The following is a 72,089-nucleotide window of genomic DNA, read 5'->3' as shown; positions in this document are numbered from 1 at the left end:
ATCTATTTCCACAGTTTAAAGCTCATATTGCCTTGATGTAGGCCTGGGTATTGTCTCTTACCATGTCAGGCTCATTCTAAGCTTTTTGTAGCTTCTACAAGGTCTGACAATTAAGTTCAGGAACTTATCCTAGAAAAAGTGCTACATACTTCATTGCTGAATATCATTATGGTCACCTTTGAAGCACTTCCCTTAGGAAGCTATGTGCCAGTGTCAGTGCCTAGTACACCTTTCAAAACAATTTTGGAATTCTTTTTCTGGAATAGCCATCAGAACTGTGGTCATATTATCTTCGATGTCTTTAATGTCATCAAAATTTCTTCCTTTCAATATTTTCTTTATCTTTGGGTAAAAAAAGAAGTCATTGGGGGCAAATCAGGTGAGTAGAGAGGGTGCTGCAATGGGGTTGGTTATTTGTCTACTGTTTGAAAACTCCCACAGACAGTGCTATGTGAGCTGGTGCAGTGTTGGGATGCAATAGTGATGAGTCATTAGCCAAAATTTTCAGTTAAGATTTTTCTTTTTCTTTATCAGTTTATGTGGTCTGCTATATTTCTTAGAGTCAGCTGATGATTTTGACATGCAATTTGATGAATTTTGCAGTGTTTTCATCAGTTCTGCTTATTATTGCACCCTGACCTCTCTTCATCAGTAATACTTTCTCTCCCCTCAGAAAAACATTGAATTCATTTGTACACTGCCATTTTCTTCATGGCATTATCCCCATACATTTAGAATAACATGTTCTTGATTTCACTTCCATTCTTGCCAAATTTAACAAGAAATTTACAAAAATGTGTTGGTTCCTCTAATTCAAGCTCCGACATTCTCATAATGGTACACACAAACACACAACAATCATGAACAACACAACACCACATGTCAACAGGAGCACAACTGTGGAACACGTATACCCAAGTTATGAAACCTTATTTAGTTGTACAGTGCTGCCAATGTAAGCGCACATGATGGCAAGTTTACAGACTTATTGTCAGATCTTGTGTCTTTATCATAGTTTCTATTCAGTATGGTTGGAAAGTATGTGGTCTGCCTGTTCTGTAAAAGGACCTTTTGCATTCTTGAAGATCAGTATAGAGTTACCAGTCATTACATAAAACTTACATAAAATTAACATTGTTGAGAGCAATGCAAATAGCATTAACACATCAAAAATAAAAGAGCTATTTTGCCTACATATGTATTTGAAAAGAAAAAATAAGATTTAGTCTTATATGGAGAAGATGAAATTGTATAGAAAACAATCCATTTTGCTTTATACAACATCCTACTTTGCCCATAAAAATTTCATACTTACACATTGGAAATGCTAATAATCTGTTTCCTTACTTGTTAGTCATAATATATCCATTTGTTGCAACAAATTTTCACAGAAAAAGTGCCTGGAGAAATCGATCAATGTATTATCCTCTACATAGATAAAATTTATAAACACTTGTCCCCCTATTTAAGTTTTATTGAGAGAATGTCTTATAAGAGACATTTATATTTTACATAGAATGATCTCTAGCTTTTAATATCATAAGAGGCAATAAAATGAAGTTCAAAAACTCAGCTCCGGGACCAGAATGTATGAATTCTAATTACAGGTTTATAACTTACCACCTATGTGACCTTGGGTAATTTACTTGATCTTTCTGAGCTACAGTCTTACATGTAAAATTGGAATAATAATAATAATAGCACAAGTCTATGATTCCTAACTCCAAAATCTGAAATTTGAGATGTTACAAAGTCTGAAAGTTATTTTGAGTGATGACATGATGCCATAAGTGGAAAATTCCATACTTGACCTCATGTCATGGGTGGCATTCTAAGCACAATTGAAATTTGGTTTTGTGCACAAAATCGCTAAAAATCTTGTGTATAATTAGCTTCAGGCAATTTGTGTAAAGTATGATACACATAAAACATAAATTAATTTTGTGTTTAAACTTAGTCTCATCCTCAAGATATCTCATGCCTTTGAAAATATTCCAAAATTTAAGGGGAAAAAAATCCAAAATTGCAAACACTTCTGATCCAAGCATTTTGAACAAATGATACTCAACCTATATTTATTGTTTTTAATTAAATGTTTCACGTATGTAAAGAAGGAAAAATGTTTCCTCTCTACTCTCCTGTGTTCTCTGACTAAGACCTTATAAATTAGGCTGACAAAAGAGAGATTAGCAAGGTGAGGCGTGGTGGGCTCATGCCTGTAATCCTAACACTCTGGGAGGCTGAGGCAGGTGGATTGTTTGAGCTCAGGAGTTCAAGATCCACCTGCGCAAGACTGAGACCCCCATCTCTAAAGAGTAGGTGGGGGTTGCGACAGGTACCTATAGTCTCAGCTACTTAGGAGGCTAAAGCAAGTGATCCCTTGAGCCCAGAAGTTTGAGGTTGCTGTGAGCTATGATGCTATGGCACTCTACCCAGGGCAACAAAATGAAATTCTGTCTTAAAAAAAAAAAAAGACAGATTAATGAGAGAAAAACAAATAGAAGTTTGTAACAGGAGCAGCACACATACACATGGAAGATACTCGGTAATGATTAATTCAAAGGGTTGACTAGAAATTAGTAGGAAAGTGACCAAAGGAGGAGCTTCAGGCTTTTATGGGTGGCCAACTGTGGGAAGGTAAATTTCTGGGGGAAAATAATGGAAGATAAAGGACATCTTACTAAAGCTTTGATAGGTTCGTCTTGGAGCCATCTCATATCCAGTGATAAGGCCCTTCCTGATAGGGGTATGGGAAGTTGAGGGGGAATTTATGTTCTATTTTCAAGCAGATATGGGTTGGCAGAGAGCTCATTGTGTATCTGCCTTTTTTAAATTGCCTTTCATTCAAAATAGTCCTTATGCTAGAGCAGCATATATTGTGGTGTCATACTTTGAACACCTTCATGTACATAAAGTGCTTAGAATAGTGTTGGCTTATTATCAACATTTAATAAATGTTTGCTATAACTATTATTATATGTTTTTTAAAGCCATTGTGAATGGCAAGTCTGACTATGAATGAGAAGGGACACTAAGAAAAGGGATTCAAGAGAGCTGGGAGGGAAACTGACCTGCTGAACCAAGAATTTTGGTGGGCCCATCACAATGTGAGTATGAAGTAACCTAGGTGATCAATAACTAGTAGAAAGAGGCAACTGATGAGGAATAGAAAAGGGCAATACAGCCTGAAGGCTTAGAGGGGCCAAGGAAAGACTTGCAGCCAATTCCAAATGGAGAGTATCTGTACCCCTACAGGCCTTGTTGATAGGGACCCACTTCTCACTCTCTTTGGAAATGCTCTAAACTCTATCTTTGTTCTTCTTAGATACAATTTCTCTTTGTTACACTGAAACTTGTGAAGGTTACTTTTGCTCTCTATCCACACTGCCCTGATGCTTCAGTTTTATTTCCAGTTTCCATTCATTTTTACTTTCAATTACAATCCTGCCTCAGTTGAACTTTCTAGCTCAGCCAGTAGTAGAACAGGTCAACTGAGACCCCTGATCTTCATAATGACCTCTAACTATCTTTAATATGAAATGACACAGTTGAAGAAATGGTATATAACTCAAAGATCTGTCCTATTAACCAAGACTAGAACTATACCCTGAGAGTAAGTATGTGTAATACATTAGCAAGATGTAAAGATATCTTTGGATCTTCAAACTGGGCACTGGATAATTTGTTCTTTTTTCTTCACCTACTCCACCTGAACTGATTGAAGGTTTGTTTTTGTTTTCTATCCTGAATTATTTTGCCCAATTTTTTATCCAAGGACAGTTTTGACCTAATTTGCAGAGTGGTACAGAAGAGTCATGTAGGCTGGAAATTGATATTGACAATCTGCCCAGATGATTACCGTAAATCCAAAAGAGCAACTAATTTTCAATTTCTCAAGCTTCCAAATACTAGGTGACTGAGCCTTATAAAAAAATTAAATTAACAAAAATAAATAAATAAATACAAAATAAAACAAAGAGAAAACAAATACAGAAAAAGTCTTAATTAGTAGCCAAATAGAGAAACCTGGAGTGCCTAAAAATATGCATCATTTGATGAGAAAGCTTCCCTGTTGTTAAACTCATTGGCTCTGTGTAAAGGGAGTAAACTACAAAAGATTGAAATATAGCAAAAAAAAAAAAAAAAGAAAGAAAGAAATATTGCATGAATGATGACCATAGGGAATGGGGTTTGTGAAATAATCATGGCAAGAGATATCTTTCATATAGACGCAAACATATTAAATATGCTAACAAGATATTTTAGAATTTTCAGGGCAAAAATAATCTGAGATTACCATTAAAAAAAAAAAAACTCTTTACTTGGAGGAAATTGTAGTCTTTTAAAGGAATGCTGCAGAATCTAGGCCTCTAAAATTTAACTCACTATTCAGTCCCTTCTTCTTAGGTAAACAGTTTGAGTTGTGTAAGTGGGCAGTACTTAACTCCTTGTCAGGTAGGCAAACTTCCTAGGTCTACACGTACAACATTTTTTATTTTTTGGCAACCTGGTCTATTAAATTTTCATATTCAAATATGCAGCATTTACTTCTGATCCCTAAAAGAAAACTCACCAAATTCCTGGTTGGATTATTCTCTTTCTCTTTGGCTAGGGACAGGGATTTGAATAACAGCTGAGAAAGAAAACAGAAGTTAGGCAATGCTTTCATAAATGAAATGAAATTCCTTATCAGTTTCTACAATTTAAAGGTTCCATCTGTAATTCTAAAAACTTTTTCCCTTTCTCCTTGCTTAGCTTTAGGCATGAATAAAAGTGTTGGGTAGGGGAAAATGTTTGCTTTTCTTCCTCTTAATGGGTAAGAGATAACTAAAGGCTGAATTTACAAAATGCTTTGCTGGTCCTGCATTGTATGCATAAGCATGAGATGAATATCATGGCTCAGATCTTGACTGAGTAATATCTGCAAAGTCACTTTGCTGTATGTAAGAAAAATCTACATTGTTTAAGTTGACAATCTTCTCAAATGATATTCACAAGAATTTAGCATTAAAAAGATCAGTTTAGAATTTGAATCGCTTATGTTGAGTTTTCAATTCAAGGTTCTACAATCCAAAACAGGTTGGAAAAGAAAAAAACAAAAAAGAAGGAACACAATTGAAGCGAACCCTGTGAGGTCCTCACTCTGTGGGACTTCCAAACATCCCACCATGCTCTGGGGGTGGAACTTCTAAAAGAAAATGTTAACGTTATTGTTATCCAGGCTGAAATCACACACAAGCAGACACACACACTAAACTAAGCAAAATTACAATGTTGCTGTCCAATGGCCTAGTCAGAGACACAGAGGAAAGCACTGCAGATGAAATGAATGATTTATTAAGGAATGGCTGGTGCTTGCTCAGGCACAGCAGCAATCAGCTGTCTTAACTCACTTTCTCATATACCCAAACTCATCAGATAAAAATAATCCAAGAACAAGAAAGACAAAAGGTAAAGATTCCTTATCAGCATTAATACAGCAAAGTATGTACACACCTTTCTAAACCAAGAATATCTTGTTTGGAGATAAACAAAAATGGAGATGAACCACAAAGGGCTGGGTTGTCTATTCTGTTTGCCTACTTCCCTGTATGACTAACTGAAGGTTATTGTGTAAACAGGGGTAGGGATCCTATTGCCCCAGGCAAATGATCTGTCTCCAGCTATGATTTAGTGAGGGTCTCCAGCACATTCTTTCCTTTAAGGTGTGACTGCAGCCCAAGTACTAGAAATGTTTCTTCTCAGAGCCTCATGCCACAAGGAGAACAAATGAGACTGATTCACCTTACAAGGATGCAGTCAACTGTGCCCCTTCATTCCAATACAAATGGAGAAACTAGCTAGCTTCTCAAACATTCACTCTTATCACCAACTTTGATTTTCTTCCTCTCTTACTTCCTTCCATACACACATTAGAAATGAAACCTTCAGGCAGAGTTATGCATAAAATGTTTTGATAACTTTTTCTTAGTGTCCTGTTTTTTATTTGTTCTTCAAGATTGATGCTTCTCTTTCTATAGATATTCTTCCATCCTGGAAATTTGCTTTGAGAAAGTCTTGATTTTAAGTTTATTGTTCATTTTTCTGACAATAATCATATCACTTTAAGGTTTACAGTTATCATCACTATTGAAACTAATACAGGGTTCCTCCACTCAGGGCTGGACAGGAACCCCCATTCTCTAGGCCCAGGTGAGCTCAGAAATCAGACCCCCATCTCTAGGCATAGATAGGCTGCCCTTTCCAGGCCACACCCTCTGGGCTCTAGCAAGGTCATGAAAAAAGCAGCCTGAAAGGTTTGGGGTGGTTCCACCTTGAGTAGGAAGCACACACCCTAATTCCTTCCCTGAGGCAAACACTATAAACACCTAATACTACATATACCCCTAGACAAAGGACCCATTTTGGAGACTTCCAACTTGGGTTTTCCCCTTTGCCAGAAGCTCTGGTGCTTTTTGCTCCTTCTGTTTTCCTTTCTGCATAATAAGTCCTGTCTTACCCTGTGGTCCATGGGTTCATTCTTTGAATCTCTGAGACCAAGGACTTATTGAAGAAAGAAATTCCAGTAACAAAAACACAAGAAAGGGACCTAAAGGGATTTCCAGATTAGGTTTGTCTCCTTATAAGGCTTTATAGAGGGTTATTGCTATTAGCCTCAACTTTGGAATCTAAATCCAGCAAAATCAATCAATACCAAAGGATCTGGTAATACATAAGAATCTTCACAACTATTTGTGGGTGTGAGGGCCTGCTATTCAACTTACTGCTTTTCTCCAATCTGAAAAGAGGTTCCTAGTTCCAATAATAGACAATTCGAATCTCAAGTGTTTGACAGTAGGAAAAAAGATCTGAACTTTTTCTAAGAATGCTTCATATCTTTTGTCAGCCAGTAAATTAAATACAACTATAGCATGTTGCCTGATTCAGCTTCAGTCCCACTTAGTAATCAGGATATTGTCAACATATCATAGTATAATTCCCTTGCCTAAGCTATATCCCTAAAATATTTAGAGAGAATTTTTCTGAAGATTGTTGGGAAGTTTATTAACTCCTACATGGAAAGATGCACACCTTAATCTTATTTCTACAACTGACCACCACACCTGTGGGAAGGAGGAATGACCCCAGGTCAGATAGTCCAGGCACAATAGTATAGCTGGTATTTCTCTCTTTGCTAAGTCCTTGGTTTCAAGGTTCAAGAATGATTTCATGGACCATGGACATCGGACAGAGTTTATTGATAGATAGATAAACAAAAGAGAGGGAAAAGACTCTCTGGCAGAAGAGGAGAAAACCCAAGTGGAAAGCTCATGTTGGCCTCCTGTCTAGGGGTTTATATACTTCTTATCCTGCAGGTAAGGAGGGATTTTGGAATGTACGTTGGGAACATTCCATAATTGGCCAGGGGCCTGGGGCAGAAAATAGTTTTAAAACTGGCAGAGGAATACTGTCCTTGCAATGCCTAGTTGAGGCACGAGGGGTATGTCCCCTACCCCAGGAGGAGCTGCCCAGATGAGATAACAATCAGGCTGCTTATTTCATCACCTTTCTTGACCCCCAAGAAAGTGACCAGGAAAGGGCCCATTTGTGCCTAGAAGTGGGTTCTGTAATGAGACTGATTTCTTAGCTCACCTAGGCCTAAAATATGGAGGAAGGGGTGCTGACCAGTTCTGAATAGGGGAGCCTCATATCAATAGGATTTGGAAAGTGACTTAGAGCTGATTATGGTATGGTTAACTGTCCGTCCAAGTTGTTCCATGGTGACATCTGAACCACAAGGAAGTCCCACCTAGATAGTATGAAACAGAGCTTCACATTATTATTAAATATTATCAAAGCTTTGTTTTAGTCATGACAAGAGGGAACTGTTCTTCATGTACAGCAAACATACCTTGCTCTATAAACCTATATCTTGCTCTTGCCTTGTAAACCCATCTTTTTTTTTTTTTATCAATAAATTTTGCTTCACTCTTACCTTTTTTTTTTTTGGTGGAACTGATCACAGAGTACCCTGAGAATACAGACAGCTGCCTGGACCCCAAAACATCCTTGATCTGGAGAATCTGAGCTAATTCCATCCCTTGAAACTGGCCTTTATAATTTCACATAACTCCTTTTCCCAGGATAGTCTCTGGGACTAGAGGGAAGATGTTTGTAGTTTTGGCAGCAAGGAGCTGGCAATGGATTTATTTAAAAATTCTTGAGGTATCTGGCAAACTTTGCTATTTATATTTGTTTTGACTCTGGAAAAAAGCAAAAACAATCAGCAACATTTTGATAGGAGTAGAAAGACAGAGAAATGGAGCTCAGAGCAGAGACAGAGAAATGGGGCCCAGAGAAGAAGAATCAGGAGAGAGGGCTTCCTTAGCAGGAAGTTTCATAACCACCCCAGAGTGGCTACATGACCTGTGAAACCATTAGTCAATAGCTATCACTGGGTGTGACATATCAGAAAGAAAGAACCCTGAGGGGACTGGATAAAGAAAGCACATTGGAGTGAACAGGGAGTCAATAACAATGGGCCACAAGCCTGGAATGAACAGGGAGTCAATAACAATAGGCCACAAGCCTGCTGGTGCTAATAGGGAGCTAATAAACATAAGCCATTTTAGTTTGAAAGAGCCAACCAGTATGTGCCACCAATAGCCCCTAGACAGAAAGCCGAAGTGGCAACTCATTTGGGACCCCTCCCCTCTGCTTTGGAGATGTTCCTCTTTCCTTTATTCTCAAAAAATTCTCTTAGGTTTGCTTACTTGCAATTTGTAAATTACATGCTGGGAAAATTCCAGTATCAGTTTTTAAATAAAAAGTCATGAAAATGTTTCACTTCTTTTTATGATTTTTTCTAAAAGAAGTAAATCTTGGAGCATAGCTGATTATAAACTGTTAAACATATGTTTTCAGAAATGACTTAGACATTTTATGATTACTTAATGCTTAATTTAAGGTTTCAAATTACTGAAAAGAATATTGAAAGTACAACATACAGACACAAAGTTAAAAGCAGATCTTACACATTTATAAGAGTTTTCATTTGTCAGTTTTCAAACAGTTTCTCTCCCCCCCTTTACATTAGTGATTTCTTGATTCCTGGTTTTATTGCCCTAAACAATTTTTGTAAGGTGAGCCTACATTTTCACTTCTAAAGACATGAAACCCAGAAGAAAATTTACATCCTAATGCACAGAAATTAGAGTTCAAAAAAAAAAAAAATAAGGTCTTTTATGTAAACTTTGAGCCATTGTCCTTTTTAACCTAAAGTTTTTAATGTTTTAGGTCCAGAGAGGAAGGTGCCCTTACAAATGGAGATTTTATTCTTACAGTTGTAAAATTTCTTATACAAAGAGTTTTATTTATTTATTATTTATTTTTTTATTAAATCATACCTCTGTACATTAGTATGATCATGGGGCACCATACACTTGGTTCATAGACCATTTGACACATTTTCATCACACTAGTTAACACAGCTTTCGTGGCATTTTCTTAGTTATTTTGCTAAGACCTTTACATTCCACATTTACTAGGATTCACATATAACCTTGTAAGATGCACCGCAGGTGTAATCCATTAATTCCCCTCCCTCCACTACCCTCCTCCCTCCCTTCCCTCCCTTTCCCTCTTCTCCCTATTCTTAGGTTGTAACTGGGTTATAGCTTTCATGTGAAGGTCCTACATTAGTTTCATAATAAGGGTGAGTACATTGGGTACTTTTTCTTCCATTCTTGAGACACTTTACTAAGAAGAATATGTTCCAGATCCATCCATGTAAACATGAAAGAGGTAAAGTCTCCATCTTTTTTTAAGGCTGCATAATATTCCATGGTGTACATATACCACAATTAATTTATCCATTCGTGGATCGATGGGCACTTGGGCTTTTTCCATGACTTAGCAATTATGAATAGGGCTGCAATAAATATTCTGATACAAATATCTTTGTTACGATGTGATTTTTTGCCTTCTGGGTATATGCCCAGTACAGGGATTACAGGATTGAATGACAGAACTATTTTTATTTATTTATTTATTTATTTTATTAAATCATAGCTGTGTACATTGATATGATCATGGGGCATCATTCACTAGCTTCACAGACAGTTTACCAAGATTCACATATACCCTTGTAAGATGCACCACTGGTGTAATCCCACCAGTCCCCTACCCTCTACCAACCTCCCCCCTTTCCTTTCCCCCTTCCCCCTATTCTTAGGTTGTAACTGGGTTATAGCTTTCAGGTGAAAACCCTAAATTAGTTTCATAGTAGGGCTAAGTACATTGGGTACTTTTTCTTCCATTCTTGAGATACTTTACTAAGAAGAATATGTTCCAGTTCCATCCATGTAAACATGAAAGAGGTAAAGTCTCCATCTTTCTTTAAGGCTGCATAATATTCTATAGTGTACATATACCAAAATGTATTAATCCATTCGTGGATCGATGGGCACTTGGTCTTCTTCCACGACTTAGAAATTATGAATTGGGCTGCAATAAACATTCTGGTACAAATATCTTTGTTATGATGTGATTTTTGGTCTTCTGGGTATATGCCCAATAGAGGGATTACACGATTGAATGGCAGATCTATTTTTAGATCTCTAAGTGTTCTCCATATCTCTTTCCAAAAGGAATGTATTAATTTACATTCCCACCAGCAGTGCAAAAGTGTTCCCTTTTCTACACATCTGCGCCAACATCTCTGGTCTTAGGATTTTGTGATATAGGCTAGTCTGACTGGAGTTAGATGGTATCTCAAAGTAGTTTTGATTTGCATTTCTCTGATGATTAAAGATGATGAGCATTTTTTCGTATGTCTGAAGGCCGTGCGCCTGTCTTCTTCAGAGAAGTTTCTTTTCAAATCACTTCCCAGCCTGCGATGGAATCCCTTTTTCTATTCTTGCTAATGCGTTTGAATTTTCTGTGGATTCTGGTTATTAAACCTTTGTCGGAGACATAACCTGCAAATATCTTCTCCCATTCTGAGGGCTGTTTGCTTGCTTTACTTACTGTGTTCTTGGCTGTGCAGAAGATTTTTAGTTTGATCAAGTCCCAGTAGTGTATTTTTGAAGCTGCTCCAATTTCCCGGGGTATCCTCCTCATAAAATACTCGCCCAGCCCAATTTCTTCAAGGGTTTTCCATGCACTCTCCTCTAGTATTTTTATAGTTTCATGTCTTAATTTAAATCTTTGATCCAGTGAGAGTCTATTTTAGTTAACAGTGAAAGGTGTGGGTCCAGTTTCAGTCTTGTACAGGTTGCCAGCCAGTTCACCCAGCACCATTTGTTAAATAGGGAATCTTTTCCCCACTGAATGTTTTTAATTGGCTTGTCAAAGATTAAATAACGGTAAGTAGCTGGATTCATCTCTTGGTTCTCTATTCTATTCCAGACATCTACTTCTCTGTTTTTGTGCCAATGCCATGCTGTTTTGATCACTATTGATTTGTAGTATAGTCTGAGGTCTGGTAGCGTAATTCCTCCTGCTTTGTTTTTATTTCTGAGTAATGTCTTGGCTATTCGAGGTTTTTTTCTGATTCCATATAAAACGAAGTATTGTTTTTTCAAGATCTTTAAAGTATGACAGTGGAGCTTTAATAGGGATTGCATTGAAATTATATATTGCTTTGGGTAGTATAGACATTTTAACTATGTTGATTCTTCCAGGCCATGAGCGTGGTATGTATTTCCATTTGTTAATATTTTCAGCTATTTCTTTTTTAGAGTTTCATAGTTCTCTTTATAGAGATCTTTCATGTCCTTTGTTAGATAAACTCCCACGTATTTCATCTTCTTTGGCACTACTGTGAATGGGATAGAGTCCTTAATTGTTTTTTCAACTTGACTATTGTTGGTATATATAAAGGCTACCGATTTATGAATGTTGATTTTGTAACCTGAGACACTGCTGTTCTCCTTGATAACTTCTAAGAGTTTTGTATATATTTTGATAATACTAGAGTCTAGTATTTTCCAGATATACAATCATATCATCTGCGAAGAATGAAAGTTTGATCTCTTCTGACCCTATGTGGATACCCTTGATCACCTTTTCTTCCCTAATTGCGGTGGCTAAAACTTCCATTACAATGTTAAAGAGCAATGGAGACAATGGGCAGCCTTGTCTGGCTCCTGATCTGAGTGGAAATGATTCCAATTTAACTCCATTCAATATGATATTGGCTGTGGGTTTGCTGTAGATGACCTCTATCAGTTTAAGAAATGTCCCTTCTATACCAATTTTATGAAGTGTTCTGATCATGAAGGGATGTTGGATGTGATCAAAAGCTTTTTCTGCATCGATTGAGAGAATTATATGGTCTTTGTTTTTTAATTTGTTTATGTGCTGAATTACATTTATAGATTTACGTATATTGAACCAGCCTTGAGACATTGGGATAAAACTGACTTGGTCATGACGTATGATTTGTTTGATATGTTGCTGGATTCTGTTTGTTAGAATCTTGTTGAATATTTTTGCATCTATATTCATTAGTGATATTGGTCTATAATTTTCTTTTCTTGTTGGGTCTTTTCGTGGTTTGGGGATCAGGGTGATGTTTGCTTCATAGAGCTTGTTGGGGAGTCTTCCTTCTTTTCTACCTTTTCGAACAGGTTGAGTAATATAGGTACTAATTCCTCTTTAAAGGTTTGGTAGAATTCTAACGTAAAACCATCTGGTCCCCGGCTTTTCTTTTTGGGTAGATTTTGTATGGTTGATGTTATTTCCAAACTTGATATGGGCCTGTTCAACATTTCCACTTGATTTTGGTTAAGTCTTGGAAGGTGACGTGCTTCCAGGTAACGGTGAATTTCCTTCAGATTTTCGTATTTCTGAGAGTAAAGTTTCTTGTAATATTCATTAAGGATTTTTTGGATTTCTGACAAGTCTGTTGTTATTTCATCTTTGTTATTTCTGATTGATGAGATTAGAGATTTTACTCTTTTTTTCCTGATTAGGTTGGCCAAAGGTTTATCTATTTTGTTGACCTTTTCAAAAAACCAGCTTTTTGATTTATTGATCTGTTGTAGTATTCTTTTGTTTTCAATTTCATTTAGTTCTGCTCTGATTTTGGTTATTTCTTTTCTTCTACTGGATTTGGGGTTGGAGTGTTCTTCCATTTCCAGTCTCTTGAGATGTCCCATTATGTTGCTTACTTCCTCTCTTTCCGTTCTTTTGAGGAAGGCTTGCAGTGCTATAAATTTCCCTCTTAGAACTGCCTTTGCAGTGTCCCAGAGGTTCTGAGAGTTCGTGTCTTCATTGTCGTTTTTTTCCAAAAAATTGGCGATTTCTTTCTTAATCTCATCTCTGACCCAGCTATCATTCAGCATAAGGTTATTTAACTTCCATGTTTTTGTATGAGAATGCAGATTCTTGTTGTTACTCATCTCAAGTTTTATTCAATGATGGTCCAAGGAGATGCATGGAATAATTTCTATTCCTTTAAATTTACTGACGTTAGACTTGTGACCAAGATGTCATCGATTTTGGAGTAAGTTACGTGGCCTGATAGAAGTATGTGTATTCAGTTTTGTTGGGATGAAATTTTCTGTAGATGTCTGTTAAATCTAAATGCTGGATGGTTAAATTTAAATCTAGAATTTCTTTACTCAGCTTTTTGTTGGAGGATCGATCCATCACTGACAAAGGTGTGTTAAAATCTCCAACTATTACAGAGTTGGAGGAAATCAAGTTGCTCATGTCTGTTTGAGTTTCTCTTATAAATTGAGGTGCATTCTGGTTGGGTGCATAGATATTAATAATTGAAATCTCATCATATTGAGTCTTACCCTTAACAAATATGAAGTGACAGTTATTGTCCTTCCTTACTTTTGTTGGTATAAAGCCTTTTGTATCCACAAATAAAATTGCTACTCCTGCTTTTTTCTAGTTACCATTTGCGCGAAATATGGATGACCATCCTTTCTCCCTGAGTCTGTATTTGTCTTACAAGTTAAGATGTGACTCTTGTATGCAACAAATGTCTGGCCTGAGTTTTTGTATCCCATCAGCTAACCTATGTCTCTTTAGAGGGCAGTTTAAGCCATTCACATTAATGGAGAGTATTGATAAGTTTGGTGAAATTTGGGGTATTGAGTTTTTTGAAAGTCCAGTGGGCATTTTTAATCCTTTTGCCATTGTCTAAGTTGGAGTTTGATCAGAAGTTTCTGAGTGAGTTTACTTTTGTAGTAGAGGATTGGGTTCGTTATTATGGAGGATAGGTCAGAGAATATCCTGAAGAGCTGGTTTGGTTATGGCAAATTTCTTTAGCATATGAATGTCATGAAAGTATTTATTTGTCCATCATAAATGAAACTCAGTTTAGCTGGGTACAAAATCCGGGGTTGACAGTTATTTTGCTTGAGGAGATTAAACTTTGATGACCACCCTCTTCCGGCTTGAAAAGTTTCAGCAGAGAGATCTGCAGTGATTCTAATGTTCTTCCCTTTGAAGGTAATAGTTTTCTTTTGCCTGGGTGATTTGAGGATTTTCTCCTTCATATTAAGTTTAGTGAAGTTAATTGTGATATGCCTTTGGGATGTCTTATTGGGGTTGAGTTGTGCTGGGGTTCTGAAGCTATTGTTATCTGAATTTCAGTTTCCCTAGGCATGTCTGGAAAATTCTCTTTCATAATTTCATGCAGAAGGTCCTCTGCGCCCAGTGAGGCTACTTCATCTGTTTCAGGAATTCCTGTGAGTCGGATATTTGCCTTCTTTGAGTTATCCCAGAGCTTTCTGAGAGAGTGATCCATTTTTGCTCTCCATTTCTCTTCCTTTTTGAGAGTTTGGGAGTGTTCAAAGGCTTTTTCTTCAATGTCGGAGATCCTTTCTTCTGTTTGGTCCATTCTGTTGCTAAGTGATTCTACTGTATTTTTCATATCTTTGAGGACTGCAAATTCTTGCTTCAGTGTGTCTAAGTCTTTGGTGTTTTTGTCTTTAAATTCGTTAAATTCTTGAGACTGCTTTTGAGTCTCTCCACGAATTCCTAGTTCCATTTTGTTAATCTTGTTTGCCTTCCAAATTCTGAATTCGATTTCTTACATCTCAGCCAGTTGTTTGTGAATGGGATCTTCAATTACATCTGCCATATCTTTCCTTGGGCGGGGGGGGTTGATCTAATCTGGTTATTCATGTTACCAGAGTTTTTCCACTGATTCCGCCCCATGATTGTTTTACTCCCTTTGATTTCTCCCCTGGTGTTTTGTCGAGGACCCGTACAGTGCTGGGGCTTGAGAAACTGGGGCCCTGTTTGGTGTAGAGGGGCTAAGTGGTTCTGTCTTGTTTTCAGCTGGTTTCTATTTGACCCTAGTGAAACAGTTACTCTGGATTGAAGTCTCAGCTGTGGATAAATACCAGCAATTAAGTCACCCCACCCACCATGGGCAACAAATGGAAAAGGATAATCAAACCTTCCTACAACTACACACCCAGGGCACCACATGGATAGTCCCCAGGGAGTGGCTCAGTTCAAAAGGTCCAAATCAATTGTCTCAGTCAGCAGCTGCCTTGGGTGGGAGAGTTCAAGAGGTCCCTGGGAACTGGATCCTAGGGGTCTGGTGACTGCTCTAATATGGCTTGCTCCACTGATGCATGGAGTCAGGAAGAGCCACCCAGTAAATAGATCAGTCTGGGAAGATTGATGCCTCCTTCCCCACCTTACAGCTCTGTAACACCCAGTCACTGCTAGCCCCACAGGGCTGTGACCCAGTCAGTTGTCTGCAGTAAGCAGATACTCCAGGGGTTTGTACCTGCCTAAGTCACAGGGTAGTCTGTGTCTGCTCGTCTAGGCCACTACTCTCTGTCTTTATCCAGCAATGGGTGGTGTGGCCTGTCAACCTCGGGCACTTGATGGAGGCTGGAGGTGTTCACTCAGTTCCAGCCCCACCCTTAGTTTATGTTAGTGGGTGAACGGAACAACCCTGTGGAGTTTGTTTGTGACCCTGCTAGATTCTTCTGCAGAGGAGAGGCTGATTTGAGTTCCCAGAACCTGTGCCTCAGGCCCTGTCTTTAGTCCTGAGGGTTTGTATTCACAGCACCATCAGTTGTTGGCTGTAGCCTCTTGGCCTCCTTTGTCTATAGGCTGGTGATCCCCTGAGGGCCAGTTGCATCTTAGGCTCAGTAAAGTGGTCCTCTGGATCAGCCCCACCCTAGGAGTTTCCAGCTCTGCAGGTGTGTTTTCTAGTCTCCGTGTTCCACCCAGGGCAGTGCCGCCTCAGCAAACCCTTTACTCACGGGGCCTGTGTTTCAGTCCCAGGTCTGTTCCATGGTGGTTGCCATCTGAGAAATGCTTGGCCTCATCTGGTTGCCCAGGAAGACAGGAGGAGAAGCTATGGTATATCTGTGGGTGGGCCTTGTTATTGCTGAGGATGGCTGTTGCTCTGCCCCTCGGGGCACCACTGCTCCAGTGTAATTCCCTCTTAGGCAACCGTCATCTTCTCGCTCCTTTGCTACAAAGTCAGCACTGGCCAGCTACAGTCCAGGTCCTGTCTGTACCTCTTGAGAGTTCACCCAAGAATCTTGACTCCTGCGGGGGCAGGTCTCTAGATCTCAGAGTGGGAGTGGAGGGGAGTGTTAGGAGCTCAGAGTTGCACGTCATAACACCAAGCTCATTGAGACCAAATGAACAAATGAACAGATACAAAGATTACCAGGCACACGGCCCATGGATACAGAGACAGATGGAATCACATAGACATACATGTAACAGCCACGACAACAGCAATATAAGAACAACTGCAATAAAAATAGTGATAATCGTAAAATAATTGAAAGAAAGGAAAAAAATGAGAAAAAAGTGGTGTTAGTAGGAATGTTAAATGAGAAGAAAGAAGAAATTAAAATTAGAAGACATAGAAATAAAATATATAGGTGAATGAAGCTCTGCCGGCTACGTGGGGCGCTAGCTCAACTTAGTGTCCTGGATGCCAGAGCAGACCCAGCGTGCTGCCCACCAGTATTGGACACCGGCATCGCGGTTCCTGACGTTAGTGACAGATTTGGAGCTTTTAGCACCTTGTAGAAAGGACCACACAGTTGCCATTCGAGCTACTCTTCCTGCAAAACTGAGGGGCTCTGGGAAACTCTGGGCCTGTGACCCCAGCGTGGAAGAGGATAAGATCAAGATGGCCATGTGGCAGGGGGGAGACAAGATGGCGGACTGAAGCCAGCTTTCAACAAAGGCTCCCGTCCAGAAGGAGAGTTAAGGGACAGGAATTTAGTAAGTATCCTGGTGGACTTGAGCCTCACCAAGAGAGAAGGCTGAAGAACGCACATCAACACCGCTGAGGCAAGCTGTGATCACAAGGACGCAAACAAAAGGTACAAAATCCACCACCAAGCGGACGGGAGTCCCCCTCCCCCATGGGACCGGCTCAAGAGCCCCAAAATTGAACAAGCAGGCAGAAATTAAAGGCCCTCCCACTACACTCCACCGGAGAGACCTTCTAAAAACTGGACCTACCTCCCCTACTGGGGTGCCGTGGCGTTCTCCTGCCGGACATAGGGCTGAATAAAACTTTGGGAATCCTTTGCCGGCAACCCTGAATCCCCGGCGCTCCCCTCCCACCCACTGAGGTCTGGAGGCCTGTCCCCTAGGACTTCGGATCCTTGGGTGATTTCTCAAGGGGAGTGGACAGTCCCCGAGTTGCGACTGGTCAGCATTGACTCTGAGGCGCGCGAGTGAGGAGAGGGCACCCGGCTGAGGGGGAGTCACGCCTCACGGCACTTCCCTGCGGAGCAGTGCACCAACCCTCCCCGGGCTCAAGACTGAATAAGACTCTAGCCTCCCCGCTGAGAGCTGAGAGCCCCTACTCTCACTCGGGGTCTGAGGGACTATCCCCCAGGAGTTCGAATCCTTGGGTGACTTCTCAAGGGGAGTGGACAGTCCCCGAGTTGCGACTGGTCAGCATTGACTCCGAGGCGCGTGAGTGAGGAGAGGGCACCGGGCTGAGAGGGAGTCATGCCTCGCGGCACTTCCCTGCGGTGCAGTGCAGCAACCCTCCCCGGGCATACGGGCCCAAGACTGAATAAGACCCTGGCCTCCCCGCTGAGAGCTGAGAACCCCTACTCTCACTCGGGGTCTGAGGGCCTATCCCCCAGGAGTTCGTCTCCTTGGGTGATTTCTCGAGGGGAGTGCACAGTGCCTGAGCTGCGTCAGGTCAGCGCTGACTCTGGGATACGTAAGCGAGGAGAGGGCACTCTGCTGAGGGGAAATCAAGCCTTGGCGGCACTTCCCTGTGGTGCAGTGCAGGAGCCCTCCCCGGACCGTAGTATTGTGTGAAACTGAATGAAACTCTAGCTTCCCCCCCCCACTCCCAATCGGGGTCTGGGGGCCCATTCCCCAAGAGTTCTGATTCTTGGGGGATCTCTTAAGGGGTGTGAACCCAGCACAAACTGCGGCCGCTCAGTGCTGACTCTGGGGCGCGGGACAGAGGAGAAAAGGGTCGCCTGAGTGCCCACACCAGAGCAGCAGTTCCCTGGAGGTAGATCAACAGCCGTTTTTTCTTTAACGGCAGAACGCTCACTTCTGGATATTCTGAGGCCACACCCCCTGTCTCCCTGGGCAACCAGAGGAGGCCACCGGGTGACGCGGCTCACAAACCCGGGAAGCTTCCAGGGCGGGGCCGACCCAGAGAGGTGTTCAGACGCAATTCTCCAGCAGCAAAGACGTTTGAACTCAAAACAGCCCGTCTTCTGTAGGCGACGACAGGAACAGAGACAGAACCTCACAAAGTTGTCTGTTCTGTTCTGTTCTGTTAGCAGCATCCATCAGGGATGGGGCTAAGCCTGAGTGAACACCTCCTTCCCATCACCTGCATCAAACACTCAAAGATGTCAGGCCCCATCTCCTCCTGCTAGATAGCGGCAGTCTGCGGGGGCCTGGCAGACTTCCTTGCGATTCAGGCAGGTGCAAATCCCTGGAGTGTCTGTTCACTGCAGGCAACTGGGTTAGCCATCTGCAGAGATACAAGTGACTGGGTCCGACGGAGGGGCAAAGTGGGGAAGGAGACGTCAACCTTCCCAGACTGCTCTGTTTGCTGGGTGGCTCCTCCTGACTCCACGCTGCACTGGGGTGAACTGTGTCAGAGGAGTAACCAGGCCCCTGTGATCCAGTTCCCAGAGACCTCTTGAACCCTTCCACCCGAGACAAGTGCCGATTGAGACAGTTGATTCGGACCTTTTGAACTGGGCTAATAGACTGAGGACTTTTCAGGCAGTGCCCTGGGTGTGCGATTGTAGGAAGGTTTGATTCTCCTTTTCCAACTGGGGCCAGAGGTGGGCAGGCGGGGTGACTTAATTGCTGATTTTTCCACACAGCTGAGACTTCAAGCCAGAGTAGAAGTTGCAATAGGATCGAACAGAAACCAGCTGAAAACAAGACACAACCACTTTGCTCCACCACACCAGACAGGGCCCCAGTTTCTCAGGCCACAACACTGTACGGGCCCTCGATAAAACCTCATGGGAAAAACCAAAGGGATTAAACCATGGGGCGGAATCAGCGGAAAAACTCTGGTAACATGAATAACCAGAATAGATCAACCCCCCCAAGAAAAGATACGGCAGATGTGATTGAAGATCCCATTCATAAACAACTGGCTGAGATGTCAGAAGTCGAATTCAGAATTTGGTTTTCAGACAAGATCAATAAAATGGAATTAGGAATTCGAGGAGAAATTCAAAAATTGTCTCAAGAATTTAACGAATTTAAAGACAAAACCACCAAAGACTTACACACACTGAAACAAGAACTTACAGCACTCAAAGATATGAAAAATACAGTAGAATCCCTCAGTAACAGAATGGAGCAAGCAGAAGAAAGGATTTCTGACATTGAAGATAAAGTCTTCGAACGCTCCCAATCTCTCAAAGAGGAAGAGAAATGGAGAGCAAAAACGGATCACTCACTCACAGAACTCTCAGATAATTCGAAAAAAAACAACGTAAGGGTTATAGGAATTCCGGAGAACGATGAAGTGGCTGACAAGGGCACAGAGGCCCTTCTACATGAAATTATGAAAGAAAATTTTCTAGACATGCCCAGAGAATCTGAAATTCAGATAGAAGACAGCTTCAGAACCCCAGCACGATTCAACCCCAATAAGCCATCTCCCAGACATATCATAATTAGCTTCACTAAAGTTAACATGAAAGAGAAGATTCTCAAAGCAACCCGGCGAAAGAAAACTGTAACGTACAAAGGTAAGAATATTAGAATAACTGCAGATCTCTCTGCTGAAACTTTTCAAGCCAGAAGAGGGTGGTCATCAACTATTAATCTCCTAAAGCAAAAAAACTTTCAACCCAGGATCTTGTATCCAGCTAAATTGAGTTTCATCTATGATGGAGAAATTAAATACTTCAATGACATTCATATGTTGAAAAAATTTGCCATAAGTAAACCAGCTCTTCAGGATGTTCTCAGACCTATCCTCCACAATGACCAACCCAATCCTATACCACAAAAGTAAAATCACCCAGAAACTTCAGATCAAACTCTAACTTCCACACTGGCGAAAGGATTAAAAATGTCCACTGGACCTTTGAAAAACTCGACACCCAAAATTCCGCCAGACTTATCAATACTCTCCATCAATGTGAATGGCTTAAACTGTCCTCTAAAGAGGCATAGGTTAGCTGACTGGATACAAAAACTCAAGCCAGATATTTGTTGCATACAAGAGTCACATCTCAACTTAAAAGACAAATACAGACTCAGGGTGAAAGGATGGTCATCCATATTTCAGGCAAATGGTAATCAGAAAAAAGCAGGTGTTGCAATTTTATTTGCAGATACAGTAGGCTTTAAACCATCAAAAGTAAGGAAGGACAAGAATGGTCACTTCATATTTGTCAAGGGTAATACTCAATATGATGAGATCTCAATTATTAATATCTATGCACCCAACCAGAATGCACCACAATTTATAAGAGAAACTCTAACAGACATGAGTAACTTGATTTCCTCCAGCTCCATAATCATTGGAGATTTCAACACTCCCTTGGCAGTGTTGGATCGATCCTCCAGAAAGAAGCTGAGCAAAGAAATCTTAGATTTAAACCTAACCATCCAATATTTAGATTTAGCAGACATCTACAGAACTTTTCATCCCAACAAAACTGAATACACATACTTCTCATCAGCCCACGGAACTTACTCCAAAATTGATCACATTTTAGGTCACAAGTCTAACCTCAGTAAATTTAAAGGAATAGAAATTATTCCATGCATCTTCTCAGACCATCATGGAATAAAACTTGAATTGAGTAACAACAGGAATCTGCATACCCATACAAAAACATGGAAGTTAAATAACCTTATGCTGAATGATAGCTGGGTCAGAGATGAGATTAAGAAAGAAATCACCAATTTTTTGGAACAAAATGACAATGAAGACACAAACTATCAGAACATCTGGGACACTGCAAAGGCAGTTCTAAGAGGGAAATTTATAGCACTGCAAGCCTTCCTCAAGAGAACGGAAAGAGAGGAAGTTAACAACTTAATGGGACATCTCACGCAACTGGAAAAGGAAGAACATTCCAACCCCAAACCCAGTAGAAGAAAAGAAATAACCAAAATTAGAGCAGAATTAAATGAAATTGAAAACAAAAGAATAATACAACAGATCAATAAATCAAAAAGCTGGTTTTTTGAAAAGGTCAATAAAATAGATAAACCTCTGGCCAACCTACTCAGGAAAAAAAGAGTAAAATCCCTAGTATCATCAATCAGAAACAACAAAGACGAAATAACCACAGACTCATCAGAAATCCAAAAAATCCTTAATGAATATTACAAGAAACTTTATTCTCAGAAATATGAAAATCTGAAGGAAATAGACCGATACTTGGAAGCACGCCACCTTCCAAGACTTAACCAGAATCAAGTGGAAATGTTGAACAGACCCATATCAAGTTCAGAAATAGCATCAACTATACAAAACCTCCCTAAAAAGAAAAGCCCGGGACCAGATGGTTTCACGTCAGAATTCTATCAAACCTTTAAAGAGGAATTAGTACCTATATTACTCAACCTGTTCCAAAATGTAGAAAAAGAAGGAAGACTACCCAACACGTTCTATGAAGCAAACATCACCCTGATCCCCAAACCAGGAAAAGACCCAACAAGAAAAGAAAATTATAGACCAATATCACTAATGAATATAGATGCAAAAATATTCAACAAGATCCTAACAAACAGAATCCAGCAACACATCAAACAAATTATACATCATGACCAAGTTGGTTTTATCCCAGGGTGTCAAGGCTGGTTCAATATACGTAAATCTATAAATGTAATTCAGCACATAAACAAATTAAAAACAAAGACCATATGATTCTCTCAATTGATGCAGAAAAAGCTTTTGATAATATCCAGCATCCCTTCATGATCAGAACACTCAAGAAAATTGGTCTAGAAGGGACTTTTCTTAAACTGATAGAGGCTATCTACAGCAAACCCACAGCCAATATCATATTGAATGGCGTTAAATTGGAATCATTTCCACTCAGATCAGGAACCAGACAAGGCAGCCCATTGTCTCCATTGCTTTTCAACATTGTAATGGAAGTTTTAGCCACCGCAATTAGGGAAGAAAAGGCGATCAAGGGTACCCATATAGGGTCAGAAGAGATCAAACTCTCGCTCTTCGCAGATGATATGATTGTGTATCTGGAAAACACTAGGGACTCTACTACAAAACTCCTAGAAGTGATCAAGGAATACAGCAGTGTCTCAGGTTACAAAATCAACATTCATAAATCAGTAGCCTTTATATACACCAACAACAGTCAAATTGAAAAAGCAGTTAAGGACTCTATCCCATTCACAGTAGTGCCAAAGAAGATGAATTATTTGGGAATTTACCTAACAAAAGACATGAAAGATCTCTATAAAGAGAACTATGAAACTCTAAGAAAAGAAATAGCTGAAAATGTTAACAAATGGAAAAACATACCATGCTCATGGCTAGGAAGAATCAACATTATCAAAATGTCCATACTACCCAAAGCAATATACAATTTCAATGCACTCCCTATTAAAGCTCCACTGTCATATTTTAAAGATCTTGAAAAAACATTACTTCGTTTTATATGGAATCAGAAAAAACCTCGAATAGCCAAGACATTACTCAGAAATAAAAACAAAACAGGAGGAATCACACTACCAGACCTCAGACTTTACTACAAATCGATAGTGATCAAAACAGCATGGTATTGGCACAAAAACAGAGAAGTAGATATCTGGAACAGAATAGAGAACCAAGAGATGAATCCAGCTACTTACCGCTATTAGATTTTTGACAAGCCAATTAAAAACATTCAGTGGGGAAAAGATTCCCTATTTAACAAATGGTGCTGGGTGAACTGGCTGGCAACCTGCAGAAGACTGAAATTGGACCCACACCTTTCACCATTAACTAAGATAGACTCTCATTGGATTAAAGATTTAAACTTAAGACATGAAAGTATAAAAATACTAGAGGAGAATGCAGGGAAAACCCTTGAAGAAATTGGTCTGGGTGAGTATTTCATGAGGAGAACCCCCCGGGCAATTGAAGCAGCTTCAAAAATACACTACTGGGACTTGATCAAACTAAAAAGCTTCTGCACAGCTAAGAACACAGTAAGCAGAGCAAGCAGACAGCCCTCAGAATGGGAGAAGATATTTGCAGGGTATATCTCTGACAAAGGTTTAATATCCAGAATCCACAGAGAACTCAAACGCATCAGCAAGAAAAAAACAAGGGATCCCATCGCAGGCTGGGCAAGGGATTTGAAGAGAAACTTCTCTGAAGAAGACAGGCGCACGGCCTTCAGACATATGAAAAAATGCTCATCATCTTTAATCATCAGAGAAATGCAAATCAAAACTACTTTGAGATATCATCTAACTCCAATGAGACTAGCCTATATCACAAAATCTCAAGACCAGAGATGTTGGCGTGGATGCGGAGAAAAGGGAACACTTCTGCACTGCTGGTGGGAATGCAAATTAATTCATTCCTTTTGGAAAGATATATGGAGAACACTCAGAGATCTAAAAATAGATCTGCCATTCAATCCTGTAATTCCTCTTCTGGGCATATACCCAGAAGACCAAACATCACAACATAACAAAGATATTTGTACCAGAATGTTTATTGCAGCCCAATTCATAATAGCTAAGTCATGGAAAAAGCCCAAGTGCCCATCGATCCACGAATGGATTAATAAATTGTGGTATATGTATACCATGGAATACTATGCAGCCTTAAAGAAAGATGGAGACTTTACCTCTTTCATGTTTACATGGATGGAGCTGGAACATATTCTTCTTAGTAAAGTATCCCAAGAATGGAAGAAAAAATACCCAATGTACACAGCCCTACTATGAAACTAATTTGGGACTCTCACATGAAAGCTATAACCCAGCTACAACTTAACAATAGGGAGAAGTGGGAAAGGGGGGGGTGGGTAGAGGGAGGGGAATCGGTGGGATCACACCTGTGGTGCATCTTACAGGGGTATTTGCGAAACTTGGTAAATGTAGAATGTAAATGTTTTGGCACAGTAACTGAGATAACGCCGGAAAGGCTATGTTAACCACTGTGATAAAAATGTGTCAAATGGTTTATGAAGTGAGTGTATGATGCCCCATAATCATATCATTGTATACAGTTATGATTTAATAAAAAAATAAAAGAAAAAAATATATATCTATATAAAAAGTAATAATAAAAAATTATCGAAATCTCCTCTAAGAAAATGGTGAGGAAAAAACAGACAGAAACAAACAAACAAACAAAAAGAAACACGAAAACAAATAAAACAAAATAAAACACTCCAACTACAAAAATATTCTTGCATGTAGAAATATACCTATATATATCTATATGTCTGCTGTAGGGATCAACTTTCATAGGAATATATTCATACTGCAATATACTTTCTGGAGACCAGGATGTGCTTTGTGTGGTTCGAGGCTTATACCTGATTTACAGTTTATACTGTTACCATGGTAACCACCTTCCATGGCCGATTGCCATTTTGGAATTTCTGTAAAAGTTTGTCGCCTAGGAATTGTGTAACCTTGGCTGTTCTTTTCCAGATAGCACTTGCGACCTACCTTTCCCACTTAGTGAAGGTGTCCACGCTTCTTAAGTCTTTCCACTCTGTTCCCAGGTTCTCCTGCAAACTGGCGACTGCAATCGGCTGTACGGGGTGTGGTGCTGAGTTCGCGCGGTCATTGGCGGGCTTGCAGTTTTATCTGCTGTAGCTGGCTCCTGGGGCTGAAGCCGCGTCCGCGGCTTCAGTAGCTTCCCGGCTTTAGCAGCCAAAGCTGGGTCCGCGGCTTCAAGCTGGTTCCCGTGGTTGGAGCATTTTGGGGACTTATTCTGGGTTTTATGGTTCAGAGTTTCCCTTTTGGATTGGCCATACAAAGAGTTTTAAAATAGCCAGCTAACTGTACATTGATTTAGTTTGATAGGCAATCTTTTCAATTTAGCTTGTTTCTTAATTAGATTACTGGCTTTAGAGTGGATCTTCTTAAAGGCACAGGGTGAAGAAAGCCCATAATTTTAGCACTGAGCTGGGAGGCAGAATACTTAGATCCAAGTTATCATTTTAAGCTATTTTCTATTAACAATTTTTTGCAGCCTATGAAAATTAGATGTATAACCAATGTGAATAATTGTGTGCTCAACAAAGTCATTCAATGTCTAAACAAATTCAATATCTACACATATATTCTTAAACAAAACTGAGGGAAAAGAGAAGGAAAAGAAATTTTAAAAATAGACAAAGAAAATTATAAAATATAATTTTAATTATTATTTTTAAACTTAAAAAGAAAACCTACCAATATAACAAACGTAGGCATTCTAGTAAGACTTACTGTCCTGAATAATGTAACATCCTTAAGTTCTACAAATATAGTAGACTTTTAGAACATATTCTTTTTAAAGAAGTTAACTGATAGGTATTTCTAAAATACCCAAATCCCAAAATAAAATTTATTGACATGACATCACCTGACTATAGGCTGAATAAGTCTCTAACGCCATTCCTTAGAATTTCAAATAATGACACAAAGTCATAACATTTTTACATAAGGATCAAGATCAAGTTATTTTAAAAACAATGTAAATGGTCTCAAGTCACCTTTCTACTTAAGTATAAATTGAAATACATTCAATACTTGAAAATGTAAGTTTTTTTGAGATTCTCTATGGATTCTAAGAATAATTACTCTTTAAAAATTAACAGTTCAGGGATTCTTTTCTAAATTTTCTTAGGCCAAGGCCTTTGCTGTAGAAATAACATGCACACATAACAGTCTAGCTTGTAACCAGTACACAGAAGAAATAAAGAATCAACTAGAATATAGGGAAGCCTCTGATTTTATTTAAACCAATTATTTATACCTTCCCATAGCAGTAAAGTCAGTGGAAGAAACTGTATCTACAACCAGAATGAAGAGATCAAAACCAATATATCTTCTTTAAACCTTTGAACATAAGTTTCTGTTTTTGTGCCATCATTTAATTAGAACTTTATTTATTCTAATAGTGGGGAACTTTACTTACAAATGACCATTGCTGTTGTGATGCTTCCTAAATCTGTTTCCTTCTCTTCAACTCAGTTAAGATTGTGAGGAACCAGTCTAATTCAGGGGAGAAAGAGAAGGAAGTTCCCTGGAGTTAAAGAGGGTTTGTATTTGGAGCTCATTTGTGTTTCCCAGGGAAGCAGAGAGAGTTGGGAGATGTTGGGTTCTCATTTCATCTCCTTTGGATTAGGAGATACTGGTTTCATTCACCTATTTTTTTTTTTTTTAAGCATGCCAAATTTTTACCTAAGCAAGAATGTTAAAGTTAAACACCTGGGTAACTTTGCCATTAACTCACAAGATTTGGATGTTTTTTTAATACCAACTTCTCAAAAATCACACATGAATACAGACTATTTTGTTTTGGCTGGGTTTACTGTCTTATAAATTTTGTGTTAAACCCTGACACCTTTAAATATGGACATGAGAAATAAATCCAACCAGAAATAATATGCTGACAATTTTGAAGACATTTTAAATTTTATTTTACCATTAATTTCTTAAAAACTAGTCTATATGCCAAAGATGACTAAGTTCATGTGAACTTGAAAAGCATGTGGGCTTACTTACTTAATTTTTGAGAGTTCTTTTTATTTGTTAGCCAAATTTGGCACCATATAGACATAACATATAAAACATGTTCATACACAAAACATCTGAGAGTGATGGTACTTTGAGATGGGAGTATGATACTCCTCATCTGCCAGCAAATTAGTAAATTTCTTTTTCCTTCTTCTCACATCACTTGTCCTCATTCCTCTCATAGGACTTCAGGGACAAATGCAAAACTTTCAGTAATAGATTTTGGTGACCCTGGGTGGGACTATCAACTCTCCAGTTAATCAGCACCCTGTGACTACTCAAGGTAAAAAGGAACAGCCCTGGGACAAGCTGTGGGTCTCCACTTGAAAGAACAGCTTTTGTTTTAGGTAAGAGAGTATAGGACTGACCTAGTGGCTGCCTGGGCATGTTTTAGCTCCAGAGAACTTCCATATCTTTCTGCCCTGAATTAGACCGGTTCCTCACAATCTTAACTGAGTTGAAGAGAAGGAAAAAATTTAGGAAGCATCACAACAGCAATGGTCATTTGTAAATAATGTTCCTCAGGACACTAAGAACCTGTATCCTCCCATCTGGATTTTTTCCCACACATCCCTGTAAGATTTGTTTTGAGGAACTGATTTGGGCTTAGAAGACAAGAGGTTGAGTGGAACTAGGATTTGGATTTGGAGCTCATTTTTGTTTCCCAGGGAAGCAGAGAGAGTTGGGAGATGTTGGGTCTGATTTGAGAGAATTTGGTTTTCATTTCAGAATTAGGAGATATTGGTTTTCACTTGACAAATTTATTCTCATTTGGATGATTGCCATTTGGTTAGCCATGACATTTTATGTTGAGAATTCTCTATTTGTGAATTTTGTTGCATTATAAGGAGGGAATCAAGAGAGGATGGGGATTAAGATTCTCACTTTGTCCCCTTTGGATTAGGAGAATTCAGTTTCTATTTGGTCATTTTACGTTGAGGATTACCTGTATTGTCATAAGTTTTGTTTTGACATGGGAGGCTCTGTATAACATATGTATAAAGAGAATGGTATTATTGTAATCTAATTTACATGCTGGGTTGTGAAGACAAATGGCTGCTAAATTAAAATTTCCATTTGATTAATAGGATTATTCATGCTGAAAGATTCCTACATTGTTTATATTTGATTGCTTGTGAGCTTTTATACCACTTGTCTGGTGAGTTTTGGTTCCTATGTTTATGATTATTGTGATGTCATTTGTATGAGGTGTGATAAAAAGTGCTGGTTGGTACTTATTTTACGAAGTGTGAGGAAAAGTGGTGGTAGTTGGTAGAACATGTCTGAATTGTGAGGAAAAGTGGTGGTTGGTACTATTTACGTGGGATATGAGAAAATGTGATGGATTATGATCCTTGGTTTATTCTGAGCTGTGGGTGCTTTTCCCAAGAATTTGTTGTTTGGATCTTGATTTTTATTTTGAAGTACACTCTGAAAGGTTTTCTCCATTGTCTCTTCCTCCCCAAATTAATTTCAATTGGCTTTTCTGTGCATTTGCAAAAGAGGAAACCAGGCTTTCTCATTTGAAGGTAAATTAACTTTCTAAAAAACAAACAAATAAAAAAAGAATAGGAAATAAATTTTTTAAAGCTAAAGGAAGACAAGGAGAATGACCTTCCTTTGGATACCCATATTGGTTTACAATACTTCTACCTGCAAGTATTATATCAGGTTTCTAGGATGTCCAATTCTTGTGCACAAGTTTTACTGAAAGGAAAAATTACATCAAGGAAAATTCAGAGCTCACATTGTGGATTTGCCATTACAGAGTTAAAATATTGATTCCTAAGCTCTCTGTTTGAGATAAACTTATTGTTTATGATATTGTTTCAAGTAAACCCATTGTTTATAATATAAAAAAGTGAGCTGTGTTTGTAAGACCTATTTTAAATGAGACCCTCCTATCCCTTACAGAACTCTACCTCAGCCAGGGCAAGATGCTGGGAAGGGCCACAGCCTGGGATCACCAGAGCATGTGTAGTAGCCCACTGCCAATCAATGTAGAGTAAGAGGGAAGGAATGCATGCTGTTGTCACTATCTTGGCACCCTGCGAACTGCTGGGGAGGGTGCTATCTGAGCTCGTTCTTCAATCTCACCTCTATTAGGTTACAACTCAGAGTTGGGAATGGGTTCTCCTTACTCAACAAAGCACTCGATCTGGCCAGATAGCCCTCATAGTCAAGGTAAGGAAATTAACATAAGTTGTTCACAGGTGGTTAACGTGGCCTTTAGAGTAAACTGAAAATTTTGTATGCTCTGCTAGCTACACCAGCCAAGGATCCTTTGAGACACTGGAAAGGAAAGGTCACTTTAAGGTGGAATATAATCAGTGTGTTTTTTTTTTTTTTGGGGGGGGGAAAGGATATCAGAATGAATTCTTCCCTAAACTACTAAGAGCTCCAGGTAATAAGCAAACCTCAGGAAAGTAAATGGTTCCTTCAAGTCCCATGATGAAGGAGGGAGACCAGGGCCCCCACTGCACTAGCAGCTCCAACCCAAATAACCCCATAGAAGTTCTGGGTGCAAATTGACAGTGGAAACCCAGTTAGTGGACTTCTATGAGGGGGCCCAGGGATTCATGCCTCCCACTAAAGCCACAGGTGCAAATTGACATGTGAATTTGATTGACACCAAGCCACATGAATAAAAGCAGTTTGGAGGAGGGGAACCTTCCACCACTTTTCTTCCAAGGACCAGCTTCTGACACAACCGCACATGGCATTCTGCAAGCCAGGTAGCCGTAAGGCAGCTGTCAGCAGGTGGCAAGTGAGAGCTCCCCATAGTGGGCTAAGGGGGGAGATCAAGGCAAGTAGTGAGAGCATCAGGAGCTGTCCTAAGGGATACAGAAGCTCACCTCTGAGAGCATCACTGAGCTGCTGCCAGATGAATACCAGGGCCTGGTAAAGCATGCAGAAGACTGCCACTGTGGAGCCATTTGCTTTAAAGTTCAGGCCTCATCAGACTTGTGCATTGTTACAACATTGGTAAAAAGAAAGCTACCGAAAGTGAGTGAGGCCATAAAGGCTGATGAGAACCTGGAATGTACGGAGTAAATTTAAATTCCCTGTATCAATGAGTATGGATATGTGCAGAACTGACATGCCACTAATACTGTATACATGCCTATGAATGATATCCAGTTACATTTGAGTGGCAGAATCCTGGGACTGGAGTAGACAAGTCTACTGGAGTAGACTTCTGTGCTGTGTTATCTCAGGGGTTTAAAAGGACTTTCCTGCCCTGTTTGATGAGGGCCTAGCAGGAAACTTGCAGAACTTACAAACTGAACAGATTTGCAAACAGACGGACTAATACCAAAACTCTTGTATGGGGTCCCATAAGGGACAAACGTGGAGCCTCTGATCAGGACCACAGAAATCAGGCTACTGGTACAGCTGCTGAGGACACCACTCAAAGTGATCTATTCTCAGGGTCTTGATACCCCAGCTAGATCTAGATCCCATTTAAGACTAAAAACTAGGGCTCTGGCACTTGGAATGACACAGCTAAATGGAGATGGAATTCTCCTAGACTCATCTCCTACCCAAAGCTTGTTTGGCCTCTTATGAGGCACCAACATAAGTACACATATTGGAAGCATAACGTCTTAATGGATTTGATGACACTTCATTTGAGAGGATCCTGTTTGCAGCTATTTATGTGCCAGGGGGCATCCCAAGGCAGAAAAGTGATGCATTATATGGTGAGTCCAACATGTGGGGGTCCATCCTTTTTATGACTGACAGTTCTACTCAAATTCCTCAGCTTTTATTGGCAGATAATTTTTCAGGCTAGGTAGAAGCTTGTCCTAACCAAAGGAAAAAAATGAGTCTCTGAGGTTGTCAGAGCCCATCTGAAGGAACTCATTTTGAGATTGGCTCGTCCCAGGAGCTTCTGGCCTGAGACAGGGCCTTTACCAAGTTCCTGTGCACCTATACCAGTGCAAAGCAGGTACAAGCCTTGGGATGATGGAACAATGGGTAGGAGCAGTGCAAAGACTGACCAGATAGAAAATGCATACTGGTAATGGATACCATGGGCAGGTAGCTGCAGAGGCAACTCAGTAGGTCCTCCTCAAAGAATCACCACATTTGGCTGCTCCATGATGATGTCCCTTGTGGGAAACTTTTTCTTCCTGCAGTCTGCACTTGTGTCCTGTGTTCACCCATGAGCTTCTCTGAGTTAACCCCCAATAGAAAACTGATGAACCATTTTTCTAAAGAACTGGACATGGAAATCTAAATGATTCTACATGTCACTGATATTCATAGACTCCTTTTCTCCACATGGAATGAGTGAAGGTCACCCAGAAGTTAGATAAAGCCCTCTATCTTGAATGAAATTCATATACATATGGAAACCACCTAAAGTGGAATGAGGTATTGCCATTTGTTATCCTCTCTGGATAAGGGTAGCCCTTTAGAAATAGACTTAAGCCCCTAGGAAATAGTTTATGAGAGACCTTTCCTAGCACCCTGAGGTAAGTATGGTGATATAACCATTATTAAAAGGAAATAGGGCAAAGCAATATGTTAAATGAATTGGTCAGATGTTGACCACTATGCATGAGTTTGCCATTTTCAGGTCTCTATCCCAGTTGGAAGCAGAGAAGTGGAAGAGACCCAAATAAGTGACTCTAACAACTCACATCTCATTGAAATTGTCAGAAATAAAACCTTGGATTCTTCTTATCAGAGTATAGAGGTGTAGCTCCCAGTGGAGGGGCAGCATTAGATGGTTTAAAGTATCTATTTGAGAGAAAGGAAAAAAATGATTTTTGATATTTTTGCTAAAAATAATCTAAACACATATATACGTATGCACAAAGGCTTCTATCTCAGAACTCTAGCCACAAGATTTTCTGAAGATTCATATAAATGTGTATGCATGTTTTTCTTTTTATCTTTCCATTAACAGCAAGAATTCCCACCTCTTGATCAACCTGTCTCTATGGATGGAGATGTCTTTCAGTTTCCTAGCTATCAGGAAAGAGATGTCTTCTCATCTTCAAGACCTTAGGACAAAGATGTCCTTTAACCTCTTCTAACTTAGAACCTGCTACAAGAGAAACCACCAGCAGAGGTACCTTTCAACTTCCTAGACCTTGGACTATGCTTTTAATAACACTGATAGCAAATTCTCAGTAGGAAGAAAAGATAGCAGAGGCAGAGAGCTTAACAGACTCCCCATCTACATGTGGCACACCAGTATAGGTAAACACTCAATATAAAGAGAAATTCAAGAGGTTCAACCAAAAAGCCTGGAGAGTGCCAAATCAAAATATTTAGGATGGTTTCCACTCTTACAAAAGATCATGGGATTATCCAACTCCAGACAAATAGGAATTCCCTCAGAATTCCTCAAATTCATATGGATGTTTCTTCACTGCATAGTAACTGCAAATTGCACTCACCCATACAGATGCAAATGTCAAAATTCCATGGATGTGATCAGGAGGGAACCATCTGTATATTGGAGTCCAGTGACAATAGAGCTGTCAAGAGAGTTCAAAGCTGCCCTCTGGAAAACAAGGCTAAACAGTTGCTAAGGGAGGCCTTTGGCTTCTCCTCACTCTGTGGCCACCAAACCACAAGCAACACCATCCTGAACAAGCCCCTACAACTGTTATCTAAACCACACAGGGATTTTGATCTAGGTACAGTTTCTAATCAGTTCCCCATCATACAAAGATCCAATTATCCATACAACAATGATTGTCAAGGAAGCAAAGAAATTTTAATAGAAAAGCTGTCTTGTTGGGAGAAGTTGCCTCAAATATGTCTTTCTGACTAAGGGAGATGATGGACTTTTTAAGGATTAACCATGTACCATGGGGCAGGTCAAGGGATATGGTGTGCTATTGAATCAAGAAGCCTGCTTTGTGGTCTTTAGAGTCTCAACTCCTTTGTCTTCAAAGAAAATCTGCCATTTCTGGGAACATCTCAAAAGTTAAGGGATAGAATTATAAAAAACAAATAGTGATCACTGAAATTTATTCATGGGGCCAGTTACATCATCACCAAATTTCTTATAGAAAACAACTCAGGAAACCCTTTAGCTAATTACAATGGAAATCAAAAATGTTTATCTGTGATTAGTCTTGAAACATTATGAATAGCAGATTGATTATTTGTTATACAATAAAGACACTTATCTATCATACAAGACCAAATAGAAATCATACAGTGTAATTCTTTATCTTGTGGCACAGAATAATTTTTGAGTAATTTGTCTTTATGTTAAAGGGAAATTTTCAAAACAGTGAAATCATAATTATAAGGGAGCAAAAATGGCTTCCCTCCACTCTTCTGGATTTTGTTGGAGGACTATGAATTAAATTGTCCTAATAGAGATTATCAGTAAAAAAAAAAAATACACATTTAATAACACATCTGGGTGGAGACAAGATGGATGACTAAAGCCAGCTTTCCACAGAGGCTCCCATTCAGAAGGAGAGTTAAAGGACAGAAATTTAGCAAGTAATCTGGCAGATTAGAGCTGCGCCAAGAGAGAAGGTTGAAGAACACACATCAACCCTGCTGAGGTACGCTGCAACCCCAAGGAGACAAACAAAAGCTGAGACTTCAACTAGAGTAACTGATTCACTAGGGTTGGACAGAGAACACCTGAAAACAAGAAAGAACCACTCAGCCCCACCACTCCAAGCAGGTCCCCAGTTTCTCAGACTGTAGCACTGTATGAATACTTGGCTAAGCTCCAGGGGAAAAGGTACAGACCCCAGCCCCAGCTTTTGGTCAAAGGGCTGGTTAATCACTACTCCTAAAGCCCCAAACTGAACTTTTCTTTATTCACTAATCTGGTGAAATGGTGTAAAATAATCATGGGGCAAAATCAGAGGAAACTCTGGTAACATAAATAAACAGAGTAGATCAACCCTCTCAAGAAAAGATATGGCAGATGTAACTGAAGATCCCATTCATAAACAGATGGCCGAGAGGTCAGAAATTGAGTTCAGAGTTTGGATTGCAAACACGATTAATAGAATGGAGAAAAAGTGGGAATTGGAAATTTGAGGAACAATTCAAAAGTTGTCTCAAGAATTCAACGAATTTAAAGATCACCAAAGATTTTGACACAGTGAAGCAAGAATTTGCATCCCTCAAAGATCTGAAAATTATAGTAGAATCCCTCAGTAACAGAGTGGAGCAAGCAGAAGAAAGGATTTCTGACATTGAAAACAAAGCTTTTGAATGCTCCAAACTCTCAAAGAGGAAGAGAAATGGAGAGCAAAAATGGATAATTCTCTCAGAGAGCTCTGGGATAATTTGAAGAAGGCTAATATTTGTCTCATTGGAATTTCTGAAAGCAATGAAGTGGCTTTACAAAGCACAAGGCTGTTCTCGATGAAATTATGAAAGAGAACTTTCCAGACATGCCAAGATATACTAAAATTCAGATAGTAGACAGTTTCAGAACTGTAGCATGACTCAACCTAAAAAGACATCCTCCAGGCACATCATAATTAACTTCACTAAAGTTAATATGAAGGAGAAAATTCTGAAAGCAGCCAGATGTAAGAAAACCATAACCTACAAAGGGAAGAATATTAGAATGACTGCAGATTTTCTGCTGAAACTGTTCAAGCCAGAAGAGGGTGGTCATTGACTTTAAGTCTCAAAAACAAACTTTCAACCCCGGATCCTGTATCCAGCAGAAGACGATGGTCATTGACTTTAAGTCTCCAAAAAAAAAAAAAACTTTCGACCCCGGACCCTGTATCCAGCTAAATGGTATTTCATTTATGATGGAGAAATTAAATACTTTAATGACATTCATATGGTGAAGAAATTTGCCATAACCAAACCAGCTTTTCAGGATATTCTCAGACCTATCCTCCATAATGACCACCCAATTCTCTACCACAAAAGTAAACTCGATCAGAAACTTTTGATCAAATTTTAACTTCCACAGTGGCAAGAGGATTAAAAATGTTCACTGGACTTTTGAAAAACTCAATACCCAATATTTTGCCAGGCTTAACAATATTACCATTAATGTGAAAGGCTTAAACTGTCCTCTAAAGAGGCATAGGTTGGCTGACTGGGTACAAAAACTCAGGCCAGTTATCTGCTGCATACAAGAATATCATCTTACCTTAAAAGATAAATATAGACTAAGGATGAAAGGATGGTCATCCATATTTCAGGCAAATGGAAATCAGAAAAAAACAGGTGTTGCAATTCTATATGCAGATACAGTAGGCTTTAAACCAACAAAAGTAAGGAAGGATAAGAATGGTCACTTCATATTTGTTAAGGGTAATACTCAATATGATGAGATTTCAATTATTAATATTTATGCACCCAACCAAAATGCAACTCAATTTATAAGAGAAACTCTAAAAGACATGAGCAAATTGATTTCCTTCAGTTCCATAATAGCCAGAGATTTTAACATTCCTTTGGCAGTGTTGGATCGATCCTCCAATAAGAAGCTGAGCAAAGAAATTTTAGATTTAAACATATGCATACAACAGTTGGATTTAACAGAGATCTATAGAACATTTCATCCCAACAAAACTGAATAAAAATACTTCTCATCAGCCAACCAAACATACTCCAAAATCAATCATATCATAGGTCACAAGTCTAATGTCAGTAAATTTAAAGGAATAAAAATTATTCCTTGCCTCTTCTCGGACCACCATGGAATAAAAGTTGAACTCAGTAACAACAAGAATCTGCATACTCATCACAAAACATGGAAGTTAAATAACCATATGCTGAATGATAGCTGGGTCAGAGATGAGTTTAAGAAGGAAATTACCAAATTTTTGGAACAAAACAATGAAGACATGAATTATCAGAAATCTGGGATACCACAAAGAAAGTACTAAGAGGGACATTTATAGCACTGCAAGCCTTCCTCAAGAGAACGGAAAGAGAGGAAGTTAACAACCTAATGGGACATCTCAAGCAACTGGCAAGGGAAGAATATTTTAACCCCAAATCCAGTAGAAGAAAATAAATAAACAAAATTAGAGAAGAATTAAATAAAATTGAAAACAAAAGAATTATACAACAGATCAATAAGTCAAAAAGTTGTTTTTTTGGAAAGGTCAATAAAATAGATAAACCTTTGGCTAACCTAACCAGGAAAAAAAGAGTAAAATCTTTGATTTCATCAATCAGAAATGATGAAGACAAAATAATAACAGACTCCTCAGAAATTAAAAAAAATCCTTAATAAATATTACAAGAAAATTTATTCTCAGAAATATGAAAATCTGAAGGAAATTGACCAATACTTGGAAGCACATCACTTTCCAAGACTTAGCCAGAATAAATTGGAAATGTTGAACAGGCCTGTATCAAGTTCTAAAGTAGCATCAACCATACAAAATCTCCCTAAAAAGAAAAGCCTGGGACTAGATAGCTTCACGTCAGAATTCCACAAAACCTTTAAAGAGGAACAAGTACCTGTATTACTCAACCTGTTCCAAAACATAGAAAAAGAAGGAATACTACCAACCACATTCTAACAAGCAAATATGACCCTCATCCCCAAACCAGTAAAGACCCAAAAGAAAAGAAAATTATAAACTAATATCACTAATGAATATAGATGCAAAAATATTCAACAAGATACTAACAAACAGAATCCAGCAACACATCAAAGATATACATCATGACCAAGTCGGTTTTATCCCAGGGTCTCAAGGCTGGTTCAATATACATAAATCTACAAATATAATTCAGCACATAAACAAATTAAAAAACAAAGACCACACGATTCTCTCTATTGATGCGGAAAAAGCTTTTGATAATATCCAGCATCTCTTTATTATCAGAACACTTAAGAAAATTGGTTTAGAAGTGACATTTCCCCATGATCATATTGATGTACACAGCTATGATTTAATAAAAAAAAAAGGAGAAAAAGTTAAAGAGAAGTGACATTTCTTACACTGATAGAGGCAATCTACAGCAAACACACAGCCAATATTGTATTGAATGGAGTTAAATTGAAATCATTTCCACTCAGATCAGGAACCAGAAAAGATTGCCCATTGTCTTCACTGCTCTTTAACATTGTAATGGAAGTTTTAGCCATCACAATTAGAGAAGAAAAGGCTATCAAGCGTATCCATATAGGGTCAGAAGAGATCAAACTTTAGCTCTTCACAGAGGATATGATTGTATGTCGGGAAAACACCAGGGATTCTACTACAAAACTCTTAGAAGTGATCAAGGAATGCAGCAGCATCTCAGGTTACAAAATCAACATCCATAAATCTGTAGCCTTTATATATAAGCAACAATAGTCAAGTTGAAAAAACAGTGAAGGACTCTATTCCATTCACAGTAGTGCCAAAAATGATGAAATATTTGGGAGTTTACAAAACAAAGAACGCGAAAGATCTCTATAAAGAGAACTATGAAAATCTAAGAAAAGAAATAGCTGAAAATGTTAACAAATGGAAAAACATACCATGCTCATGGCTGTGTAGAATCAACATTGTTAAAATGTTCATACTACCCAAAGCAATATACAATTTTAATGCAATCCCTATTAAAGCTCCACTGTCCTTCTTTAAAGATCTTAAAAAATAATACTTCATTTCATGTGGAACCAGAAAAAACGTTGAATAGCCAAAACATTACTCAGAAATAAAAACAAAGCAGGAGGAATCACGCTATCAGACCTCAGACTATACTATAAATCAATAGTGATCAAAACAGCGTGGTACTGGCACAAAAATGTAGAGGTAGATGTATCAAACAGAATAGAGAACCAAGAGATGAACCCAGATACTTACCGAAATTTTATCTTTGATAAGCCAATTAAAAACTTTCAGTGGGGAAAAGATTCCCTATTTAACAAATGGTGCTGGGTGAACTGTCTGTAGAAGACTGAAACTGGACCCACACCTTTCACCATTAACTAAGATGGACTCTCACTGGATTAAAGATTTAAACTTAAGACATGAAACTATAAAATTACTAGAAGGAAGTGCGGGGAAAACTCTTGAAGAAATCGGTCTGGGCAAATATTTTATGAGGAGGACCCCCAGGGCAATTGAATCAGCATCAAAAATACACTACGGGGACTTGATCAAACTAAGATCAAGTCCCCGTAGTGTATTTTTGAGAAGCTTCTGCACAGCCAGGAAGACAGTAACTAAAGCAAGCAGACAGCCCTCAGAATGGGAGAAGATATTTGCAGGTTATTTCTCTGACAAAGGTTTAATAAGTAGAATCCACAGAGAACTCAATCATATTAGCAAGAAATGAACAATTGATCCCATTGCAGGCTGGGCAAGGGACTTGAAGAGAAACTTCTCTGAAGAAGACAGGTGCACAGCCTACAAAAATATCGAAAAATGCTCATCATCTTTAATCATCAGAGAAATGCAAATCAAAACTATTTTGAGATATCATCTAACTCCAGTAAGATTAGCCCATATCACAAAATTCCAAGACCAGAGATGTTGGTGTGGATGTGGAGAAAAGGGAACACTTCTACACTGCTGGTGGGAATGCAAATTAATACATTCCTTTTGGAAAGATGTTTGGAGAACACTTAGAGATCTAAAAATAGGTCCGCCGTTCAATCCTATAATTCCTCTACTAGGTATATACCCAGAAGACCAAAAATCACATTATAACAATGATATTTCTACCCGAATGTTTATTTCAGCCTAATTCATAATTGCTAAGTCATGGAAAAAGCCCAAGTGCCCATCAATCCACGAATAGATTAATAAATTGTGATATAAGTACACCATGGAATATTATGCAACCTTAATGAAAGATGGAGACTTTACCTCTTTCATGTTTACATGGATGGAGCTGGAACATCTTCTTCTTAGTAAAGTATCTCAAGAATGGAAGAAAAAGTATTTAATGTACTCAGCTGTACTACAAAACTAATTTATGGCTTTCATATGAAAGCTATAACTCAGTTATAACCTAAGAATATGGGGAAGGGGGAAAGGGAGGTTTAGGGAGGCGAGAGGACGGGCAGAGAGAGGGTGATTTGTGGGATCACTCCTATGGTACATCTTACAAGGCTACATGTGAAACTTACTAAATGTAGAATATAAATGTCTTAATACAATAACTAAGAAAATGCCACGAAGGCTGTTAACCAGTCTGATGAAAAATGTCAAATGGTCTATAAAATCAGTGTATGGTGCCCCATGATTGCATTGGTGTACACAGCTATGTTTTAATGATAAAAAAATTTAAAAAGTAACATATCTGTGCATGCATGGGATTCCAATAAAATAAGAGACTTGAAGAAAGGTCATATTATTGATGGCCATGTAGCATTCTAAGCTATGGAAAAAAAGAGGAGCTTGGAGCTTCTGGGGGATGGTGGTAATACAAGTTATGAGAGAGTGAGGGGGAGGAAGTGGATGGTGATTATAGGTTATCTTGAAACCTCTCAGGTCATAAACAATAAAAGTTGTCCTGCAGCAATCTCCTTGCCCATACATATTTTACTAATATAGACTTTCTTTGTATATGTGTATTTCTTTTAGAAAATAACAGCTTTTCCAAGCAAATCCTGTGTCTGCAGTTTCTTAGAATAAACAGCTCAAAATATGCCAAAGAAGTATAATTTGAAGTGTCATATTCTGGGCCCCTACAGTCATATTTTGGAGTGGTATGTCCTAGACCTAATACAACTCTCACAGAAATATGTAATGAATGTTTGTCAAAGGTTTTAGTAAATTCAGCAATTAATGGCAGTATCAGTAAGGCATTGTTAAGGCTCAGAAATATATAAGTACCCTAAGAATATTCTGGGCAAAAGTACACCTTAAAAGGTGAATAAAATGTGACCTCCACATAAATTGAATAATTCTCTTCATTTAAACTTGTATCACTAATAGGGCATTATATATAGTCTTCAGATTAATTTGAAGAGAAACAAATGGGATAAAAAGAGTAAGTGTGCACCAAAGTGTGTTGCTGTTGCATGCTGAGCGCTTTGAATTGAAAGAAATCGGAAGACCTTAGGATGCCTGAGAACCTAGGACATTCCAACCTTCTCTTGTTTCTCTCTTCTCGAGTGCAGAAAAGGCTCTTTCTAAAATCTTATTTGACTGAGAACATTTTTATCAAAAAAATTCAATTGTTTTCCTAGGAATCTCATTAAATAACAAAAATCTTAACCACCAGAGAAGATAATTCATCAGCATGCCCAGAAAGACCTTTTTATCTGTTCTTTTGATATCAGCTCTGAGAGATTACCTAAGAGACCTTATGTACATAATAAGACAACCTTTATTTGTGAGTTTTAGCCCTCACCTTCCCATAAAATATTGGTGCCATGTGGTTCCCAAAGAGAATCATATATGAATTAATATTTGCTCTTTGTACTCATCAAACGCTCCTAAAAATTAGTTACTACATCTCAAAATACCCTACTTATTCCCATCTCCCTCACCCCTATTAAGGGAATGCTATTTAAACTTTGGATTCTGGCCCTTCTTTGAGATTCATATATTATATAGCTCCCATGCTACTGCACATTAATAAATTTATTTGTTTGTCTCCTATTTATCTATTATCATTTCATTTCAGAAGAGTGGAGTCTTTGGAGGAGAAAGGAAAATTCTCTTTTTTCCAACAGTGGTAAAAGCAGGTGAATGGAACATCTGAAGAACAAATATATATAGGTAACTAGGAATGAATAAAGAATTTTTGATAAACATAAGACTGCTTAATGTCATCTTTGTTAGAAGTAAAAAAGACCCTCCTTCTCCTTAACCAAACTTTAATCATGCTCCCCTAATTTCTCTTCTCATCTGGGTTTTTAATTATTAGGACTATGATCACTCAGTTTTAATACAAATTATGAGTCACTTTCAAAAGAACTCCTAACCATTGATCTCTGATAATCCTGGTCTGCCTTCAACAAGAATCTCTTCAAGTCAGTTTAGCCAAGATACTTTCATATTTTCTTAGTGATTTTCAATTCATTAATATCCACCCTAATTTTTAGCTATGAATCCTTACTTGTCAGTACTATAATTTATTTTATTTTTATTTTATTTTTTTATTAAATCATAGCTGTGTACATTAATGTATTTATGGGATACACTGTGCTGGTTTTATATATAATTTTCTATGTTTGTTGTCAGTACTCTAATTTAGGAATGGATCCCAATTCTATACTGATGTACTGATACCTCTTTCCCCTATTGCAATAGTTACTGGATAAAAATCTATTTTTACCAGTTTAACAACTACCTGGCACTGGTTTTCTTTGACAAAAGTGAAAATCAACCAGATTTCCATTGGACAAAAATAATTTGCTTTGCTATTAGTTTTATAAAGTTTTCAGAATTTTAAGACAGTCCAAGTTGATAAAAGTGGCAGATTCCTATTGATTCAGACAACCACAAAAGGTCTGTTCTACTGTACCCCTTTTTTCATTCAAAAGATATCCAGTAGTTTCTATGTTCATTTCACAGTTTTACACATTTTATCCTTACAGCAGATACTGGAACATTTGTCATAGTGAAAGCTTGGTAGTCATTTCCTTTCCTCATTACCTTACCGTAGCTGTTTTCTTTTTTCTTTTTTTTTCAAACTCTGTGCTCATTCTTTTCACTCTGTTGGTAACACTTTTAAAATCCATCTGAGAAGGGTGGTGCCTGTGGCTAAAAGGGGTAGGGCAACGGCCCCATATGCCAGAGGTAGTGGATTCAAACCCAGCCCCTGCCAAAAACTGCAAATAAATAAATGAATAATGTTAAAAAAATAATAAAATCCATCTGAGTGACTATAACAATTACACTAAGACACAGTTAAAGGAAGTGAATTATTCACTTTGTTTGAAGGCAGTAGCACATTTTGTTGACTTTTTAAGACTCATTTTCCTCAGAAAAATTTTAGGGATCCTGGATGAATCTGGAGAGGTGCTGGGCTAGAGAATCTACAATGGCTTCCTGTGGGGGGTGGAGCAAGATGACGGTCGAGTAACAGCTTCCCTGCAACTGGGCATGATGAGTCTGGTGAGATAAGACTCCAGGCATCTCTGGATGATGGGATCTGCCTATAATCATCCCTTTGGGAATACAGGGAGTCAGCAAGGGATTTCTGGACCCCAAGAGGAGGACAAAAACAGTGGAAAACTGGCAAGTGGTTGCGTGTGTTCGATCGACCTAATCCCATCGGAAACCGTAAGTACAAGCAGCACTGAGACTGCAAAGCAGAAAGGCCTTACCTGTGAACTGTTTCGGTGTTTTTGGACTTGGCACTCAGTTGAACTGCATTGGTGAGAGCTTGAGCAGGAGTGTGGAGAACTTTGGGCATTGTCTAGGGCCCCAGACTGAGCCTCTGAGCTGGGCTGCAGGGAGCTATTCTGAGAGAACTGCCATGGCAAGCTCCGCCCTCAGGGTCCCAGAGCAAGGATCAGGCAGGAGTTAGTAACCTAATGACTGAGCAGCCTAAAGGCAGGGATTGAGCTGCCTTACAGCCTTAACCCTCAGGGGCAGAGTGAGACGGATTTGGCACACTGGAGGCTTGGGCTGTTGCCCTGGGTAAAGTGCTGTGGTGTCACAGCTCATAGCAACCTGAAACTCCTGGGCTTGGTGCCACCCAGACCTCCATAAGAGCTGTGCTGTGACCCTCTGACCTGCAACCCACAACTGCTGGGCTTCTGCATGCCCTGTCCAAAAACTGCGGGAGTCGCGCAGCCCTGCATCCTCCCTCATGTATCCTCCTTGCCTCTACACTGGCCCACTCATCTGGCCAAGGACACTGTTAGCTGCGTGCTCTCTAGAGCCCTCCCTGCCTCTTTGCAGAGCCCTTCCCCTAGCCAGAGACTGCTGGAGCCGAGGGCACTCTGTGCCAAACTCACTGAGTGCAGGGCACTCCCACAACTGTGCGCACCCCTCCCGCCCTGTTGCTGGATCCTGTTGTGTCACATGCTGGAGCTGCTTCCACAACCAGAACTCCCTAGCTGGGTCAGCCCCCAGAGGAACTACACAGGGTCACTCCCTACAAAGATCCAGCAACAATAGAGTGATCCCGCTGGGGTCTAACCTCCCTAATCTGAGGACGGCCAGAGACAACAGTGAAAAACAATCATGAGGTGAAATCGACAGAAAAACTCTGGCAATATGAACAATCAGAGTAGATCAACTCCCCCAAGAATCAATGGGCAGACACAGCACAAGATCCCATGCACAGACAAATAGCTGAGATGTCAGAAATCGAATTCAGAATCTGGATGGCAAATAAAATCAAATTAGAATTCTAAGCAGTAACCAAAAAGATATCTCAAGATTTCAATGAATTCAAAGACCAAATGACCAAAGACTTTGACACATTGAGACAAGAAGTTGCAGCCCTCAAAGATCTGAGAAACACAGTAGAATCCCTCATAACAGAATGGAGCAAGCAGAAGAAAGGATTTCTGACATTGAAGACAAAGCTTTTGAATACTCCCAAACTTTCAAAGAGGAGGAGAAATGGAGGGCAAAAACAGATCACTCTCTCAGAGAGCTCTGGGATAATTTGAAGAAAACTAATATTCGTGTTACAGGGATCCCCGAAAGTGACAAAGTGGCTTCACAAGACACAGAGTCTCTGCTCCATGAGATTATGAAGGAGACATGCCAAGAGATTCCAAAATTCAGATAGCAGACAGTTTCAGAACTCCAGCATGACTCAACTCAAATAAGACATCCCCCAGACACATCATAATCAATTTCACTAAAGTTAATGTGAAGGAGAAAATTCTGAAAGATGCCAGACGAAAGAAAACCATTACCTACAAGGGGAAGAATATTAGAATAACTGCAGATCTCTCTGCTGATACCTTTCAAGCTAGAAGAGGATGGTCATCGACTTTTAATTTCCTAAAATAAAACAACTGCCAACACAGGATCCTGAATCCAGCTAAACTGAGTTTTATTTCTGATGGAGAAATGAAATACTTTAATGAAATTCACATGTTGAAAACATTTGCCATTACTAAACCAGCTCTCCAGGATACTCTCAGACCTATCCTCGATAAAGACCAGCATAATCCTTCACCACAAAAGTAAACCCACCCAGAAAATTTTGATCAAATTCTAACTTCCACAGTTGCAAAAGGATTAAAAATATCCACCGGACTCTCGAAAGCCTTATCAATATTCTCAATTAATGTGAATGGTTTAAACTGTCCTTTAAAGAGGCACAGGTTGGCTGACTGGATACAAAAACTCAAGCCAGATATCTGCTGCATCCAAGATTCTCATCTTACATTAAAAGACAAATACAGACTCAAGGTGAAGGGATGGTCATCTATCTTCCAGGCAAATGGAAAGCAGAAAAAAGCAGGCATTGCAATGCTGTTCACAGATGCAATAGGCTTTAAACCAACCAAAATAAGGATGGACACTTCATATTTGTTAAAGGTAATACTCAATATGATGAGATCTCAATTATTAATATTTATGCACCCAACCAAAACACACCTCAATTTATAAGAGAAACTCTAACAGACATGAGCAACTCGATTTCCTCCACTTCCATAGTAGTTGGAAATTTTAACACCCACTTAGCAGTGCTGGATAGATCCTCCAAAAACAAGCTAAGCAAAGAAACTTTAGATTTAAATTCAACCATTCAACATCTGGACTTAACAGACATCTACAGAACATTTAATCCCAACAAAACTGAATACACATTCTTCTCATCAGCCCATGGAACATACTCCAAAATTGACCACATCCTAGGCCACAAATCTAACCTCAGCAAATTTTTTAAAAAATAGAAATTATTCCTTGCATCTTCTTAGACCATCTAAAAGTTCAACTCAATAACAACTGGAACCTGCATACCCATACAAAAACATGGAAGCTGAACAACCTTATGCTGAAGGATAGATGGGTTATAGACAAGATTATGTAGGAAATCACCAAATTTTTTGAACAAAACAACAACCAAGACACGGATTACCAGAACCTCTGGGATAATGCAAAGGCAATCCTAAGAGGGAAATTTATAGCACTGCAAGCCTTCCTCAAGAAAACGGAAAGAGAGGAAGTTAATAACTTAATGGGACATCTCAAGCAACTGGACAAGGAAGAACACTCCAACCTCAAAGCCAGCAGAAGAAAAGAAATAACCAAAATCAGAGCAGAACTAAATGAAATTGAAAACAAAAGAATTATACAACAGATCAATAAATCCAAAAGTTGGTTTTTTGAAAAGATCAATAAAATAGATAAACCTTTAGCCAACCTAACCAGGAAAAACAGAGTAAAATCTCTAATTTCATCAATCAGAAATGGTAACAATGAAATAACAACAATCCCCTCAGAAATTCAAAAAATCTTTAACAAATACTACAAGAAACTCTACTCTCAGAAATATGAAAATCTGGAGGGAAGGGGATTGGTGGGATTACACCAGTGGTGCATCTTACAAGGGTATATGTGAAACTTGGTAAACGGTCTGTGAAGCTAGTGAATGATGCCCCATGATCATATCAATGTACACATCTATGATTCAATAAAAAAAAGGGGGGGGAAATAAATAAAAAAAAGAAAAAAAAAGAAATATGAAAATCTGAAAGAAATCGACCAATACCTGGAAGTAGCCCCCTACCAAGACTTAGCCAGAATGAAGTGGAAATGTTGAACAGGCCTATATCAAGTTCTGAAATAGCATCAACTATACAAAATCTCCCTAAAAAAAAAAAAAAAAAAAAAAAAAAACCCAGGACCAGATGGCTTTATGTTAGAATTCTACCAAACCTTTAAAGAAGAACTAGTACCTATACTACTAAACCTCTTCCAAAATATAGAAAAAGAAGGAATATTACCCAACACATTCTATGAAGCAACCATCACCTTGATCCCCAAACCAGGGAATGACCCAACAAGAAAATAAAATTATAGATCAATATCACTAATGAATATTGATGCTAAAATACTCAACAAGATACTAACAAACAGAATCCAACAACACATCAAAAAAATTATACACCATGATCAAGTGGGATTTATACCAGGGTCTCAAGGCTGGTTCATATACTTAAATCTATGAATGTAATTCAGCACATAAACAAACTAAAAAATAAGGACCATATGATTCTTTCAATTGATGCAGAAAAAGCTTTTGATAATACCCAGCATCCCTTCATGATCAAAACACTTAAGAAAATTGGTGTAGAAGGGACATTTCTTAAACTAATAGAGGCCATCTACAGCAAACATACAGCTAATATCATATTGAATGGAGTTAAATTGAAATAATTTCCACTTAGATCAGGAACCAGGCAAGATTGCCCATTGTCTCCATTGCTCTTTAACATTGTAATGGAAGTTTTAGCCATTGCAATTAGGGAAGAAAAGGCGATCAAGGGTATCCACACAGGGTCAGAAGAGATCAAACTTTCACTCTTCACAGATGATATGATCGTATACCTGGAAAACAATAGGGATTCTACTACAAAACCTTTAGAAGTGATCAAGGAATACAGCAATATCTCAGGCTATAAAATCAACACCCATAAATCAGTAGCCTTTATATATACCAACAATAACAAAGCCCAAAACACAGGACTCTAGTTCTTTCACAGTAGTGCCAAAGAAGATGAAATATTTGGGAGTGTACCTAACAAATGACATGTAAGATTGCTACAAAGAGAACTATGGAACTTTAAGAAAAGAAACAGCTGAAGATGTCAACAAATGGAAAAACATACTATGCTCATGGCTGGGAAGAATCAACATTGTTAAAATGTCTATACTACCCAAAGCAATATATAATTTTAATGCAATTCCTTTTAAAGCTCCATTGTCTTATTTTAAAGATCTTGAAAAAATATTACTTCATTTTATATGGAATTAGAAAAAACCTCGAATAGCCAATTACTCAGAAATAAAAACAAAGATGGAGGAATCACGCTACCACACCTGAGACTGTACTATAAATTGATAGTGATTAAAACAGCATGGTACTGGCTCAAAAACAGAGAAATAGATATCTGGAGCAGAATAGAGAACCAAGAGATGAATCCAGCTACTTACTGTTGTTTGATCTTTGAAAAGCCAATTAAAAACATTCAGTGAGGAAAAGATTCCCTATTTAACAAATGGTGCTGGATAAACTGGCTGGCAACCTGTAGAATACTGAAACTAGACCCACACCTTTCCCTTTAACTAAGACTCTCACTGGATAGAAAATTTAAACTTAAGACATGAAACTATAAAAATATTAGAAGAAGAAGAAAAGAAAAAAAAAAGAGGAAAAAAAAAAGAAGAAGAAGGAAAAAAAAATATTAGAAGAAAGTGCAGTGAAAACTCTTGATGGAATCGGGCTGGGTGAATATTTTATCAGGAGGACTCCCCAGGCAATTGAAGCAGTATCAAAAATACACTACTGGGACCTGATCAAACTACAAAGCTTCTGCACAGCCAAGAACATAGTAAGTAAAGCACGCAGATAGCCCTCAGAATGGGAGAAAATATTTGCCGGTTATACCTCCGATAAATGTTTAATAACCAGAATCCATAGAGAACTCAAACATATTAGCAAGAAAAGTACACATGACCCATATCTCAGGGTGGGCAAGGGACTTGAAGAGAAACTTCTCTAAAGAAGACAGATGCATGATCTACAAACACATGAAAAAAAGATCATCATCCTTATTCATCAGAGAAATGCAAATAAAAACTACTTTGAGATATCACCTAACCCCAGTAAGAGTAGCCCACATAACAAAACCCCAAAACCAGAGATGTTGGCATGAATGTGGAGAAAAGGGCACACTTCTACACTGCTGGTGGAAATGCACACTAATATGTTCCTTCTGGAAGGATGTTTGGAGAATACTTAGGGATCTAAAAATAGACCTGCCATTCGATCCTATAATTCCTTAACTAGGTTTATACCCAGAAGACCAAAAATCACAATATAACAAAGACATGTGTACTAAAATGTTTATTGCAGCCCAATTCATAATTGCTAAGTCATGGAAGAAGCCCAAGTGCCCATCGACCCACGAATGGACTAGCAAATTGTGGTACATGTATACCATGGAATATTATGTAGCCTTTAAGAAAGATAGGAACTTTACCTCTTTCATGTTTACATGGATGGAGCTGGAACATATTCTTCTTTGCAAAGTATCTCAGGAATGGAAGGAAAAGTATCCAATGTACTCACCTCTACTATGAAGCTAAATTATAGCTTTAACCTGAAGGCTATAACCTAAGGATAGCACAAGACTCCGAGGACAGGGCTAAGGAAGGGGAAGGGAGGAGGGAGGTTATTGTGGAGGGAGGGTAATGGATGGGGCCACACCAATGGTGCATCTTAGAATGGGTACAGGCAAAACTTACTAAATACAGAATACAAATGCAAATACAGTAACTAAGAAAATGCCATGAAGGCTACGTTGAACAGTTTGATGAGAATATTTCATAGTATATGAAACCAGCACATTGTACCCCTTGATTGCACTAATGTACACAGCTATGATTTAACAATAAAAATATAAAATTAAAAAAAGAAAACTTTAAGGGTTTTTATATTTTAAGATATTTCTTCATGAAAAAGAAAAAAAACAGAACATCTCCCTTATTGATAAATTATTATTATTATATATATTTTTTGAGCCTGAGTTTCACTTTGTTGCCTGCAGTAGAGTGCCCTGGCATCATAGCTCACAGGACCCTCTAACTATTGGGCTAATGCAATTCTTATGCCTCAGCCTTCTGAGTAGCTGGGACTAAAGATGCCCACCACAATGCCTAGCTATTTTTGGAGATGGGTCTCCCTCTAGCTCAGGCTGATCTCGAACTCGTGAGCTTAGGCAATCTGCCCACTTTGGCCTCCAAAAATGCTGTGATTATAGACATGAGTCACTGCACTTGGCCTGTTGATAAAAAATCATTACTTTTAGTCCTAGCTACTTGGGAGGCTGAGGCAAGAGAATCGCTTAAGCCCATGAGTTGGAGGTTGCTGTGAGCTGTGTGAGGCCACGGCACTCTACCAAGGGCCATAAAGTGAGACTCTGTCTCTACAAAAAAAAAAAAAATCATTACTTTATTACTACAGCATAATGTTCCCCCAAGATGTCCATGCATTAAGTCCCAGAATCTACAAATATCTCAATATATAATCTCAATATTCATTATCTCAATAGACATAAAAATTGACAAAATATAGCACTAACTAGGCACAGAAGGAACAAATATCAAAATTATAAAAGCTAAATATGACAAACCCACACTCAATATCATGCTGAATGGAGAAGCGTTGGAAGTATTCTACTAAGAACTGGAATAAGACAAGGAAGACCACTGTCATCACTTTTTTTCCCCCCATAATACCAGAACTCTTTGCTGGAGCAATAAGAAAAATAAATAAAAGGTATTTGCACTGGAAAAGAAAAGGTCAAACACTGACTTTTTGCTGACACTATGATCTTGTATCTAGAAAATACCAACTCTCCACCAAGAGACTCCTTGAATTGATAAATAAATTCTGCAAAGTCTCAAATTACAAAATACAAAAAAAAAAGAAAACTACACTGAATTTTATTAAATGCTTTTTCTGCATTAATGGAGAGGATCATATGGTCTTTGTTTTTGCTTCTGTTGATATGGTCAATTACATTTATGGATTTGCATATGTTAAACCAACCTTGCATCCCTGAGATGAAACCAACTTGATTATGATGAATGCTTTCTTTCATGTGTAGCTGTCTTTTGGCTAGGATTTTACTGAGAATTTTTGCCTCTATGTTCATTAGTAAAATTGGTCTGAAGTTCTCCATTTTAGTTGGGTCTTTTCCTGGTTTTGATATCAGAGTGATGTTTGCTTTGTAGAATGTGTTGGGGATGATTCCTTCCTTCTCAATTTATTGAAATAATTTCTGCAGTATGGATATAAGCTTCTTATTGAAGATTTGATAGAATTATTATGTGAAGCTAACTAGACAAGGCCATTTTTGGTTGGGAAATTTTTTATTGTTTCTTCTATCTCAGTTCTTAAAATTGGTCTGTTCAAGAGATCTATCTCTTCTTGGTTAAGTCTAGGGAGAAAGTGCAATTCCAGATATTGATCCATTTCCTCAAATTTATGTCAAATTTCTGGACATAGAGTTTCTTGTAGTACACAGAGATGATCTTTTGTATCTCTGTAGCCTCTGTCATTATTTCCCCTTTATCATTTTTGATTGATTTATTAGAGATTTTACTTTTCTGTTTCTAGTTAATCTGGCCAAAAGTTTATCAATTTTATTTATTTTATTAAAAAATCAACTTTTTAAGTTAAGATGTGACTCTTGTATGCAACAAATATCTGGCCATTCAATCCTGTAATCCCTCTGGTGGGCATATACCCAGAAGACCAAAAATCACAACATAACAAAGATATTTGTACCAGAATGTTTATTGCAGCCCAATTCATAATTGCTAAGTCATGGAAAAAGCCCAAGTGCCCATCGATCCATGAATGGATTAATAAATTGTGGTATATGTACACCATGGAATACTATGCAGCCTTAAAGAAAGATGGAGACTTTACCTCTTTCATGTTTACATGGATGGAGCTGGAACATATTCTTCTTAGAAAAGTATCTCAAGAATGGAAGAAAAAGTACCCAATGTACTCAGCCCTACTATGAAACTAATTTGGGGCTCTCACATGAAAGCTATAACCCAGTTACAACCTAACAATAGGGGGAAGTGGGAAAGGGAGGGGGAGGTGGGTAGAGGGAGGGGGATCGGTGGGATCACACCTGTGGTGCATCTTACAGGGGTATTTGCGAAACTTGGTAAATGTAGAATGTAAATGTTTTGGCACAGTAACTGAGATAACGCCGGAAAGGCTATGTTAACCATTGTGATAAAAATGTGTCAAATGGTCTATGAAGCGAGTGTATGATGCCCCATGATCATATCAATGTATACAGTTATGATTTAATAAAAAAAATAATAAAAAAATAAATAAAATAAAATAAAATATTTACTTTGAAAAAAAAAATCAACTTTTTCTTAATTTTTAAATGATTCTTTTGTTTTTAATTTCATTAATTGCTGATTTAATTTTGGTTATTTCTTTTCTTTTGCTGAGTTTGGGATTAGATTGTTCTTCTTTTTTCAATTCCAGAGGGTGGTTCATAAGTTTGCTGTTTTTGAAATATAGTTGTCTGAGATGAATTTCTTTTGTAAGACTGCTTTTGCTATATTGCACAGGTTTTGGTAACTTGTGTCTTCATTGTTGTTGTGTTTGAGGAATTTAACAATTTCCTCTTTTATCTCTTCCCGAACCCAATTATCATTTGGCATAAGCCTGTTTAATTTCCATGTCTGTATGTGGGGATGAATGGTTTTTTTGGAATTGAGTTCCACCTTTATTGGCTTGTGGTCTGAGAAGATACAAGATAAAATTTCTATTCTTTTAGTTTTGCTGAAGTTTGATTTGTATTCTAGTGCGTACTCGATTTTGGAGTACAAACATGAGCTAATGAGAAAATGTACATTCTATAGCTTTGGGATGGTGTGTTCTGTATATGTCTATTAATCCCATTTGTTCTAGGGTCATGTTTAAATCCTTTGTATCTTTATTTAGTTTCTATTTAGAGGATCTGTCCAGTTCTGTCACAGGGGTGTTAAAATCCCCAGCTATTATGGTGTTATGGGATATCATATTGCTCAGACCCCCTCAAGGTCTGTTTCATCAATATGGGGGCATTTAAGTTGGGTACATAAATATTTAGGGTTGAAATATCTTCTTCTTGTATTGTTCCTTTGACCAATATGAAGTGTCCATCTTTGTCTTTTTTGATTTTAGTTGCTTTAAATCCACTTGTATCTAAAAATAAGATTGCAATTCCTCCTTTCTTCTGATTTCCATTGGCTAATAATACTGTTTTACATCCCTTAGCCCTGAGTCTTGATTTGTCCTTCAAAGCTAGGTGTGTCTCCTGGAGATAGCATATAGATGGCTTGTGCTTTGTTATCCAATCAGCCAGCCTATGCCTCTTTAGTGGTGAATTCAGTCCATTAACATTTATTGAGAGAATTGTTAAGTGTGGTGGAGTTCTATTCATCTTATTTTGTGAAAGTCTGTTGTGTAGTTTTATCCTATGCACCATAGTGGAAGCTAAGTTTTGAACTTTAGGTTCTGGGTGTTTAGTTTTCTGGTGAAGTTCATGTATTTTTAAGTGAGTATCTTTCCTTAATGTAACACTTTCACTTAGAGTTCAATACTTTGATCCCCAAACCAATAAGTATATTAAAAGTATTATAAGAGAAAAAAGAGTTATTTCCTGATCTTTTTGTGTGTGATCCTAGACAAACTATCATTTGTAAAGTTCACAAATTCTACCATTTTCCATTTGATATTTTAGAAAAGTGTACTGTTTTATAACTTTAAATTCCAGAATATTTGGTTTGATTTTGTTTGAATATAACAGAAATGTCAAATTGACTGTTTTTCCCCTACTTGATAAGCTTAATCCACTTGTTTAATAACCAATCTAATTTGGTAGTATAAATGATGTGTATACATCAAATTATCACATATTTATTTGGTGTGGAAAGTAAACAAAGTCATGGACCCAATTAAGTTATCTACTTTTTTTAAAGTAGGTTTATGGAACTAAAAAAAGGGCCACTCAATTAGACTCATTTTATTAGATAGGTTTCAAGGCAATCATCAGCAAACTATTTCTATAAATGGTCAGATAGTGAATATTTTCAACTTTGCAAATCATATGACTTCTGTCACAACTACTCAACTCTGTAATTATAGGTATAATAGCAGGAACACAGCCATTGACAATATGCAAGGAAATGTTCATGGATTGATTTGGCCCACTGACTATAAATTGCTGATCTCTCTATTAGATAATTTAATTATGCACTCTTAATTGAAATGGGGATCAAAAAATTATCTCATATGGTGACCATACATTCTTACCTCAATACAATAAATACAAAAAATGTTTATAGTGTGAACAGGTCTTGACTTTGGTATTGAAAATATAGTGTAAACATTTCCTATCTTACCACCACATTTTTTGCCTTTCATGACCTTAAAATTTAACGAGAATGTGAAGACATGACTCAATTAAAAGTGCCAGAAGGTCAAGTGATAACATAGATAACAAGTTTCATGTCAGTACAATATCCACAGATTCAACCAACTCCAGGTCAAAAATATTATGAAAAAAATAAAAACTAGCAATTCAACAATTAAAAAAAAAACATCAACACAGTATAACTAAAGTATTCACATTATTTTAAGTATTGTAAGTAATATGGAGATAATTTAAAGTGAATTGTGCCTCCAAAGTTGCCCATAAAGTTGTAATACATAGAGAAAATAAGAAATTATAGCTAAATTTTACAAAATATTTTCAAAATATTCTCTATGCATTGGCCACCTGCTTTTAAAATTTTGTAATAAATTTTTTATATATAAAGGTACATTCAGCTACAATTTCCCATTTTCTTATGTATGATGACTTTATGGGTAACTTTTGGGACATCCTGTATATGGGAGGATGTACATAGATCACATGGAATCACTATGCTATGTTACATAAGGAACTTTAGCATCCCTAGATTTCAGTATCTCTGGGGGTCCTGAAAATAATCCGACATGGATATTAAGGGACTACTGTTACCCATATCACGTATTCCTTCTCTTCCTCCTGTATCTTCTCCTTTATCCACCATCACCATCACCAGCATCATCACCATCTACAGTCAATGACTCTTGCAGCATTTTTAAAAACTAGAAATGAATTATGCCATAGACTTCGTTTTTGCCTCCCCTTAAGGAGAGAGAGAACTTAGACATAAAAAGATATATTGCAAAACTAGCTGACCAAGATAGGCCAAATGAGTGTTATATTAAATTAAAAGGCCAATGGCTAACTGAACACTGTAGCTGTTGAGATGATTTTATGCACTCTCTCTCAACTTTATGCCATCCTTTAGCTTAGAATATTTTCTTTAAATATTTCTTTAAATAAATACTGTCAGTTTGATCTCCCTCCAAGAATTCATTCCTTATTTCTTTCTCCCTTTCTGTCTGCTAAGTATTTCTCCTATATGTTCTTATAGCACAATGGAAAGACCCTTGTCAAAATACTATTCTCTAGTGTTTACTTATTTGTCTTTCTGAGCAAACCATTATATTCTTGAAAATATCTTCATTTCATCCCCAGAACATTGCTTCATACTGAAAGCTACTTAATAAGGAATGATTGAGTAAATGAATGCCTTCAGATGAAGGAGAGATTTATTTAAATTGTGGCTTCATAAGAGAGATGAACAATGAACATTGAATATTTAGCAGAACAATTATACAGAGAAAAGAGAGGATTTGTTCCTTCTGTACAAGAAAAATACCATAACATTGAAAATAACCTGGAGTAGTGATTAAGAACTTTGACTCTGAATCACATACACATGTTTTCAAATTTCAACCATTACCAGAAATTACTCAGATTTTGAAGTCTCTATTTTCTTATTTTTTTTCACCATACATTGGTTTTATAGACCATTTGACACATTTGACACATTTTCACCATACTGGTTATTTTCATAATCTCTATACAGAGAAAAGTAATGACATTAACACCACACATTTTTGTGAGGATTAAATTTTAAAAATGACTTTAAATTGCTAAGTAAAATATATAGTGGGAAAAAAGTACCGTCTCAATAAGTAAATGAAAACTTCCTCTAATCTGCAAAACCAGGATGTTATTGTCATGATTGCATCCATATTTGCTGTATATCCTATTCTTTACATTTTCTTTTTTTTATTTATTTATTTTTATTAAACCATAGCTGTGTACATTAGTATGATCATGGGGCACCATACACTTGGTTCATAGATCGTTTGACACATTTTCATTACATTAGTTAACATAGCTTTTGTAGCATTTTCTTAGTTATTTTGCTAAGACTTTTACACTCCACATTTACTAGGATTCACATATACCCTTGTAAGATGCACCGCAGGTGTAATCCCATTAATCCCCCTCCTTCCCCCTCCCTCCCCCCTCCCTCCCTTCCTTTTCCCCTTTCTCCCTATTCTTAGGTTATAACTGGGTTATAGCTTACATTTTCTATCTAACAGAAAACTTAAAAGGGGCCATCTAAGACAACATTAGGAATTATGACCAATTCTAATTATTTCTAAAATAATCTGTGAGTGTGGTGGGTCATGCTTGTAATCCCAGCACTCAGGGAGGCTGAGGCTGGTTCATCCCTTGAGCTCAGGAGTTCAAGACCAGCCTAAGCAACAGCAAGACCCCATCTCTACTAAAAATAGAAAAACTAGCCATGCATTGTGGTAGGACCTATAGGTCCAGCTACTTAAGAGGCTGAAGTAAGAAGGATCACTTGAACTTGGGAGTTTGAGGTTTCTGTGTCTTATGATGCCATGAACTCTACTTAAGGCAACAGAGTGAGACTCTATCTCAAAATAAATACATAAGAATAACATAAAATAAAATGTCTATCCCACCAAATCAAGAAGCTCTATTTGCAATACAGACTTCTAGAGCACACATGCCAAAGCTGGAGGTCCAAGTGGCACCAGGACAACAGCATTCTCATTATAGTGAGTAGGAAACAAAGCATGAATATCTTATATTTAAGTTTCCACCAGTTTCAAAGAGCAAAGCCAAATGAGAGAGTCTTGGCAGGTGACTGGCCTAAAGTGGAAGGATGAAGAGAGAGAAGCCAAAATGCAAGGTGATCATGACAGTTGGTTCCTCCAATAGGAGAGGGATCGTGATGGGTGCCAGGGCACATGAGACACTGTTCATTCCCTGCACATGAAAAAATGGAAGCTTTATATCTCCAAACACCTGTGTTCTGAAAACTGGTACTAGATGAAAATCCAATGTGTTCTGGGACTGAGAGAAAGGTGGACTCAGTGAGCCAAGGTTTTAGGCTCCCACAAGCAGTAAATTGGTGTGACTTCCCTCACCTTTGAAAAGAGTACTAAAATATGAAACAGACACATCCAAAACACATCTGTTCACTTTCAAAATTATTTAAAACACAAAATAATCACCATTGGGATTCAGGAGGCAGAGAATTTGGAGAGGAAAACAACTCCCAAATGTGTGTAAAGGAAGCTTGGATAAAGCAGTATAATTTCCTGGGACACAGCTTGCTCTCAGCAAACTAAACTGGTCGTGTTCAATTTTGTCTTGGCACAGGGATCAACAGCAGCACATGGGACTGCTTCAATACACACAAAAGAATACCGTACTGACTTGTATTTCAGAGCTACAAGCCATAGAATCTCAGATCAGGGTAAGGTTGATAAGAGTTCTGAGCAACAATTGTGGGATAAGACCCTGAGGGATGGTGAAGGTGACAGGGAGGAAGAACTTCAAAATCACAGGGGAACTTGAAATAAAGCTGAGATGGAAACAAACATATGATTCATATCCAGATTTGACTAAACTGAAGGAAACCCACTGGAAGCCTTAGAAATCCTATGTCCCCGAATTGATATTACACCTACTTCTTATAGGAACTAAAACTTGTATTTGGAAATCACCACCCCTGCCTGGATGTAGTGGCTCATGCCTGTAATCCCAGCACTCTGGGAGGCTGAAGAAGGTGTATTGCTTGAGCTTTCATGTTGGAGACCAGCCTGAACAAGAGCAAGACTCCCATATTTAAAAAATAGCTGGGTGTCCGTGTTGGGCACCTGTATTCCCAGCTACTCTGGAGGCTAAAGCCAGAGAATCACTTGAGCCCAGGAGTTTGAGGTTGCTATGAGCTATGATGCCCCAGCACTCCACCAAGAGTGACAAATTGAGACACTTTTTGTCTCAGTGACAAAAAAAAAAAAAAGAAAGGAAGGAAGGAAGGAAGGAAAGAAATCATGACCCCCTCATCTACCCTCACCTCTTACTTTGGGCTTTAGAATTGGCTTTGGACTCATTGACTCATGTTCTTTCTTTTCTTTCTTTCTTTTTTCTTTTTTTTCCATTCAATAGGGTACAGTGAGCTATCTGGAATATTGAACCTGTGACCCCTGGTTTGAATCCTGATTGCCACTTGTGTGCTGATTTCTCTGAACTTCACTTTCCTCATCTATAAAATTAACATACATATAAGAATAATACATCAAAATATCTGTTTCCTAGATCCATCTCTGCCATTTAAAATGCCAAGAAACATAGGCAAGTTAACTTTCTCTATATTTAAATTTCTTCATGTATAATTTAGAAATAACATCATTGCTCAGCTTATGTCCCAAAATGATTAAGATGAGTAAATGGGATGATACAAAGAAAACACCTTGAGAAATAACCCTGGCTTGGTGCTTCCATATCTTTGTTTCATTCATTCCTTAACTAACTGGCTATTCTTCCTATTATCTAGCCCCCTCTTATCCACATGGGAAATCTTAGCTGAATGTGCACCTCTTCCTTGAAGTCTTCCTGAACAGCTAAGAGCCCAGTGGTGTCTTACAGAGTGAGTCTTATGTAAGATCATGCTACCAATTTTTGTGCCTTATTAGTTATCTGTGCCTTCTCCATTTATTAGGAAAGCTGGCTTCTCAACCTCACCTAGGCATGAGGTTTATTATCCCCTTGATCTAGTAACCAAATGGTTTGGGGAGTAGCTCAGGGGAATGCCCTAAATCAGAAAAGAGTTTCTATGAAAGGTCATAGAAGATAATTTGTTTCATTAGCATATGGTTTGCTGCTAGTTACATGCATTCATGCTTCTCAGCAACTCCTTTTGCTCAGGTAGATGAATTCATACTAATTTGAGATGGAGTCTCTAGAGAACAAGATTATTTTAAAATATCTATCTCTTTGCTGATATCTCGATGTTGGTGAAAAGATCATCTCAGTTTCCAACTTTTACAATATTGTGTTTTCTACTGTAGCAGATTACATGTCTATACTTCCTTACTACTGATTGGAGAAGTGACTCACCAGGTATACCCAGACAAAACTGTGGTTGAGAGGAAATGTCATTTTGATTTTCAGAGTTGCATTTAGATGGAAAAATAAAACTGGACTTGCATAAATATATTCTTTGTATTTAGAGATAAAGTGTCTTGTGTTGCCCAATGATCAGATACCTGACCTTTCATGCTTTCTCAAGATACTAACCAACTCATGAAAAATTAGTTGAAGACTTGGTGGAAGTGTCAGAGTTTGATTGTCCAGGAATCCAACTCATTGGCTATCTGACCTAGAACATCACTTTAATTATATCTGTCATAAATTATATTCTATTTGTATGGGATCATTTCCTGTTAAATAAATACTCTCTCTTTTTTACAAGACCTAAAAGTTAGTCTACACTGGTAGTTGTCCCTCAAAGTCATGAGCTAGCACAGGAGGCTGTTGTCCTTTGGGGATACGTCTGTTTTAGAGGAAAATTGAGTATGCAGATTAGTGCCTGAGATACTTCTCAACAGTTGCACCTCCGTTGTACACTCCAGGTGGAATATTCAAAAAGCCCAGCAAACCTGGGACTGCTATCTTAGAGTAATTGTCAACATTGCCTCCTTTAACTTTCAGGGTGTCTGAATGGAAATAAATTATGTGGACAATCCCACTCTAGGTGCCCATCTGGAAAGCAAAGAATAAGGAGGAAACTCTGTTCCTCCGATAGCAGTCCCTTTATGAGTTTCTTCAAATATGTCCATACATCATCAGACTATACCAATGCCTAAAACTTTCTCACATTTTTCAGGAGATAATAAAATTTGGTATCAATGGCTAAAAAATAAGGCCTCCAGTTCAGAACACTAAGAAATCTTAGAAATGTGTATAACCTTTAAAAAAATGGTTTTGTAAATAGGAAGAGAAACGGGGAAACAGAGCATATGAATATGGTAAGACATTAACATTTAATGGAGTCAAGGGACGAGTATGTAAGTACTCATTATACTGGTTTTTTAACTTTTCTGCAGAATTGAAATTCTTCAAAATAAGACCTAAAGAAAGTTCCTTTGAGTCTAGAATGGCCCACTCTGCTCAGTAGGCAATAGCACTTCCTTTAAGTGGCTGATAAATGATCACTTTTATGATGATCATTTAATGATCTCTGATATGCAGAGATATGTGTATGATAACATTTATATGGATTGATAGCAGAGACTGCACCACCTGCCTCTGATTGACCCCTACAGTTGTGACTGCAGAGTTCATGATATATTCTTAAATGACGATAAAATTGATTTCTGATGAGCAGTGTTTTAAGAAAATTAATAATACATGTATGATCAGTTCTTCTAACAGCAATGGCTAACTTCCAACTTTCTTACTTTCTATAATTAATGTTTTTTTTCAAAAACATTATAATATAAAGGTAACACAACCAAACTAAAGAAGTGAGGCCATCTCCTTATGAGAATGTGTTGTAAGCTATAATTCTTATAATAAAAGATGAAAATAAACTAGTTTTATTCAACTTAAAGATTAAAATTAGTATTAAAGAGAGTTGAATGTGAAGAACTGAACAGATGGGTTTGGATGTAAATTGAAATTTACTAACACTGGAAAAGGAATGATGTTGGCAATCTTCCAAAATATTTGTTCATAGTAGATATGATATTAATGAATATATAAATTTATGTACACTCTACAGTTAACATCCCATGAAGTATTCCTTGAAGTAATTATCAGTTCAGCCCAATACCCTAGTTAATAATGTTTAATAATAATAATGCTTTGTAGTTTTGCCAAAGATTACAATGAGTTATTAAGGAATTAATTATCCTACGTATAACAGCCTAGCTGTATGAATATATCTCTTCATTTGAAAATGAAGAAGCTTAAACCTAAAGGTGTAATGATGAACATTCTCAAAAACAATCAAGAAAAAATGACCAAAGTCTGATGACAGGTGGCCCTCCCTTACATTAAGTGTAAAACTTAAATAGAGATAAATTAGAGATAATTACTCTTTATATTTATTGTGGTAATATCTTTTTTTTTTTTTTTTGTAGAGACAGAGTCTCACTTTATGGCCCCTGGTAGAGTGCTGTGGCCTCACACAGCTCACAGCAACCTCCAACTCCTGGGCTTAAGCGATTCTCTTGCCTCAGCCTCCCAAGTAGCTGGGACCACAGGTGCCCACCACAACGCGGGCTATTTTTTGGTTGCAGCTTGGCCGGGGCCGGGCCTGAACCCGCCACCCTCGGCATATGGGGCCGGCGCCTTACCGAATGAGCCACAGGCGCCAGCCTGTGGTAATATCTTTTACATCTAAATGTTCTGATACTTTGGAAATGGGTATTACTTTACATCACAGGTTTATTTCAATTTTGAGGTAAAGCAAAGTTTCCTTAGTTATGGGAAAGCTTTTTCTTTTTCTTTTCTTTTCTTTTCTTTCTTTCTTTTGGAACTCCAGTTACTGCAAAGCATGTTCCCATTGCTATTTGGAAAGCCTCACTGAATTTAAGGTTTCATAGTAAACCGGACCTATTCCAGTGCCCTATTACAGATCAAAGAAAGGGTAGAAAGACATCATCAATTTGTCTATCAAACACGGAATACAGATATATCTTTCTCTCACTCAGAAAGTCAGTGCTTTTCTCCTTTGGCTTTTATGATTTTTCCTACCTTTGAAGATTTGTCCATGATGAGCATGTGAATGAAACATTTCTTGTCTCTTGTTAGTGTATTTTGTTTAAATGTTATGTGGTGGTATAACTGAAATACAATAGACTACACATATTTAAAATGTGCAATTTTAACATATGTGTGCTAAACCATCAATATGATTAGGATAACAAACATTATAATCACAAATTTCCTTGTAATCTTTTATAGTCCTGCCTTCCTATCTGTCCCTAAAGTCCCACTCCTGGGCAACAACTGATCTGCTTTCTGTCACTATAAATTTGTTTTGATTTTCTAAAATTGTATTTATTTATTATCTTATTATTATTATTATTTGACACCAAGTCTCACTCTGTTGTCCTGGATAGAGTGCATGGCATCATCATGGCTCACAGCAACTTTAGATTCTTGGGCTCAAATGACTCTCTTGCCTCAACCTCCCAAGCAGCTGAGACTACAGGCAAGAGCCTCCATGCCCAGATAAATTTTTCTATTTTTAGTAGAGATAGGATCTCCCTCTTTCTCAGGCTGGTGTACAACTCCCATGCATAAGCAATTCTCCCATCTCAGAAGGACTTTGGGGGTAATCTCTCCTTTTCAATTTATTGAACTATTTTAAGTACAATTGGTTTTAGTTCTTCTTTGAATACTTGGTAGAATTCAGCAGGGAAGCCACTGGGTTCTGGGCTTAAAATTTTTTTTTTTATGGGAGACTTTTCAATACTTCCTTTATTTCATTACTTCTTAACTGGTTTATTCAAGTGTTATATTTTTTACTGGTTCCATCTTGGTAGATTGTATGTATCTAGGAATTTATCTTTTTTTTTTTTTTAGGTTTTCCAATTTGTTAACTAATAGTTACTTATAGTAGACTCTAACTGTTCTTTCAATTTCTGGAGTATCAATTGTAATGTCTTCTTTTACATCTGTAAATTTCTTTATGGGGTCTTCTTTATTTTTATCTTAGTCTAGAAAATTTATTTCAGCTTTGTTTATCTTTTTAAAAAAACCAACCTTTTGTTTCATTGGCTTTTGTAATTTTTGGTTTCAATTTAATTCATTTCTAGTCTAATATTCATTACTTATTTTCTCCTATTAATTTTGGGTTTCGTTTACTCTTGTTATCCTTGCTCTTTGAGATGTATAATTAGGTTGTTTATTTTACGGTTTTCTACTTTTTTGAAGTAGGCCCTTATTGCCATAAACTTTTCTCCTAAAAACTATCTTATACTCCTTTTATGTACACTGTACCCCATAGGTTTTAACATGTTGTGTTTTCATTTTCATTTGTTTCAAGAAATCTTTTAATTTCACTCTTAATTTGTTTCAAGAAAAATTTTAATTTCCCTCTAATCTCTTCATTGACCCACTACTTATTCAGGAGCATATTGCTTACTTTTTAGATAATTTCTAATGTTTTACATATTTCAATTGTAGTTGGAGAACATACTTTGTATGATTTCAAACATTTTAAATTTATCACAGTTATTTTATGGCATAAAATATTGTCTATCCTGAAGACTATTCCATATGCATTTGAGATGAATGTGTATTCTGCTGCAGTTGGGTGGACGGTTATATAGATATTTACTAGGTATTTTTAGTATATAATAGATATTTACTACGTATTTTTAGTATATAGTATTACACAAGTCTTCTATATACTGGTTAATCTTCTGTCTAGTCATTCTATTCATATTTAAAGTTGGTCATTTGAATTTCAAACTATTATTTTTGAATTGTCTATTTCTCCTTACAATGATGTCAGTTTTGCTACATGTATTTTGGGATATGATGGTTAAACATACATAAATATTATATGTTCCTAATAAATTAACTTATTTTATCATTATAAATGTATTTTTTTATAAATAGTGATTCTTATGTGAAAATCTATTTTTTATAATGTTAATGCAGCTACTTAAGCTGTCCTAGAGTTACATACTCTACTGTTCATGCTTTATTATTTTTATATTTTTTGAGCTTTAGTATTTATGTCTTTTAATATATTTGCCTCCGATGTATACCATATCTTGAATCTGATTTCTAATCTGATAATCTCTTCCTTCTGTGTGTTATGTTTAGTCAGTTCACATTTCATATAATTTTTGTTGTGGTTGGATTTATGACTTCCATCTTGCTATTTATCTTCTATTTTTTTATGGATCTTTTAAAGTTGCTCTGTTTCTTGCTTATTACCATATTTTTGTGGCAAACAAATTTCTATTGTGACATTTTAATTCCTCTATTGATTGTGTTGCTATAATTTCTTTGTAATTGCTCTAAGGATTATAGTATATATTTCAACTAATCACAATATATTTTAAAATAATGACAATTATTCCACTAAAATATAGTATCTTTACTCAAATGTAGATCTTTTTCTTCCTCTCCTTACTTTGTGTTATTATCACCTATTACATCTAAATATGTAACAAGACCCCCAAATCTGTGTTTTATACTGTATGGAAATGCACACTAAAAGATGTAGCAAAGCTTTTGGATTTCTCAGCTACTCTTTCCATATCAGATCTGGCATGCTAACAAAACTGAGGGATTTCAGAGTTGCATAAACAAATACTGTCAAAATACCACAAACTCACCCTGGTTTTTCACCAGAGGCCTAAAGACTCTATGCAAGCCACAGGTATCCAACCCCTTTTTTCACTCTGCCACATATTGGAAGAATAAGAGTTGTCTTGGGCCACACATTAAATACACGAACACTAAGGAAAGCTGATTAACAACAACACAAAAAGTTACATGCATACTTTTCTTGGTAATCTGTCACCACAGGTAAGCAAACAGAGTCCTCACAAAATCATCATGTGGCCCATGGGCCACAGATTGTAAGCAGTAAACTTGGGAAATTATTTTTCTTTTTCATCATTCAGTGATTAATGTCTGCATTGTCTAACATTCACTTTTTTCAAAATCATTGTTTTCTGGATTGTATTCATTTTTTAAAGTTGTTTTCAGCAGAAGGAATCATGTGGAGTCTGTTACTCAACCTTGGGTGTAACAGAGCTTTTGCTTTTTGTAATTAATAAACTTTATTGTATAAAGCAGTTTCAGGTTGACAGAATTAAGCAGAGAGTACAGGGGGTTCTGTATGCCTCCTGTCCCCTCACATAATAACCTCTTTCACTATCAACATCTCACACCACTGTGGTGTATTTGTCACATTGATGATGAATGCACATCAACACATTATCACATGAAATCTAGAGTCAACATTCGAATTCACCTGTGGTGCTGGGCTAGGTGGCTCATGCCTATAATCCTAGCAGTTCTGGGAGGCTGAGGCGGGTGGATTGCCTAAGCTCACGGATTCGAGACCTCGTGTCAAAAACTAGCCAGGTGTTGTGTTGGGTGCCTATAGTCCCAGCTACTTGGGAGGCTGAGGCAAGAGAATCAATTGAGCTCAGGAGTTTGAGGTTGATGTGAGCTATGATGCCACAGTACTCTACAGAGGGTGACATAGTGAGACTCTGTCTTTAAAAAAAAAAAAAAGAATTTACCTGGGTGGCACCTGTGGCTCAATGAGTAGGGCACCGGCCCCATATGCTAGGGGTGGTGGGTTCAAACCCAGCTCCGGCCAAAAAAAAAAAAAAACGAAAAAGAAAATTCACCTGTGGTGTTATACGATCTATGGACTTTAATAGATGTTTGATGGGTAGGGAATGATGGCTCATGCCTATAAACCTAGCACTTTGGGAGGCTGATGTTGGACTGCGTGAGCTCAGGAGTTCAAGACCACCCTGAGCAACAAGAGACCCCATCTCTACTAAAAATAGAGAAATTAGCTTGGCATTGTGGTTGGCAACTATAGTCCCAGCTACTTGGGAGACTGAGGCAAGAGGATTGTTGGAGCCCAAGAGTCAGAGGTTGCTGTGAGCTATGATGATGGCACAGCACTCCAGGGTGACAGAGTGAGACTCTATCTCAAAATAAATAAATGAATGAATGAATGAATTAATAAATAAATATAAAAAAGTATTATTTGATGACATATATTCATCATTACAGAATCATATGGAATAATTTCACTGACCTAACACTTTTGTGTGCTTTGTCTATTCATCCCTTCCTCCCCTCAACCTTTGGCAACCACTGATTTTTTCTGTCTCTATCATTTTAGCTTTTTCAAAATGTCAAATAGTTGGAAAAATATAGCATGTAGTCTATTTAGATTAGCTTCTTCCACTTAGCATACCCATTCCAAGTTCACGTATGTTTTTTCAGGGCTTGACAGCTCATTTCCTTTCAGTGCTGCCTACTATTTCATTGTCTGGATGTCCCACAGTTTGTTCATCAAGTGAAGGACATTTTGGTTGCTTCTTACTTTTGGCAATTATTAACATAAGACTGCTATAAACATCCATTTGCAGCTTTTCTTTTTCTTTTTTTCTTTTTTTTTTTTTTGCAGTTTTTGGCCGTGGCTGGGTTTGAACTCAGCATAATGGGGCACATGGGGCCGGCGCCCTACTCCTTTGAGCCATAGGCACTGCCCTATTTTGCAGGATTTTTTATGTACATAGTTTTCAGCTTCTTTAGGTAAATGTTCAGGAGTGCAATTACTAGATCTTATGTATAGTGTATAATGCAAAACTGTTTTCCATTATGGCTATAAAATTTTTCATTTCTACCAACAATGAATGAAAGTCTTCTTTCATTGCATCCTTGCCTACATTTGGTGTTGTGTTTTGGTTTTTGGCCATTCTCATAGATGTATAGTGGAGTCTCGTTGTTTTCATTTGTAATTCTTTAATGACATATGTGGAATATACAATATTCTTATAGATTTACTTTCCTTCTATATATCTTCTTTGGTAAGGTTTCTATTCAGACATTTTGCCCATTTATTTTCTAAAGAGGTTATTTGTGTTTTTATTGTTGAGTTAACATCTTTCTAAGAACAGGAGTTTTCAATTTAAATTAAGTCCAACTTATCAATTCTTTATTTTATAGTTGTTTCTAGAAAGTTATCACCAAGTTCAAGGTCACTTAGTTTTCCTCTGATCTTCCCCTCTAGAAGTTTTATAGTTTTGCATTTACATTTAGATCTATAATTGATTTTAATTAATTTTTTGAAGAATGAAAGGTCACTAACTGGATTCTCTCTTTTTTTTTTTTTGCATTATGATGTCCATTTATTTTTCCACCATCTGTGGAAAAGACTATCTCTGCTACATTGCAGTTATTTCTAGATTATCTTGTTCTATTGATCTATTTACTTATGTTTCACCAATACTTCAGTGTCTTGATATCTATGGCTTCACAAAAAATCTTAACATTGGAATAATGCTATACTTTGATTTTTTTCTTCTCCTTTAATATTGTGTTGGCTATTTTGAGTCTTTTGCCTCTTCATAAAATCTTTAGTTCCACCAAAAACCAAACCAAACCAAAACAAAACAAAAAACCCAAAACAACAAAGACTTGCTAGGATTTTGATTGAAATTGCATTGAGTCTATAGCTCAAAGTGGAAAGAACAGACATTATGATAATACACTCTTACATATGAACTTGGGTATCTTCCCACTTATCTAGTCTTCCTATAGTTCATCAAAATTTGATAGCTTTCCTCATATAGATCCTAACATAGATCTAACATAAATTTTGTTAGACTTATACCTAAATATTTCCTTTTGAAGATAAATGGTAACATGTTTTGATTTCAAATGCTCCTTATTTATTACTGGTATACACAAAAGTAATTGACTTTTGTATATCGAAATCATACCCTACGCACTTGCTGTAATTACTTATTAGTTTCAGGAATTTTTTGTCATTATTGATTCTTTTGGATTTTCTGAGCAGAAAATTATATCATTTGTGAATAAAAACAGTTTTATTTTTTACTGTCAAGTCTGTATCTCTTTCTCCTTCCTTCCTTCCCTTTCCCTACTTCCCTCCCTCCCTTCTATGCTTCCTTCCTTCTTTCCTTTTTTCCTTCTTCCTTCCTCCCTCTCCCCTCCTTTTTTCCTAAGGTTTTTGTTTCCTTTATTTGCATTTTTGTTTCCTTTATTGCATTATCTAGTGTTTTCAGTATGAAGTTGAAAAGCAATGGTGAGAAGATATCCTTGCCTTGTTTCTAATCTTAGTGAGAAAGCTTCAAGTTTCTTATAATTAACTGATACTAGCTATAGGGTTTTTTAGATGTTCTTTATTAAGTTGAGGTTATAACTCTGTGTTCCTAGTTTTCTGAAAGTTTTTGTCCAACTATGAATGGATTTTTTTAGACTTTGTCAAATGCTTTTTCCTGCACCTATTGATAAAGTCATGGAATTTTTTCTTTAACTGGGTGATGTGTTAGATTACATTAAATGATTTTCAGACATTAAAGTAGTCTTGCATAATCCACTTGGTCAAAGTGTATAATTCTTTTATACATTTGTTTGATATTTAATATTGTTAACAATTTAATATTATTACTAATATTTTGTTAAGAATTTTTGCTTTTTATGTCTATAAGAGATATTCATCTCTAGGTGTTCTGTGGTTTTTCTGAGTTTTTTTTTTTTGTTTGTTTGTTTTTGTAATGTCTGTGGTTTTGGTATTAGGGCAATGCTGGCCTTACAGAATGAATTAGGAAGTATGCTTCTATCTTCTGAGAGATATTGTAGAAGAATAATATACTTTCTTCCTTACCTGGGCCTGGTGCTTTCTTCTTTTCAGGTTATTAACTATTGATTGAATTTCTTTACTAGATATAGGCCTCTTAGGACCGTCTATTTTCTTCTTTTGTGAGTTTTGACAGATTGTGTCATAAGGAATTGGTCCATTTCATGAAGATTATAAAATTATTTGTGGGCATGAGTTTGTTTATAGTAATCCTCTATTACTCTTCTTAATGTTTATGATATATAGTAATGACCCCTCTTTTATTGATTATATTAGCAATTTGTGTTATCTCTTTTATTTCTTAGGTTTATTGACTGTATTGATCATTTCATACAACCAGGTTTCAGTTTTATTGATTTCATAATTAATTCTCTATTTTCAATTACTTTTATTTCTGCTTTATTTTTATGATATCTTTCCTTCTGCTTACTTTGAATTTTATTTGCTCTTCTTTTTTCTAGTTTTCTTAAATAGAAACTTCAATCGTCAGTTTTAGAGCTTTCTTTCTTTTTCTTGAGACAGAGTTCTACTATGTCACCCTTGGTCGAGTGTTGTAGCATCACAGCTCACAGTAACCTCAAAGTCTTCGGCTTAAGCGATTCTCTTGCCTCAGTCTCCCGAGTAGCTGGGACAACAGGCACCCAACAGAATGCCTGGCTATTTTTTGTTTTGTTTTGTTTTGTTGCAGTTGTCATTGTTGTTTAGCTGGCCCAGGCTGTGTTCTAACCTGCCAACTGGGTGTATATGGTTGGCACCGTAACCACTGTGTTATGGGCACCAAGTCACCTTTTTTCTAACATGTCAATGTTTTAAATTTCCCTCTAATCATGGCTTTTCTTGAACCCCACAAATTTTAATAAGTAGCATTTTGTGTATATTTTTCATATATATGTGAATATGTATACATATATGTGTACATATTCATATATATGATTTTTATTGCAATATTTTAAACTTTAATATGTAATTTATTTAACCCAATATATCAAAATATCATTTTAACATGTACCCGGTATATAATTATTTTATTTATTTATTTTTTGTTGTTATTATTATTTTTTATTAAATCATAGCTCTGTACATTAGTGCAATCAAGGGGTACAATGTGCTGATTTCACATACAATCAGAAATATTTTCATCAAACTCTTTAATATAGCCTTCATGGCATTTTCTTACTTACTGTATGAATACATTTGTATTCTGCATTCAGTAAGTTTTGCCTGTATCCATTCTAAGATGCACCATAGGTGTGGCCCCACCAATTACCCTCCCTCCACACCACATTCTCTCCCCTCCCTTTGCCCTTTCCCAATATTCTGGTGCTATAGTTGGGTTATAGCCTTCATATGAAAGCTATAAATTAGCTTCATAGTAGGGCTGAGTACACTGGATACTTTTTCTTCCATTGAGATACTTTGCTAAGAAGAATAGATTCCAGCTCCATCCATGTAAACATGAAAGACGTAAAGTCTCCATCTTTCTTTAAGGCTGCATAATATTCCATGGTATACATGTACCACAATTTGTTAATCCATTCGTGGGTCAATGGGCACTTGGGCTTCTTCCATGACTTAGCAATTATGATTTGGGCTGCAGTAAACATTCTGGTACAGATGTCTTTGTTATATTGTGATTTTTGTTCTTCTGGGAATATACCTAGTAAAGGATTATAGGATCGAATGGCAGGTCTACTTTTAGATCTCTAAGTGTTCTCCAAACATCAGTCCAAAAGGAACTTATTAGTGTGCATTCCCACCACTAGTGTAAAAGTGTTCCCTTTTCTCCAAATCCATGCCAACATCTATGGTTTGGGGATTTTGTTATGTGGGCTACTCTTACTAGAGTTAAGTGATATCTCAAAGTAGTTTTGATTCACATTTCTGTGATGATTAAGGATAATGAGCATTTTTTTCATGTGTCTGTAGGCCATGAACCTGTCTTCTTTAGAGAAGTTTCTCTTCCAATCCTTTGTCCAGCCTGAGATGGAATCACTTGCTCTTTTCTTGCTAATACGTATATGTTTTCTGTGGATTCTGGTTATTAAACCTTTGTCAGAGGTATAACCTAAAAATATTTTCTTCCATTCTGAGGGCTATCTGCTTGTTATACATACTATGTTCTTGGCTGTGCAGAAGCTTTTTAGTTTGATCATGTCCCAGTAATGTATTTTTGATACTGCTTCAATTGCCTGGGGAGTCCTCCTCATAAAATATTCACCCAGGTCAATACCTTCAGGAGTTTTCTCTGTACTTTCTTCTAGTATTTTTATAGTTTCATGTCTTAAGTTTAAATCTTTTATCCAGTGAGAGTCTATCTTAGTTAATGGTGAAAGGTGTGGGTCCAGTTTCAGTCTTCTGGAGGTAGCCAGCCAGTTTGGGGTATTTTTCTGATTCCATAAAAAATGAAGTATTATTTTTTTGAGATCTTTAAAATATGACAGTAGAGCTTTAATAGTAATTGCATTAAAATTATATATTGCTTTGGGTAGTATAGACATTTTAACAATGTTGATTCTTCCTAGTCATGAGCAAATGTTTTTCCATTTGTTAACATCTTCAGCTATTTCTTTTCTTGAAGTTTCATAGATCGCTTTACAGAGATCTTTCACATCCTTTGTTAGGTAAACTCCCAAATATTTCATCTTCTTTGGCACTACTGTGAAAGGAATGGAGTCCTTGACTATTTTTTCAGCTTGGCTATTATTGGTATATATAAAGGCTCAGATTTATGGGTGTTGATTTTGTAGCCTGAGACATTGCTGTATTCCTTGATCACTTCTAAAAGTTTTGTAGTAGAATCCCTGGTGTTTTCCATATATCTGTTTTCATATCATCTGCAAAGAGTGAAAGTGTGATCTCTTCTGACCCTATGAGGATACCTTTGATCACCTTTTATTCCCTAATTGCAGTGGCTAAAACTTCCATTACAATGTCAAAGAGCAATGGAGACAATGGGCAACCTGGTTCCTGATCTAAGTGGAAATGATTTCAATTTAATTACATTCAATACGATATTGGCTGTGGGTTTGTTGTAGATGGCCTCTATGAGTTTACGAAATGCCCCTTCCATACTAATTTTCTTATGTGTTGTAATCATGTAGGGATGTAGGATATTATCAAAAGCTTTTTCTGAATCAATTGAGAGAATCATATGGTCTTTATTAAGCCCACTTGGTCATGGTGTATAATTTGTTTGATGTGTTGTTGGATTCTGTTTTTTAGGCTCTTATTGAATATTTTTGCATCAATATTCATTAGTGATATTGGTCTATAGTTTCCTTTTTTTGTTGGGTCTTTCCTTGGTTTAGGGATCCAGGTGATATTTGCTTTATAGAATGTGTTGGGTAGTATTCCTTATTTTTCTGTACTTTGGAAGAGGTTTAGTAATATAGGTACTAGTTCTTCTTTAAAGGTTTGGTAGAATTCTGACATGAAGCCATCTGGTGCCAGGCTTTTCTTTTTAGGGAGATTTTGTATAGTTGATGCTATTTCAGAACTTGATATAGGCCTATTCAATATTTCCACTTTGTTCTGGCTAAGTCTTGGTAGGTGGCATGCTTCGAAGTATTGATCAATTTCCTTCAGATTTTTGTATTTCTGAGAGTAAAGTTTCTTATAATATTCATTAAGGATTATTTGAATTTCTGAGGGGTCTGTAGTTATTTCATGTTGACCATTTCTGATTGATGAAATTAGAGATTTTACTCTTTTTTCCTGGTTAGGTTAGCCAAAGATTTATCTATTTTATTGACCTTTTCAAAAAACTAACTTTTTGATTTATTGATCTGGTGTATAATTCTTTTGTTTTCAATTTCATTTAATTCTACTCTAATTTTGGTTATTTCTTTTCTTCTGCTGGGTTTGGGGTTGGAATGTTCTTCCTTGTCCAGTTGCTTGAGATGTCCCATTAAGTTATTAACTTCCTCTCTTTCCGTTTTCTTGAGAAAGGCTTGCAGTGCTATAAATTTCCCTCTTTGAACTGCCTATGTAGTATTGCAGAGGTTCTGATAATTCATGTCTTCATTGTCGTTTTGTTCCAGAAATTTGGTAATTTTCTTCTTAATCTTGTCCATGACCCATCTATCCTTGAGCAGAAGGTTATTTAGCCTTCATGTTTTTGTATGAGTATGCAGATTCCTGTTGTTACTGAGTTCAACTTTTATTCCATGGTGGTCAGAGAAGATACAAGGAATTATTTCTATTTTTTTTAATTTGCTGAGGGTAGACTTGTGAGCTAGGATGTGATTTATTTTAGAGTTTGTTGTGTAGGCTGATGAGAAGAATGTGTATTCAGTTTTGTTGGGATGAAATGTTCTGTAGATATCTGTTAAATCCAGATGTTGAATGGTTAATTTAAATCTAAAATTTTGTTGCTTAGCTTCTTTTTGGAGGATCTATCCAACACTGCTAAAGGGGTGTTAAAATCTCCAACTACTATGAAACTGGAGGAAATCAAATTGCTCATGTCTGTTAGAGTTTCTCTTATAAATTGAGGCACATTATGGTTGGGTGCCTAAATATTAATAATTAAAATCTCATTATATTAAGAGAATATTTAACAAATATGAAGTGTTTATCCTTATCCTTCTTATTTTTTTGGTTTAAAGCCTATTGTATCTGTGAATAGGATTGCAACACCTTTTTTTTTCTGCCTTCCATTTGCCTGGAATATAGGTGACCATTTTTTCACCTTGATTCTATATTTATCTCTTAAGGTAATATGAG

The sequence above is a fragment of the Nycticebus coucang genome, chromosome 19 (assembly GCF_027406575.1).
Source record: "Nycticebus coucang isolate mNycCou1 chromosome 19, mNycCou1.pri, whole genome shotgun sequence".
Classification (NCBI taxonomy): Eukaryota; Metazoa; Chordata; class Mammalia; order Primates; family Lorisidae; genus Nycticebus; species Nycticebus coucang.
The sequence above is the reverse complement of the archived record's forward strand: the minus strand, read 5'-3'. Positions refer to the sequence as shown.